The 63168-nt window shown below is 41.2% G+C and overlaps 1 pseudogene; it reads left to right on the forward strand.

The window, feature by feature from the left end:
• The first annotated feature begins 50194 nt into the window (after positions 1–50194).
• LOC146980307 (uncharacterized) lies at positions 50195–56913 on the forward strand (annotated as a pseudogene).
• Positions 56914–63168: the final 6255 nt, after the last annotated feature.

The raw sequence follows: 63168 nt of genomic DNA on the forward strand, positions 1-63168 counted from the left end.
CTTGCCTTACTACTCAAATGGTGTAGAAATGAAATGTCAGTGTTTGACAGAATCCTTCTTGTTTTGTATCCACTGTTGAGGAGAGGTCGTCTTCAGTATGGACCCACAATGTGGAAACAACATGGAGAACAACTTGAGTGAATTAGCCATTTATGAAGATGCCCAGTGGTGAAACAAACTAGTTCCTCCACAACAACAACAACACACACACACACACACACACACACACAAGCTTTACACTGACCTGCAACAAAAGGTGTGCGATGCTCAGAATGCTTGGTGGAGGAATCCTCACACTCACACACAGTGGGAGGGCTGCGCACTGGAAACGATGCCACCACGACCCCCCTCATTGTACTTCCATCAGACACACCAAACATATCGCTTTCATTTACCAGCAAAACATGTCCGGGTGTCATTGTCGCAGACATCAGTGAGAGGGAAAAAGACAAAAGAAAGAAAAAAAAAAAGATCATCCTCTCTGCTTTGTCTCTCTCATTTTCTATTCATAATTAAAGTGTCTCAGAGGACCCTTGGACTGCACTGCTCTATTTCTATATTCACTCACAAAGAAAGCCTTTTATGCTTTGTTCTGTGTGGAGAAATTACTGCATTTCTTCTTCATAAATGATGTCTACCCATCCCCACAGACTTGGACTGCTCTCAAAAATTCAGAATCTAGTCTGATGCCTGCACGCCTGCTTGGCTTCCATTTCCCAACATCCTATTATTGCATCTAAGCCGACAGTGTACTCTCACTGCAATCTCACATCATCAGTTCAGTTTAGTGTCTCATCAGCGATGTGTCCTCTGCATGCGGGGTCTGCAATCCAAACGCACTCTAAATAAAACAATATAAACATGGCGAAGGTATTGATGTATGAATTAGATTGAAGAAGCTGCAGCAGATCAGAATATGAGAGCAGTGGGCTGCTGCTACGAGAATTGAGTATGACTTCATAGTAGAATGAATATACTCCTTGGTTAAAGCATTGCTGGCATAATATATATGTTTTTGTATGTCTAATCAAACTGTGGCTCAAAGTGTCCCCAATTCTGGTTTGGCTTCTCTCATGTGACACAGATCTGATGTGTCCACAGCAAACAGCTGCACTGAGTCTCACTGCATCAACACCAAGCCACATGTATAACAGTAGAGAGTGCAACACCCACTCTGACACTGTTTATTTCACATGTGCTAAAAACAATATCCTATGTATTCCTGTAGCATCAACGCAGATTTCAGGGAAATGCCAAAGGGATTATAGCAGCAGGCTTTAGGAGGAGCATGGGTATCAGCATCCATCCTCCTGAAAAGATGTTTGTTGAGGGGGGGTGGTGGATTTTAATATGAATTTCGGGGGAATAGATAAAAGGCAACAGAGGGGCCAAACGGTCAGTGGTTTTCCATATATGTTGCTGTTCACTTTCTATCTCACCGGATGTAAACTGTGGGCATAAACTGCCACCGGCTGTGTGTCTTTATGTAGCACTCTGCTATCTGCCTGTTTACCACTGTCAACATCCTCTTTGCTACAGGAAACAACTGCAACCTCTGAGGCAGCAGCCTGCACTCTGAAAATGTCCAGTTTGAAAGTAGATTTTGATCACACAGTGTGTATTTGCTCTGTCCTTATGGGGTTTTAGCGGTTTAAGCATCAAAACAACCCATGAGTAGTCAGTATTACTGCATTATTACATGAGCACTCAGCTACACCCAGCTTCTATCTGCAGACATCACAGTGACAAAATGTTCCTATAAACACACAGAGAGGTTGAGTCTCTCATACTCTGTCAGACCTGTTGTTAAGCTGCATCTGCAGTGATCCGATCCGATGGTCAGGTCTACGTGTCTGTTCTCACCTGCTCTAAAACCTGTTTCCAATTGCATATCCATTGACCATTTGTGATCATGTGATCAGATCTCACTTGATGCTTTCTGCAGAATAACCAGGTATACATTGTTTTTAGCAAAATGACAAACAGATCCACTAGTGTTGTGGTCAAGACCACCTAACCCAAGACCGAGTCGAGACCAAGACCAGAGCATACAAGGAACAAAACCAAGACTTTGAGGGGGTCGAGACCGAGTCCAAACCAATGCAGTACCAGTACTCATGATAATCATGTAGCTTGATATTTACATTATTCCTCAGAAAGAAAAGATCATTTTATGTAAAATCTAAATCTCATGGTGTCTGTTCGACTTCCTATTTCCCAGACTTCCCATTTCTCCGACCATACATTTCTATATTTTTGCATCCATTAATCCGACCTCCCATTTCTCCGATTTAAGTAACCTTAGCCCTAAACCTAACCATAACCCTCTAGAATAAGTCAGATTAATAATGGGTAGTCAGAGAAAAGGGCGGTCAGACTGACGTATTCTCCCAAATCTAAACCATATTCAATAACACAGCACAGAACTTGCTAAAGTCACCCACCATTGACACTGGTGCAACCAAGTTTTCAGATGGTTACACAAGCAGATACTTTATTGAGAATTGTAAGTGTCTTAAAGTTATTGAATTGCGGTTATAAAAAAAAAAAATACAGCTCAACCTAGACCTAGACAAGACCAAGACCGGTCTCGAGTACCACAGCACTAAGATCCGATGTTAATTTGCATGTTTGTGTGAGAAAAAGAGAGAGAGAGAGGAAGAGTGCGACAGAGCAAGAGAGAAAGTCTTGTGTACAGTGAAACATGCAGTGAAAGTTTGAAGTAGTGAAACATTGTTGGTTCATGATGAAAGTGTGATCAGACTGTGTCAGACCCGTGGCCACATGGCTCAGACATCTCTTACTTGCCCTATAATGTCTTAATCCTAACAAAGCTGGTTATTATCCGGTCGGTTAAGATGGTGACAAAGCTGCATGCCCGTTCTGTCCCTGAATACACATTTACAGGGCTGATATTGATGAAAAACATCTCACCGCGGTTATTTGAGCAGTGATGAATTATTAATAATTTGCCAATATTGAATGATGTGATGTGTAACCTGAACAATTGTTTGTAGTCCCACCTCAAATAAATCAAACAGCCGCGTCCTGGAAGGTCAAACTTAAATGCTTGAAGGACGGACCTGAGCCTGAGCCTGAGCCTGAGCCTGCGTGGGTGTGTGGGAAGTCAAAGCAACAGAGCAGGACTGCAAATAGCAGCCGCAGTGTAATTACTGAATTTTAAACAGTGAAAAAGTTCAGCCCACAATGACATGGACAACATCAGTGTTGCTACTAACTGGAACTGGAAGGTCCATATTTGACATGTTTCCAGTGTTTTAATTGAAGTGTTGATCCATAATTAGATACAATTTTGGGTTAATGAACCAAAAACATCTGAATGTAGTTCTACATCTCCTCTGAAAGGCTTTTCTCTCTGGATGCCAATCAGAAGAGAGGAGACTCTGAAACTCTCTCCTGATTGGCTGACTATTTTCACAGTGATCCAGTTAAAATATGGCAGATTTCAGGTAAGCCCCCCCCATGTTCATGTTGACGCAGATCCATCCCCCCCGACTGTCCCTACATAAGACAACAAACATCAGTAAAACAGAGGATTAAAGGGATAGTTCAACATTTTGGCAAATTGGTCCATTACCATAATCCCTATAGTCATGGGAGTAGGTTCGTTACCTTTAATTGTCAGTGCAAGCTATTTTTAGAACAGCGGATAAGAGCCGTGAGCTGCTCAGAGCTACACTACGGAGGCTCATGGGATTTCTATGTTTCCCTCATTTTCCAGGTCTGTGGAGCTGTGCACCACAGACGTGCACGAAAACAAAACAAGCACATCACAAAGAATGTGTGCGCCGCTATGGCGTCATGTTGCAGTGTGAGCGAGCATGACACATACCTTGAAAGTAATGGGTTTGTGCACACAAAAGTTGCTCCAAGCTCCAAGTTCCAATGTAAATGGCACGCCCCATAAGGCATGACCCGTGTCCCCCATTGTATATGACTGAGTTGGGTATTTTTTTAATGGAGAAACTAAAAATAATCAGTGTTTTTAAAAAAAAAAAAAAAAACAACAACATTGTAACTAGCCGATTGACTTTCCCAGATGTTGCAGATATTTGTTTTGTAATGTTTAAGTGCTTTACTTCCATGTCCATACACATAGTTACATATGTTCATAGTCATATATGAAGGCACACTAGGCTGGCTTTATATGTATTGTTTGCACTGGCCTGTGTTTTAACTGTTTTAACTGTCTGGATGAGCAAGAGACACCTGACTTTCCCTACTGGGATTAATAAAGTATATATCTATCTATCTATCTATTGCAATTTTATTAGGGTCCGGGCAGCGCAGCTGCCAGGACACTATTGTATTCCTAGGAATTCTTCTTCTTCTTCTTTCTTTCTTCTTCCAAGGAAGTCATACTTCCCATGGGCGAAAACTCACCAAACTTTGCACAAAGGTTCAGTCCCATGCCAGATTCACTCAACTCCAAGGACATGTGCCCCCCCCTCCCAGGGGGGGCACAATAAGCGTTTAAATTTTAAAACTTTAAAAATTCCTACCAAACCAACGGTAGATGCTACAGTGTTGAAACTTCACCACAATGTAGCCTCAATACTGCTGAAACTTTTGTCAACTTAAACTTATTACAAATTATGAAGTCCATCACTCTGTTTTTTTCAATAACTGTAAAACTTTTAAAATGTATCTCCTCCCACAATTTTTGCTCAATTGACACCAAACTTGCTACAGAGCATCTCCAGACCGTCCTCCACAAAACTTGTTTCTCGGATTTTTGATTAAGCAAAAATTGAGCCTACAGTGCATGAAAACGTTTGACTGTAAACAGTACTGTAAACATATACCATCAAATTCTTGCTAAATACATTTTCAAACTTCCTGAAAAAAAATGAGAATATTCTGGAGTCATGGTTGATGAAGTTTGGCAAATATCAGAATTTTAATTCAAAAACTGAATTTTTGAGAACATTTTGAATTCTGCTCTCATGGGAACAACTGCAGTCAATGTGAGTGTGGAATTTATAAACATCATATTTTCTCTTATGAAGCAAAACACTTATCATTAAAAACAAATCACCAACATTTCCATGCTGTCAAGATGCAATTTATGTGTATCAGATTTTTGTTTAGATGACTGAATTATTGACATTTTGACCATTTCATCACAACAGCTGCCCGGGCACTGGCTCACCTGAGTGGATAAATGAAGCTACACAGCAGGTCTCACTACCAGCTAATTAGCTCAGCAAGTTAGGAGCTGGTTCTTGGTGTCAGAGATTGTGAGTTCGAGACCCAGCGAGGGTGAAGATGATGATGATGACAGTTCGAAATGGCAGATGTCCTCAAGCTATTTTGCTGTCTAAATGCAATTTATGTATTAACAGATTTTTGTTTAGATAACAGAAATCTGCGTTCACAACTGCTGCCCGGGCACTGACTCCCTGAGTCTATTTGAGAAGACACACACCATGTCTCACTTCCAGATAATTAGCTCACTGAGTTACGCGCTGGTTCTTGGTGTCAGAGGTTGTGAGTTCGAGACCCAGCCAGGGTGATGATGACAGATCAAAATATCAAATGTTCTCAACACGAAACACAAGACAATTGTCCTAATGGTGGCATCACAGCAAGCTTCTAAATTTAAAAATCCAAATAGCTTGGACTGGACCATGTGCGAAGGCTCCTAATATCTTAGACTCATAGTAGATGTTTGACAAATACATATCATTATTTTACCTCAAAAACTGATTTTTCTTTTTCTGCCTACACGACAGTGAATGGCTTACTCAATTTGTGAAGCCACTGTTGAATGCAATTTGTCAATTAGCTCAGTGCGATAGACAACGGTCTTTGGTTCCCGAGGTTGTGGGTTCAATCCTCAACTGATGCAAATTGGACATTATAAGGACAACTGTCCTGTCTTCCTATTCTCCTGTTTGTTGCTCAGAATTGCCTAAATTTGCCCAAAAGTAGCCCGGACCCGACCCATCGCTGCGCAGCAGCTATAATTTTACTATTATTATTTGCACATACTGTAGGTTATTTGCTGTTTTTTCATAATTATAGAATTTCTATGATGGGATCAGCAAATGTTTCAATAAAACATATTTTGCAGAAGGGAGTTTTTTGGGGGGTGATTGGCATACCAGACAAATGACAGTTTAATCATGTATGGCTAGTGTTTTATTAATAATAGAATCTAGACCTGACCCATAATCAAAGAACATACAGATTACATCTTGTAAATTACACCTAAAATATATACAGTAGCTATATTATATATATCGAACGTCCTGTAGCTTGAGCTTTCTGCCAGGGCCATACATGTTCAAATAAGTTTTCTTTTTGGATTTGTCTTGTTATCACAGTGGGGGATGGAGGAGCGATCACTGAGCTGCCTGTCACCGTGACACACACAACCACTGACTCTCCTTCATGTCGTCACCTCATTGATTGTGCAGCGTCCCAGCGGACTGTGCATGTGTTCAATTATTGAACACATGGCTCCATACAATATAGATAGACGAACGAATGAAAGCAGTGGCAAAACAGAACAAATGAGGCCTCCGCAAATTGTTTTTGACAAGAAATTATTAACGTCAGCTCACAATCCACATGAAGTCTCATCAGTTACATAGAGATTAAAATGAGTGTCTCAATTAACGCAGTAGAAGAAGATCATCATTTATCAAACAGACTACGCGATAATCTACACTAAAGGAACATGTATGAATAAAATATCACTGTGGACATGACTGTGTCTATGAGACATTCTCCTCAGATTGATTTTCTTTTCTTGTATGTAAAAAATATATACAGAGAGAAAATGAGCAAAGGTCGTGCAAACATGATATCTCTCACGTCGCAGTGCAAATCGACATTCTACGAGGAAAAGATAGGAAGGATTGAAACATAAAGAATGCTGGGAAATAAAATGAGAAATGAGGTTAATAGACGAGGAGAAGGAGGAAGGGTGCTGATGGGGGAGGGGAGGGAGGGAGGGCTTCAATCTATAAACCATATCTTCATCTCTCTACTTTTTCCATATCTTCTTTCATTATGCACGCTCGTCTCCCTAGACTTCACCCTCAGCCTCCCTCCACACACACACACACACACGCGTGCACACACACATCCTTGTATAACTAAATTTGTGGGGACCCCATCGTTAACATAATACATTCCCCAGCCTCTCATTCTAACTGTAACCATTACAATCCAAACCAAGCATATATCCGATTTTTACCCCAATCCTGAAACCAAGGCTTTACCCTCAAACCAGTTAAACGCATGGGGTCCCCAAATTATAATAGGGTCCCAGACCCCATTAATATAGTAAAACAAGCCCCCTCTGCACACACACACACACACACACACACACACACACACACATGGCAACGCACTGTAATAAAATGTAGCAGCTGTGTAAAATGTCAGCCTGGCCTTTTCTCAGATATACGGTTTGAACCAATCCAAATGTTACCCTTTCTCCCCTTCACCAGAAAGAAAAGAGGAGGAGAAGGATGAGGGGAGCAAGGATCTACATGACTTGAGGGGTGGAGGGTGGGGGGTGGGGGGGGGGCTGGCAGAGGGCTCAGGGGAATACAAGGGAACAAAGACAAAAAGAGACAGAGACCCAATGAGGATACAGACAGCAGCTCAGAGAGAGGGGCTGCAGTCTGAGGGTCAGCTAGGTACTGAAGGACTTAAAAAAAAACACAATAAACTTTGGGAAATTATCTATAATTTATGAAAGAAAGAAAAAGAAAAGAAAACTCTCTGACTGAATAACAAGTTTGAATTTCTATGTGGCTCAAACAAGTTTTTTTTCTTTATGGAAAGAGCCACTTCTCTGTGAGGAGCGAGACACAAATGAAGGTCATTATCATTTATTTATTTATTTGTGTGCAGTCTGTTGCAGCTGGTCCTCATTTCCCTTTTTCTCCAACTTCCTCATTGCTTTTTTTTGTTTGTTACACTTGTTTAAATTTTTATTAGTAACTTTAAGCCGAGTCCTCTCAAAAAACTTGCAATCAAAGAGTTCAGGTGCCTCATCAATTGTAAAACAGTGTGGATGATTCACACTAAAAGCTTTAGTGCGCACACATCTTGAAGTGGCATTCACAAAAAAAAAGAAAAAAACTGTTCAGATTCATAAAATCATGTGTCCCAGAATATCAGTTGTACAGGGCTGATGCTGATGAAAAATCCCTCATACAATTGTTATTGTAGTGATGAATTATTCATCATTTGCCAATATTGAGTGATGTATTGTGTAACCTGAACAATTGTTTGTAGTCCCACCACAAATGAATCAAACGGCCGCGTCCTGGAAGGTCAAACAACATTTTTAAAGGAAACATCTGTACCTGAATGTGTCAAAGCAGCAGAGCATAACTGGGACTGTGATGTTTTACACTACTTGTCATAAAGAATAGTCTTTTTTTTTTTTACTGTAAATATGTTACTAAATAATGGGCTACACACACATCAGTTGCTGTTGCTATGATTCAATAAAATACAGCAAATTTCAGGATGGCACTTCAGACCAAATCATACATGAATGGATGATGGGTCATGGTAGGCGTGGGCGTGGCTGAGAGCTCTGCTGTGACATCAGAAAGTCACAGAACTCCTGACGGCTGGTTTTAAGGCCCAGATTCTGAGTACAGACTGTGTGCATTTTTCTGTGGAATGAAGCTTTGATACTTGTAACAGTATTCAGTATAGAACCTAATATGACTAATGCTAATCAAACTACACATGAATCATCCACCTTTATACTGTAAGGGACCTTTAAAGGAGACATATTTCCCACAAATTAAAATAGTTCCCAGGTGTCTTAAAGTCCCACTCCCGCGACCCTTTTCGGCCATTTTAAAACCAGCTCATTAGCCATGCACATTAGCAATGCACCTCTGGGGGGTGGGCGGAGACTGCGCTGCTCTGCACCCGCCCAGCCACCTCCTCGCACCCCACCCCCCCGCTTGCTGACAGCTGGACATTGTACAATTACAGATTCAGCGCGTTTAACGTAAAACTCCACACTGGGATTCGATCCCAGACTGGTGCATAGTCCTTGCTCACAGTGCAAGCTGCTCTACCAGGTGAGCTATACGTATTATACCTTAACAGCTACACCGAGCTGTGAAGGCTTTCACCTCTGAGCCAGATGCAGAGCGGGGCGGGAGCTTGTAGCACTAGTGCCCTCCCCTGGAGCTGTGACACCCTCAACTCCAGTCTTCCTGAAACTGCCAGTTTGAGTCTGCCATTGGTTCACAGCAGTTTGAAGGCAGAACAACTCTGAAATGCAATTTTGCACTTCCTTCTCTGCTGATAAGTGCTCTAACACAAGAAATATGCCACAGGAACATGTGAAAAGCTCAAAAAACACGATTTTCACGGGAGTGGGTCTTTAAAGACATGTCTGTGACATGCTTCGATCAAAATCCCCCAAGGATCAAACATCACAGCACTTTTCATCCTCTCAAAACAGCCCTGTTCAGAACGGCTGGTTTCAGTGCCTGTCCCTTTAAATGCAAATGAACCACTGCTCACTCCGCCCCGTCTACCGGTACTCACAGGTAGGGGTGGTTTTCTGCAAATTCAAAATGGATTTGGATGAAAACTGAGAAAACAGCGCGTAAAAATCACATGGATTTCAACCTCGGGAGCCTGAAAATGACAGATTGTTTTGTTAATTCTCACATTTCGTGGCTGGAAGGCAAGACAAACACCCAAATATGTGTTAAAGAGCACTTCAAAAAGTGATATTTCCATAATATGTCCCCTTTATGAGCAAATGAATTTGTCCATTAACTAGAACTGTGTGCAGACACACTCCCACACAGCTTTTTTGTTGTTATTATTCTCAAACTCTCAAATTAAATATGTGTCCACTTTAGTGAGGCACATGCACATACAGTAGTGCACACCCACAATTAAATACAAACAGTCAATTCAAGTTACTCCTGGATATTGGCATCCTAGTCATGTGTGTATACTTTTGTGTAGTGTGAGTGCAGGAGGTGTTGGGTGAGGTGGCTTAACAGAGTGTGGATAGCAGCCAGCCAACTGTTATTAAAAAGCTATTGACAGTCTGGTGTGCAGTTTGTTGATGCTATTAGATGTTATGTTTGAACCTGACCTGTGTGATGTGTTAACCAGCTGGAAATATTAATGATCATTAGCACAAGCATAAATCACACTGTTTAATAAGGCCCTGATCATACATACATGGTATTAACATGTGTCTGAGGTAATACAATCATGAGTGGTCAGCATGTGGGTACATCCAGGTCACACATCAAAATCCAGTATGAGGTGATCTGGGTCACATGTGACCACATTCTTTTATGATGGGAATACAAATACTATATCCTGACCACAGTGAAGGACCAACTGGACCAACATCCTTTGCCCGGTCTAATTAGTCTCAACTCTTTATTTCCAAACTGTATTACACTATAATTCAGCTTTGCTATCGTTGTGCAGCAACTCCATAACTGCATCATAACTGTACAACATGGCCCAGCTGATCTCAGTGAAGACAGTATTTATCAAGCTTCTAATAATTACACCTAACAACACTGCTGAGAATTGACTAATGAGTAAAAAAAAGCCCTGAAAGTTGCACTTAAAAATTAATTATCGAGCATCTAACTCATACTTTTAGCGAGGTGTAGGACTGAATCTTAAGTGTCAGTCTCAGAGCTGAGTTAGGACAAAATGTGTCATAAATGGAATATCAGATGTTGTCACTTCCAAGTCCATAGGAATGGCCAATCGCTGAATGGAATTCTTATCCAAGAATATAGAAATATCTCAGTTAATCCACCACTTTATTTTCCCATGATCCATTGCGTCACACCACAACGGAAGTCGGTTTTAGTAGCATTCTAGCAAGCGGCTAACTGGTAGCGTTAGCCGCCGGTGTAGGCACCAAATGTGGGGGCTCCGGGCTGCCAAAACCGCCCTGACTAATCTGATGTTTGTCAAGTCTACAAAACGAATTACCGAACAAACACCACCACTTCTGTGTGCACGCCTCTGCAACTAGTCATGGCTAGCGTAGCCGTTAGCTCCGCTGCTGCTGACAGCTAACAGCAGTAGCAAACCAACATCAGGACGTCAGCTGTTGAAACCCTCCCGTTGTCGGACACAACATGAAACTACACCAGTTAGCTCAGTCATGTTGGAACAAAGATATCTGCTGGAAAAAATATTTTTTTCATGGGCCGTTTATTGAGTTATTTAAAGGGGAACTAAACCCCTCAGTTTTGGATGACGTGCTCTAAGCTTGAAATTCAAAAAATGCCTTGATTATGGGCGGGACTCCTGAGCACTCTCCGACCCCCCCCGACCCCCTCCCCCCTGCGCCCCATTCACACCCGCGAAATCACACAAAAGAGAAAAAAAAGTAATAAACACACATCAACACTTCTGCTAGCGCTAACGAGCTACTAACGAACGACTCTAACAGCACGCAGAAACTACTAGGAGAGGACGCCAGAGCCGTGACACAGCATCTACAGCTGATCCGCCGGCTCGTTAACGGCTCGTTAGCGCCGGCCGCACTAACGATTCCCGTTCAGGCAGCTGTTAGCAGCCGTTAGCCGCAGCAGAGCAGCTAGAGTGCCTAGCAACCGTTAGCCGCAGCAGAGCAGCTAGAGTGCCTAGCAACCGTTAGCGGCAGGCAGCAGCCGGTGCTGATTGGTCGGGGAGCTGGTGGCCGGTGACGAAAGCTGCCTCCAAAACGTCATCTGCCTCCATCTCAGCCAATAGAAAAATTCGATTGTAATAGCCGTGTTTCAACCCATAGAGGGCAGTCACTCTACATTTTTACTACAAAATACACCAAATTGAAATATTTTGACTAAAATGTCAAAAGTTGGACCAGAATCAACCAACAACACTACCTTATACCCAAATATATTTGTTTTCAGCAGAAAAAAGTGGTTTGGGGGTTTAGTTCCTCTTTAAGACACTGCTAACGGCTAACGGTTAGCCCAGCTAACGTTAATCTAAAATGTAATGAATGGAGTGTCATGGCGACACCCAGCGTCGTTCTCCGGAAAGTGGTGGATAGTTCAATGGCCAATGGGAGTGTATATTCAACCATCTTTGGACAACAATCTACAAAATAATACCATTGGGAATTAAAGAGGAACTACAGTATGTAAGTCTGATCGCTAAATATCTGGGGGAGTAGGAGTGATTCTTAGACTTGAGAAAGTTGATAAATAACTTTTCTTTCCTTGAGTTTGAGAGTAGGACTAAATTCCACAAATTATCAGCATTTTAGACTAAAATGGCACTCTAAGACACTTGATAAATAATGCCCTAGATCAGCCAATCCCCCTCTGACACCCGGTCAGGACATTATTGTATGAGGAACGTAATAATTATACTAAAAGAGCCAATGTAAGCCACTTGTGATATATTCATACATTTTCTCTTCACTTTTAAAAAGCAAAATGTACCACTCACACTCTCAAAACATAAACCAGCAGGTGTAGTTAAGAACACATTTTGTGTTGCTTTCACACAATCGGTGTTGGCACATGTAACACATTCCATGTCTTAAATATTCCCACAAAAAAATGTGTTAAAAAGTGAATGTATGAATGTGTTCTATAAATTAAATTACTCTTTAACCCCCTGAAATTATACGAAAATACTCTGATATCCTCTCAAATTAGACAAATGACATGAAACTGAGGTCGCATTTGTTGAAGTCGTCAGCATCTTTAGCAATATGCAAATATGATCACACATGTTGTGTGAACTACGGCCTGCAGCAAAAATCATTTGCATTTGCTTTTGTGCACAATCTCTCAAAGAGACACTGTCTTCCTGAATCCCAATTTAAGGTAAGTCCAGACCCAGTTTTACATGCAAATGTTATGTACATATATGTACTTAACATTCATTACATATGTGTAGAACATAACATGTCGAAAGAAGAAAAATATGAAAAAAGAAACAGCTTTGTGTATTGACATATCTAGCACATGTGTATGTGTATGTGTGATAATATTGAAGACATAGGTTATGTAAATAAACATCCATCCCAAAAGCCAAAATATATTTATTTTTTTCCTTAAGAAAAAAAACAAACTCAATCTCATTTTACATTCATGTTTTAACTCAGGTTCTACCCTTATTAATGCCATATATGGCAACATCTCCATTGACAGAGGCACATTAACGTCATTTCCTTTTCTATATTAAGTGCTTTTCAGTGAACAGATCAGTAGAAAGGTGTTTGGCAAAATCATTTCTTTCATCAGTGGATCACTAAAATTCCAACCGAACATACTTTGAACTTTATTCTCATAAGCCAACGTCTTACACACAGCACGAGCATGCCTTTTCCACGCTCACTCTAAAATCTCATACCTTCGAAAGTAGGTCAAACTTTATCATCGTGCGCCAATAGTGAGTCATAAAAAAATGTGTCATAAGATGCTTCAGGTTCAGCGGCCTGTCAGGATTAAGACTCGTGAACAAATTATGGTGATCTATAACCAGCTGCTTTAAAAAAGACAGAGTCTTTTATAGCTAACAACTGGGCCAAGTACGACGTTACACACTTCTCTGAGGACGAGGAGGAGGAAAGGTAGAAAGAGGAAGAGGGACCACATCTGAGAGGATTTTTTCATGGGTTTTCTCAATAGTTGTTGATTTTCCTCATTTTCGTGGAACTAATCAAAGCTCAACACACTGTCATTGATCAGATCTGAGATAAAAGATCTTTTCATCACGGATCAAAACATCAATTTTACTTGAGCCACACCTTCCTGAAAATGTTTATACAAATGTTTTCAGTCACATGAAAGTGATGAGTGAGATTAGACGGGAAGCCTCTTTGACACCAGTTGGATTCTTCTTTCTAGTTGACTTTATTCTGGAACTCCTGGTGAATATCATCAAACACACTGTGGGCAGCTTGTTTGTCAGTCAGACAGAAATGGGGAGAAAGAAAAAATAGTTTGCGAAGACGCTTTTACTGACATCCCTCCATGTGAATGACATGTGAAAGATGAAGTAGAGATCTCTGACCCTCTATCCCTTCCACGAGATTGAATGTCATCCAACAAAGGTTCTAATATTTAGCTGAAGCCACACACTCTTCTGTCTGTAGAACTGAGAAATAGATGGAGGTGGATGTTTGCAAAGGACGAGATGAAGTTTCTGAAGAAAAAGTAAATAGCTCCCACTTTATGAACCCACAGCATTGCTGGTTTCGAAGTCACCAAAACAAAAGTTGACTTGGTGGTGATTTGGTATACACCTTGTATAATATATAATATAAGTTTTACCACCAGCACTCATTATATTACTTGTTTATCGCCATATATCCTCCATTTTCAAATCTGAGTCTGAACTTTTACCATCAGGAAGACAATACTGTGTCCCCAAATGGAAGCTAACCATTTAAAAAAAAATAGTTTTTGCCTATACCTTGCTGGTGCTTGTCTTTTCTATTATTATGCAGTCCCTCCAGAAAGTGCGATAACACATATTCAGCCAATGTCCACATATTATGCAGGGAATTTAATTTTTTTTAAGACGCCATGCTTTTGCTGTATAAATCACTAATTCCTGTGCAAAATGTGCAAAATTTGCAGGACTTGCATTATTTCGTAATCACCGTAATTCCGTCGCAAAAAAGTCAATGCATACAGTTGAATAATGTTGCATGTTTACTTCACACAGGAGCAGCCATTTCCCCCTGTTGTCTTGGGAACCTTATGAAGTGATGTAATTAGGCAATTTGTTAGAGAGGGAATTAAAAATAACCCAATCATAAGAAATAATTGCTTTACAACAATTGTTCAACAAATGTTGAATTGTTTAAGTGAAGAGGACACAACCCACAGTTGCCACAGTTGCATCTTTTCATTTGTGCATATTCCATTGAATTTTGTAGGAAAACCTGCTGCTGACTGATTATGTGTTAGATGTGTAATATGTCTTATGGGAACTTCCTGTTAATGAGGATTAACTTCTCTTCTCATCTGTGCTTTTAGATTTAGAATGTTACCTTGATTTCTGTTTTGATGGGAGTATCCACCTCTGAAAACTTTTCTTTTTAACAATTCCCAACCCTCTGAATCAAATATTGGACAGTGTTATCATCATTTTGCATAGAGTGGCTCTTAATCACACATGCAGTTTTATCCTAGAATCTAATATCTTGTGCAATAGCCCTTTGGTGCGCACAGTGCTTTCTTGCACATCAGTTGGAATTGGAAGTTGAATTTTTATGCAGAGTGCATTTTGGCACTGAATGAAGCTGCACAGCCACAAGTCGTCTGAAAAAATGATGCTCCATTAGAGGGTTTGTCCAGATTAGTTTTGATGTCCACAGAACAGAAGGAGGACAAAGAAAACATAGACTGTCCACAGACTGTCATCAAAGAGGACATTAACTATAGAAACCATGGCTGCACCAGGCTGTAAACATGTTGATTTCTGTTATAAACTGGGAGTCTATGGACATTGATTTATAGCAGCTAGCTTTAGCTTTATGGTGTGTTTGATTTATTTTACAGCCAGGTAGAAACATCCTCAAACTCAGAACCAAAACTGATGATTGGCCCTAAGGCCCTTGTTTACACAATAACGCTCGCGGGTGAAAACGTCAAAATATTTGATTGGATGTGCCTGTCGTTTAGACAGTGACAGTGTTTTTGGGGCTTAAAAAGGCAAAAAAGTTAAATCACCCTGTAGAGTGGAAATCTTAAAAACGTTCCACCGTCATGTTCCCGTCTAAAGGGTAAAAACGCAAAAGTCTGCTCCGATCTGCTCACGCCACATATACGCTTTTACATCACAGATATGCGCCAGTACAGGAAAATAACAACAAACATGTTGGATTATTTCCATCCGTCGGACCTTCGAGTGTCATTTCAGTCTATTTTACTTTATTACAGACACTATTACTGAATAGAGAAGTAGAAGGGAGGTTCTATGGAGGCGTGCAGACTTTATGGCTGCCATCGAATTCCCCTAAAAACACTCTTCTGAATGCGGAAGAACGCAACGCCGCTTGTACGTTTTCTGCTCAGATCATTTCTGTGTAAACATAGTCTTAATGAACTGAATTTGCAGATTTATTTAAACCCTGTAATGATGGGTTGACTTTACCAATGATAGTTGCCTGAGGAAGACAATTTTTTATTTTTTATCTAAATGCACATTTGCAATTGTGCTATGTTCTACAGGCAGGGGATGGGGGATGGGTGGTGTTCACCTCCAGATGAATCTGTGAATGAGCAGATGACACGTTGACTCCTGACTCAGTGGTGTTGAAATAGTTGTTCATTGAGATGAAGATGTGTGTACCTGAATAATTGAACTGGTGTGTGATGCACACCCCAGTTCTCTCCCTCCAAGGGTATTTGAACAATACTGTTCCTCAAGATTAATCAAGCAAGAAAATAGGTGGGTGTGTATACATGTAAAGGTTTTTATGTAAATACATATTTATGCAGGTGGATTAAGTCATATGTGTTTAATTAACCATGTAATAGTACTACATGCCAGACCACTAGGTTATAAAGTAGGCAGTCTCTGCATGCAGATTGGCTGGAACGCGATTATACATTGTTCTATAACAAAATAGAATTATTTTTCTTTTTTCTTTTCTCTTTTTTCATGCTGACAACATCACCTTGGACCTGCGCCTCTCCTCATTTCCCTGCCCAGGCCGCTCAGGCATCCAGACAGCTCCCTATTGAGATGTTTGGCAGACAAATAGAAAAGAAAGTTTCTTGCTCTTTGAGAGTGGTTTTGACTACAGACAATCCACGATGATCCCGTCCATCTGATATTGCGTGAACTTGCCTAAGATGTCTGAAAATGTACATGGTTAGTGTAAGTTACGACACCGTCTGGAGCTTTGTGATAAGCTCAACTTTTGATCCACCTGAGACGGGCCTGTCATAAACACACTCAAACAGACTGTCGACTGACTGGAGCTGGAGCAGGATGTGCCGCATTACAAAGCCGGTACACTTTGAACAGCTCCTCAACGCAGCGTGTCAAACGCTGATCTTGAAGCGGGATGATGATGAGTTTGTCGTCCTTTGCTACAATATTGTACTGAGCTATTTTACAGAAGTATCCCAGACTCACAAGTCTGGGCTGATGGACTCACTGCTGCCTCAGGAGAACACCAAAGGATCTATACTCGTACTAGCTGTTGTATAATTGGGTTTTATTGTGTCATAATGCACAATTTAGTGTCTAAATTAATGATAACTAAGCCAGATTACACGCAAAATTCTGAAAATCATGCCACAGTGCCATGAAATCCAGTTGCACCTTTATCACAAAAATCTGCACAGGTATTAAAAATATAGAAAAAAGTCCTGATATTGTTTCATTTAATTATTTCCACTTCGCTGTGCTGTAATTTCTTATCGGTATGTGATACGTGAGATGGGATGTGAAGATAAGAAAAAGTGTGGGATACTCAAGGACAAGAGCAGCTTTTCCCAACAGTTTCATGTCTAAGATGCGAGATAGAGCTGATCCACGCTGCATCTGGTCCATCCTCTGGCCATCCCTGACACAGCAGGAGATAGAGAGCCTGTGAGCTTCTGAGGGGCTCTGCAGCAAAGTCACTTTGAGAGAACAAAAAGAAATGAGATACACACCACAACAGAGAGAGTGGGTGACCACAAGCACAAAACTGTCAACTCAGTCAAAAATAATCATAATGAGATATGTGGCATGCAAAAGTTTGGGTCCAAATTTCTGTTAATGTGAACAGTTCAGCAAGTGGAAGATGGAATTATCTCCAAAAGGCATAAAGTTAAATATGAAACACTCTTTTGCAATATTGTAAGTGATATCAGTGTATTATTTTTGTTTTATATGGTTTTAGAGTGAAAGGGGGAAACCAAGCAGCAGCCTGCAAAATAATGGGAAACCCAGGAGACTTGAGCTCTCAGATAACTTTGACCAAGGTATCAGACAAGATATTTACTATTTATACTATGTGATAGTTTCCAAAGGGGGGGTGGAGGGGGGGGGGGGGGGCTACTAGCTACTAACTATGCAGGGTGGCCAAACCTTTGGGCCCTTTTCCTTTTCTGTCATTTTAAAAATGTAAAAGATGAAAGCAAACAAACAAACAAAAAATATATTGTTTAAAATGTAAAGGGAATGCGTCATCTGTAACTTTATGCCTTTTGGAGATCATTTATCTTACACTAAACTGTTCCCAATAAAGGCGATAGTTCAACATTTTGTCAAATTGGCCCATTGCCATAATCCCTATAGTGTTAGGAGTAGGTTCGTTGGCTTTAATTGTCGGTGCTAGCTGTTTTTAGAACGGCGGAGCAGAGCCGTGAGCTGCTCAGAGCTACGCTACAGAGGCTCAAGAAATTACAGGAAATTCCATGAGCCTCCATTTTGGCCAATTGGCCAAAATGTTGAACTATCCCTCTAACAGATTTGTTTTTTAACCAGCACGGTGCCCAAACTTTTGCATGCCACTGCACTTCCTAAATCTTGCAATAACATTGGCTGGGAAGACGCCCTGGGATTCCTACCATGTCTGTAATAATAAAAAAAAAAGAACTTACAGTGTCCATCAAATAAACGCAGCAGGTGTCCCTTCTGGACGGACATATGGGGAGAGAGGCCACTGGCATTCTGGTACAGTATGTCCTAAGTAAGAAGCTTAAATCATACATGAACATTTACCTACAGAAAAGTATCTGTTAATACAGCTGTGAGTGTAAAAGGGAACTATTTTTGTGATTAGTTATTATTTCATGACATTTTTTTCTTGCTTTCTTTCATTTCGTTTTATTGTTTTTCACTCTATTCCTGCACATGGCTAATGCACCACAGCAACCGGTGATGAAAGGTTAGAATAAACAGATTCAGAGGAACTTATTAGAAACTGAAGTTACTGTGATGTAGTTTTCCCTTTATAAAGCTGAACTTCTGTGAACCTGACTGGAGGACTCAGACTCTCTGGCTGTCTCCTCTCCTGCCCCCACTGTGCTGGACCGCCCTCATACCTCAGCCGGAGTGACCATCTTGACCAGGCTGTTCTTATGGAAGCGGAACCGCCTCCAGCCCTCCTCCTGGGACAGGTCCTCTTGTAGGACTGGATGAGGGCTCGTCGCTCTCCGCCACCACAAACATCACGGCCGTGCAGCATGTGTTCATCGCCTGGTTAATGAGGTGCCGCAGGATCTCTGAACCGATGCCCAGGCCCTCCGCACTCATCCATCACATGCAGCACTCCTCCAGGTGGAGCTGAGTGCCAATCCTGGGGTCATAAGTGAAGTGGTACATGGGAAAACCCAACACCTTCTGATCCTCACTGCTCCTTGGATTTCAGCAATGATACAATGGAAAAAGCAAGGTGTCACAGAAACCATCTCTTTCACTTGGTGTTCTGTCTCATAATATGTTGCAGAGGTGATTGCTCTAAGACTGTTGTGTTTACCTTTCATTGAATTGAGAAAAAATGTGTTAGAACATGTTCAACTCCGGCTCAGCGTCCATGGACCTCAATGGAGCAGCAGAGAATAGAAACTAGATGGTCGTTGGATAAATGCTGTTTTTTGTCTTTAAGTCTTGAAGTGAAGTGAATGGAGCTGTGGGCGGGGCCTAGACACTGGGATTCTGCATGATGATTGGAGGATCTGTCTAAAGGCTGAATCCCTTTTTTATTGACAGTGTTTTTGAAATAACCACCGGCACCAGAGCATTTTCCAGCTCATCCCCACAAGTATTTGCTTGGCGATTCAGCCAATTTCCATTGTATATATCATACACTGTAAATACAATGCAATTAGTATTTTCAGCTTAACACAATTATCACATTTCCTTGTTTCAGTTTAATATAGTTTCCGTTATTTCGATGTACACTACCAGTCAAAGGTTTGGACACACCTTCTTTATTTGCATCACTTTCTACTTTTCTACTTTCACTTCCTACTGAAGACATCAAAACTGTTAAGGAACACATGGAGTTGTGTAGTAAAAACAAAATATTAATTAAAACAAAAGTGTTATCCATCACCTGACCTAATTGAGATGGTTTGGGATGAGTTGGACCACAGAGTGAAGGTAAAATGAGCTGAAAATGAGCTTCCCTCTTAAAAAGACCAGCAGCCGCCACTGTTTGTGAGTTCCTTCAGCAGCTTCACCTTCTGATCATCTATCAGACACGTCCCTTGATTCATCATCTTGTAATTTTAGCTTCCTTTTCTTTCTCCTCATTAAAAGTCCTCGGTATGTGAGGTTGCTAACTTCCTGAAATGGAAAATCAACTGGACATCTTCAGACAAGTGGAGCTGTCTTCCTGATTAGACAGACACTGGTTGGCTCTCTGAAGAGAGCATTCATACACCTTCATCATGCCTCAGTGATGCCATGAGAACCATGTTTGTGAGTGAACATAATTAATGGACACATCAACATGTTGTAGAGTAAACAGGGAAACACAATGGTGCTTGGCACTGATATGAAACAAAGGTATTTCACACATGGAAAAAAAAAACATTAATGCTGCCAGGTAATTTTAGACAAATAACAGACAGGATAGGAAGACGACAAGAACACAACAGCATTACAACTTCCACATTGCATTAGCTGAGGCTTGAACCCACAACCTTTGACACCAGAAACCACCCCCCTAAGCCATGGAGCTGATTGGTCAGAGGTGAAACCTGGTGTGTGGCTTCACAAATGGACAGTCACAAACATTTACAGTCAAACATCTTCTTGCACGTTTGGCTCAGTTTTTCAAATACCAAAAATCTGGCTGGTATTTTTATGGAGGACTGAAGACAGAAGACACAGTGTAGCAAATTTGGTGTCAAATGAGCAAAAACTGTTGGAAAAGAAAGGTTTAATAAGTTTTACAGTTTTGAAAAACAGAGTGATGGACTTCATAATTTGCACTGAATTTAATTGTATAAAAGTTTCTGGTAACACTTTATTTTAAGGGGTCCTTGTTCCTGTGTATCTACCTAATTAATTACAGTGTAATTACCTATGTAACCGTATGTAATAAAATGTACTTACATTGTAAATACATAGTGTATTTTGGTGTACTTACAGGTCCTTGTTACACTTGTAATAAGAAATGCCAAAGTGGCCTCTCTTTGCACAAGCATTTCTTATTACAAGTGTAACAAGGACCTGTAAGTACACGAAAATACACTATGTATTTACAATGTAAGTTATTACATACGGTTACATAGGTAATTACACTGTAATTAATTAGGTAGATACACAGGAACAAGGACCCCTTAAAATAAAGTGTTACCAAGACCCCCATTAGGACAACTGACATGTCCTTGCATCTGAGCAAATCTGGCAGATCTGCAAATTTCGGTGATTTTGCATTTATAGGGAGCACTGGAAGGTTTCCTAGGAGGAAGAAGAAGAAAAATACTGGTGGCTGGCCCTCAAAAACATGTTGAGGTTCTTGAGTCTTGTCAAGCTTTTTTAAACTCTTCTGACTGTCTGCTTTGGCTTCTGCCATCATTAACACACAAGCTTCACAGTGAACCCCAGAGCTCTGTGAGGTGTCTGCTCCTGTCTGTGGCATTAGAGACATCACTCCTGTTAGCTCAGTCAGGTGTGATGGCAATGTATCACATCTTATCACACATAGAATTTCATCAAATCAATTAAACTCAAGTTTCAATCTGACATTAAGTTTATTCTTCATCAGTTACTTTGCTTATTCATTTATTAAATGACATTTTAAATGTACCATAAATTAATGGATGAATGAATGGAACATATTGCATTTGTGCAGCAGTACTTAAAGGGATACTTCATCATTTTGACAAACTGGTCCATTGCCATAATCCCTATAGTTTTAGGAGTAGGTTTGTTACCTTTAATTGTCAGTGCAAGCTATTTTTAGATCGGTGGAGCAGAGAAGTGAGCTGCTCAGAGCTACGCTACGGAGGCTAATGGGATTTCTTGGTGTCTCTCATCAAACTCATCAAATACACAATCCAACAAATCCAAAACACTCTTGTGGACAAGTTGTGACCTGCACATTCACCACGCTATGAGATAATAACTGAATGTTACGAGACAGAGTTGTTTTCGAGGCAAATTCATGCAAAACCGCTGATGTGCATTCCCGTCGGGGGCAGTTTTTCGGCACAACACCAGCTTTGTATTTACCTTGAAAACAGCTCTATCTAATAACGTTCCAACCGTAGCGTAGCTCTGAGCAGCTTGCGGCTCTGCTCCGCCGATCTAAAAATGGCTTGCACCGAAAATCAAAGGAAACAAACCTACTCCTAAAACTATAGAGTTTATGGCAATGGGCGAATTTTCATGGTTCCTCTAGGAGCCATGCAGCTTCTTCCTGGTCACCCAGCTTTCCCACGTGTCTCACTGGTTTATCTGCGCCTGTCTTCATAATCCCATCAGCTACTTTGATATTTCCTCCACTCATCGCCACATTGTCCTGTGAAACTCAGTGATAGCTACTGCGCAGTGTCCTGTGTTGCTGGAGTTTTCTAGATCCATTTATCCAGTGTGAACTTTGTTTAGATTAGAATTAAGTGAATTAAGTCCAAATATCTTCTTCACTAAAGCAGCTGCCACACTGTCCGCTGCACACGCCGATCTCCACTCATCAGGTCGCAGCTTCATTCAGATCCCAGTTCCCCACCTGTTCCTGGACCAGCTCCACCACACCACTCTGTGCCATGTGCCATAAGTCCTTCATTACTGTCCTGTTTCACTGTCACTAGACTTCCCTCACTATTCAACCCATCCAGCAAGTTCCTATGGAGCTCACCAGCTCAAACACCCTCTCTCTTTTGAGTTACTTTTTATTCAATCTAGGTAGACCTGCTTTCATTCTGCCTTTCAGTCAAGGTCAAGTTTTTTTTCTTCTTCTTTTTTTTTTTTTTTTTTTTTACATTACTATACTAATGAACTAACACAAGCTAATTGAACTGACAATGTGATTTCCAACCAATAGTGAAAACAGAATGTTTTGCTTGATATTGGCCGTTTTTGACTGTAACTGAAAATCACATTGGTTCATCGTTATTATGTCAATTATAAAAAAAAGAAAAAGACAAACCAAAACCCAAATCTCAAATTTTAGCTAATCTCAAGTATCACTGCCTTTATACTGATTCAGCCAATATGCAAATTATACTTTTATGCAAGATTTACACTCTCAAGTCCCTCATTCTCTCTGTCTTGATCTTCAGTTTCAGAAAGACTGTTATTTTCCGTTTGCCAACATCTGCTTGTCAGCATCTGAAGGGTAACTGAGAGGAAAATGAAGTAATATTTGGGGCTTGGAGAAAAAGGCAGACTAAAGACAAACTATAAAACTATACACGACTTGTAACAATATGTGCTGCACTATTTTAGTATTAGCTACTGTATTTAATCACCAATGAGACTAATGGTTTGATAAAAGGGCAAGGTCTTAAAAATGAAGTATTAACTCACAATCATCTTTACTCAATTGGATAACTGACATACATTCACACTTTTCTGGGTGTCATTGTCCTATTTTTTTTTTTTTTTTTGTCAAATTGAGCCAACTTATTCTCTGTGACTCATGTCGGACTGGATGCTTCATCTGTATCCAACATCAGTTTGTCCTTGACTATTCTGGGAAAGCAGATTCCAGAGAAAAATATTCTATCATACTCACAATGGTCTTATTCTTCTCTCACTGCTCAGCTTTTAAAAAGAAAATGTCATAGCTGGGACAAAACAATGAAGATGCTCATTGAGCAGCAGTGGAAGACACTAACAAGTATTGGAGTATATTTTACGAGTACACGAGTGTCATTTATCCTGTAAACTCAATAGACAAATGCCACACTCCACTACATTTCTTAAAGGAGAATTGCAGTCATTTTCTAAGTAACGCTCTACAGCTCTCAGTTCCCGAGTGCAACCATAGAAAAAAATCTGAGAAAAATATGTGCAGACCGGACCTAGCTCTCTTCCTGCTAGCTGCGCTACACTGCAGTTAAACAGTGAAGTAATGGGGGCAGTTCTTCAACTGCAACTTTGGCCTCTATACTGTATAATGCTCAAAATATCACTACAAATGCTTTGCAACATCCACCAGTTCCTTACCCACACAACACTGAGTGTGTATAACTCTGTTAATATGAGAGAGCAGTGTTAACTGTGTGTTTTCATCACGTAGCCTACCTCTGTTTACTCTAGCTTCCAGGGTAGACCTTACTAGTCGACGGTCGAGCTCAGGACAAGAACGCGAGGAAAACATGGATTTAGGAAGAAAAAAAAAAATTTGGATGGGAAAAAAAGCACCAATATTAATGTAACTGCATTTTCCCCCATCCAAAATCATGTTTGCCCTCCATGTTTTCTAAAGTTGTTGATATTGAAACAGTCCCAGACTCGACAGTCGACTAGTAAGGTGTATCCTGGATTTTCTCCTATCGCACTCAGGGACCTAGAACTGTAGAGTGTTACTTAGAAAATGACTCAGAATTCTCCTTTAAGGGAAGCTTTTGGTTATTTTATTTTCTGAAATGTCTGATTAATACACTGTGGGAGATGTTCTGAGACCATGTTTAATTTTTTTTTTCTTTTCAAATTAAATAACGATTCCTTTCATATAAAAGCTTGCTGTGTGTAACACAACCAGTGTGTTTACAGCAACAGAGTCAATGGGGTCACTATGGCCTCAATGAAATGTACTCCACAGAACACACTTGAAGATTTCATTGAGCCAGTCGGCACAGGCACCAGTTGAAACATGTCTTTGATGATCTATCAGCTTGTATTATTGTGTGTGAGACAGAGAAAAAGAAGAAAAAACCACTAGTTATTGAGTGTTGTTCTCACTCACACCGTCATTGTGTCGCTGCTGTGGCAACACACTTCCTTGAGTAAGGACAAGCTCTTCACTTGGAGGGTCTGCAATCATGACAGTTGATGGAGAGTGTCAGGCTGTACACCATTTACAGTCTGAGAGCTAATTTTTAATTGCAAATACAACAATGTTAATTACTGACCCGGTGAGGTCAACTAACATTATGCAGCATCACTGTACACCATCATCACCACACAGATATTACAGTAGCTTCATGTAAGGAGTACTGCCCTAAAGTCTTTATAATAACTGCATAACTATATTTATTGTTTAACTCTAGACTTGTAATATGGCTCCAACATATTATTTTTTTTCCATGTGTGCAATATGGTTTTTCATCCTTATCGAGATGATGTAAAGTGGCAGCTGTTTCACGTTGAGCTGTCAATGACGTTCCTGTATTTAAAACCCTGTGGGGCCCTTTCATAGTGAACACCGTTGAGAGCAGCAAGAGCTGAAATGTGTCTGCCAAAAAAGTTTTGAAATGTTCCTCAGGAATATAATCGTCTGGAATTTCTTTACAACGTCTCCTCGACGGTGCCTTACTCTATCAAAAACGACACAAAACTTCTTTCTTCTTCGAGTCATTGCATGCAAACACCCACAGACAAATGAGGGTGACTGGTGGTTTTCCGGGCGATATGCATAAACACAAAGCCTTTGCATGAGGTCACCGCCAGCACTGTTGTGCACGGTCTGGAGGAAGCTGGGTTGGATCAAAGGCGTGTATTTGACTATGCACTCACCTCTAAAACCCAGGTGCAGATATACAGACACGATCCAGCCTGCATTCACACACAGGAAAAAAAGAAAGGAAACATTTGAGGTGCAGACACACAGTATTCACACTAATAACACACTGGTTTTATTATGTCACATCATTGTCATTAGTCCTTGAGCTCACTATCCCTCACAGAAAAACCACATGAACTTCACATGTGATTCACATGTGCTTTTTCACATGGGAATCATGTTATTTGCACATGGGAAACATGTGGTTTTGGCCCAGTTTTATGTGAATCACATTAATTTCCCAGGTGAAACATGTGGTAACGTGATCACATGTGTTATCATGTACAGCACATGTGGAAAACATGTTACCACATGTGGAAAATGGGTTCACATGGGGATTCACATGTGATACACGTAAAAAAATCAAAATGCTGTGAAAAATTCAATTTTTGAGATAAAACTCTGAAAATTGCAACACGTTATGATTCCAAAATGTTGTCCATTTCTTTCATAAAAGTTGAAAATGTATTTAGCAAGAATTTGCATGTGTGTTTACAGTAGTGTTTACACTCAAACATTTTGATGCACTGTAGGCTAAATTTTTGATAAAACATAAATCTGAGAAACACGTTTTGTGTAGGACAGATGCTCTGTAGCAAGTTTGGTGTCAATTGAGGAAAACTTGTGGGAGGAAAAGGGTTTAAGAGGTTTTACAGTTTTTGAAAAAAAAACAACAGAGTGATGGACTTCATACTCTTTAATAGGTTTAACACTAGAACCGCCAAGACGGTCTCACAGACCGTTTGCGTTTTTCTTATGTAAATTACTTTGTTTACATTAAACCTACAGGTCTTCCAGTCCGTGACTTTTCCTAAATATATGTGTTTGATGGTTTCTGAATCTTACAACTTATTAAAATGAAACACACTCGATTTCTGAGAAATTATACCTCGGACCGCCAACAGCGGTCCCACAGATCGCTGCATATAAACGGCAGTTATAGACCGCTGTGTCCAGCTGTGATCACACAGCAATTATTACAATGTTTCCATTTTGCAGTTTTCGCGCTGAGAGAGAGAGAGAGAGACAGACAGAGAGAGAGAGACCGGGTGTATACGGGCAGAAACTGAAACAGGCCGGTTAGACTAGATCATGATTAGTCTGTGTTAGATATAAAGCGCCATATATATAGCCTACTCACTCTCGTTTATAATGATTATTGAATTATAACGTAATAATAGCCTAATTATCTCGGCTGCTGTCCAGTCCGGTAATAACGGGTTTCTGTGGGCGTGGAGCCTAAACTACGTAATATCCAGGTAGAACAACTGTAAAACACTGGAGTTGATAACAAACTGACCTAGAAAAAATAAAAATCCAGTGAACAGCGACATCGACTCTTGACATGAGAGCAGCACACGTGTCCAGATGCGTCACTTTCAGCTGTAGGCAGAAGTGTCTGCTGTAGGTGCAACAAGCGGTGCTGTAACATCACTCAGTCTAACCCCTCAACCACATCCAATCAAGACCCCAACACAACATAATATGAAGAAGGACTAACACTACTAAAAATTAAATCTCATTTTTTCTACTTACAGAACTGTTTGCGACTGGAAACAATGTAATTACACGTGACGGTCTGGGAGACCGCTGTGGCGTTTTAAGGGGGATTAGAATGTTGGCGGTTCTAGTGTTAAATGTACAAAAAGTTTCTTCAATATTGAGGCTACAGTTTGATGAAAGTGTGAGGGTGTGAAGCTGTAGCATGTATGGTTGATTGGTTATGAATTTTCAAAGTTTTGAACTTTAGACGCTTGCTGTAGCGCCACCATCAGGACTATTGGCTTAAGTTTACAGCTGAGGCAATCTGGCATGGGCCCGGACCTTTGTGCAAAGTTTGGTGAGTTTTCACCCATGAGAAGTATGATTTTCTTGGAAGAAGAAAGAAAGAAAGAAAGAAAGAAAGAAAGAAAGAAAGAAAGAAAGAAAGAATACCTAGGAATACAGTTTAGCTGCCTGGACCTAATAAAGTTTAGAAGTTTAGGCCTAAAACAAATAAGAATCAATTTTTATAACATAGAACTCATCAAAATCAACGTTTAAGCCCTTTGGGTGCAGTCAATCATGTATCCAAAAGTTATTTTTGACAGAATCTTTTGTGATTTTCTGGCACCTTGGCACACGCTGGTCGTGAGTGCAGTGATTTACTCCAAGCTAACTGGGGTACAACATGCATAGACAACATATATGTTTTTGTTAGCCAACGTCATCCTTGTTCTCTGGACAAAACATCTTGTGGGTTTTTACTTTGGCTTCTCAATACTCGCAGAAAACAAACGGTTTATGACATTGGCAGGATATTCTTTAATAATCAATACTATTTTATGAGGTAAAAAGTCTGAATCACCAGAAGTAAAAAAGCTAATGTTAGGCTATAAACTAACCACAACACAGTTATAAAAGCCTTTCCTCTTACACAGTAACAGTCTGACTTGGCGCTAGTATAAACACAACAAGGCTGTAAACAACTTCTGTGGTCTCATTTAGATGCCACTGGCCTATTTTAACAGCTGTAAAAGCTTTAAAAAATCAGGGCTGGGCTATTTATTAATGTGTTTTATGTTCTAGAATGAAACGTGAAATTGAGCTTGTGTTAATCAAATACTTTATTTATGCAGTGCCAAAACACAAAGTAGTGGTAGTGCTAAAATGCAACTGACTTCTATACAGTATGTATTAAGGCTTATTCCTGCTGTAGTACTGTATGCAAACACAACATACTCACTGTGGAGTTGCTAACATGCTCATGTTTAGCAGGTGTAATGCTTTAGTTGATCGTGTTAGCATGCAAACAGCCAAAAGAACCTGCTTCTACAAGACAACAGTTTCCATGTATATTATGCATAGTAACAATGAGACTAATGAGCTGTGGCAACCAGCTCTTGGATAATAGAGGTGGTGATTATGAGCTCTGCGTTGGGACTTGGTGATGACAGTGTTGATGGATGTTTGAGAAGTTGCTGAAAATGCTGCAACCTTCGGTGGTTCGACCCTGTTCCTATGGCTGCAACTGTTTAGCTCCACCCACAGTGACCATTAGGCCAGCTTTTTTTTTTTTTTTCTGTGATATCGAATAGTTGATAGCACTGGGAGCTCACAGCAGCATCAACATGTAACGTTATGTTTATTCAACAGTAACAGATCATCCCTCCTCTCGGTGTGAGTGCACCCAAGAGATATAAAGACTACGATTTTTAAAAAAAAGAACACAGACACAGGTTCTATTTCCCCATTTAAATATTTCATTGCATTAACTCCAGGGTATGAATATACAATGGAATTCAGTTAATTAATGTATTGTAGAGAGAATGTGAGTTCATTTTTGATTGAGTGTCCTTCACTTGTTACTGACTAGATAAATGTCTTGTTATGAAGGTGTGCAGTCGCTCCATTTGTCTGTTTAAGGGTCGGAGTGACAGGGACATCAGCTAAAGGTTGACAAAAGTCACGGTCCCTAGAAACATCTGTAGACATCATTAATTAAACCCACAGCCAAGTAACACTAAGGGCCGGATTTACTAAGATCTCAGATAGCGGACGCTATATTGTTTGCGCCCGCTATAATATTGCGAGTTTGGTTAGTGCACGCAAAACAGGTGATCTACTAAGAGTAACCCGCTAAATGAAAACACGTGCAAACCGCAATATGTAAATGAGGGTTTTGCGCGTGTAATCGTTTCCGCCATGGAGAGAGTGGACTAGGGCTGGGTAAGAATATCGATTCAGCAATGCATTGCAATTCTTTTCTCTGCAATTCAATATCGACGATTCAAGCCCCTGGCCAGTGGGGGCGCTGCGAGCAACACCCTCGTGTGATTCGCGCTGTACGGACGGGGGCCGCACTAGACCAAACCATAACAATATGGGAGTGAGTAGCAGCAGCAGCGTTAAGCCAGCACCTTCAAACCTGAAAGCAGATGTGTGGATTAATTTTGTATTTATAGGCGCCGATTCCGTGGGTGCTCCGGTGCTCAAGCACCCACTGACCAGGTTGAGCCACCAGATGCGCATTTCTCCGTGCCGCGAAAAAGCTAAAGCTGACGCAATTGCAATTGCAATTGTGTGCGGGGGTAGAAACTATCGGTTGAGACCAAAAAACATAATGGTACCAGGCTTTGATCATGTTTATTGAGGACGTAAAGTTGGCGATTTTGACTTGGGGGTCTATGAAGAATGCTGCTTTCTGATACCAGCCACCAGCGACAGCCGAGGGGATTGCAGTTTTTTGAACGCGGAAGTGAGCTTCACTTCTCAGACCGACAACTGCCCCCTTGTGATAAGCACACGTTGTTATTGATATTGTAGCGTCAGACCCGACGACAAGTCAACAACATAACACAAACTTATCTGACAGCTGCTCTCACTTCTTCCTCTGCTCCTCCTCACTCACTCACCTACACACAGACAGGACTCTGTCTTCCTCACACTCACCCCAGCCCCTCAGTTTCTCATCCCACCTGCCCGTACCATACACATTGACAGTCAGTCAGAAATCACAGAACTTAAACATCATAACAAGAACATTACTGCGGGGTCGCTACAATATTTTCAGTTGTGCAGTCAACTATTATTAATAATATTGTTTTGTATTGTTTTATTACTCAAAATGTTATGAGTTATTTTCCAAGAGGAAAGTATCACATAGCCTAATTTAAATTTAGCTGCACTGTAGTTCAGTGTTAAAGCAGTGTCATATTTTGTTATGCTATGAGTTATACTATGGCTGTTCATAAGGCATGAAACTAAACAAATAATTATTAAAAAAAAAAAATTCTGGTACTCTTATTTGTGTATTTCTGCTTGATACTGAATCGATATCGAAGCATTTCAATCAATATCGAATCGAAATCGAATCGAATCGTGACCTAATGAATCGAAATCGAATCGAATCGTGAGATTCTCAACAATACCCAGCCCTAGAGTGGACAGAGAGCTGGACGGACGAAGGGACAGAATGACATTTGATCCGATGCTACAATGACAGCATGTGTGTTCATCTCTCTCGCGCTCTGTTTAGATAAATAAACACAAATCGCTACAGGGCCCAACTCGTCATATAGTGACGAACAGGCAGCAGCTGCAGCGACAATCACACACCTGTAATATGTGTGTGTGTGTGTGTGTGTGTGTGCCGCCCATGATCGAGTGGATTAATAGAGAGCTCAGGTGGGACACACGGATCTAAACGCTCTGACCACTGACCAGAGGGATCAAAGACGGGTGAAGGCAGCGGTGACGTGTCTCAGTCCGGGACCGGGACTGAGAGACGCAGCTGAGCAGCCAGGTACTGGAGAGGAGAGGAGAGGAGAGGAGAGGAGAGGAGAGGAGCGGAGCGCACTGCAGGACAGACGTGCCCCGTGCGTAACGGCGCGTAAAAGACTTTTAACACGGCTGAAAAACTATTACAGAATTACCCAGACGTGAGGAAATGCAGAGATGTAAGATCACGGGGCTCTGACAGGTATCAAATCAATAAACGCATAAGTTTTGGCAAAGTTGTATCAGTTAGTACATGGTTTTCAGACGTGGTGAATAAAGACGCAAAAACAGCCACCGCAATCTCTTCCTGGTTTGGTAAATCACATTGCACACGCTAAATAAATCTATTTGCATCTACTCCTCCTAGTATTCTGCACGTTCTGGCTGAAACGCCCATATTTACATATTCATCAAGGCAAACACGCTAAATGGATCGCACGTGCTATTCTGCCCGTGTGAGGGACGCAATCCTCGGTGCGTCCGGTTAGTAGATCAGGTTCCACATGTGTTTGCGCGTGCAATCACGTTTGCACACGTTTTAATACACGCAAACCTTTAGTAAATCCGGCCCTAAGTAAATACGTCTTAAAGGTCACATTAACGCGTTGCTGAGCGTAATGGCCTTGGTTGGTATAATTGCTTGATATTAGAATCAGTTTGAAGCACTGTGGTAATTTCTTAGTGCATAAACTCATTTATATTGTCTCATTTGTAACTACATTATCTGTGCAACTGAATGAATGGATGAATGAAGTGGTGAGTCACAAGGAGATGTGACTGATTCATATTTTTTGATGGAAAATGCCACTAATATCACTGTCACATTCAGCTGCTAGAATGATCTATCTAGAATGATCTGTCTGTCCGTCCGTCCGTCCGTCCGTCCTTCCATCCATCCATCCAGCCATCCATCCATCAAAAAAACGAGCTCCGAGTTGTAAAAAATGAATTGAACGGCATCAAACTCGGAAATTACAGGTCGGAAACTCTGGTATCATATCAGATCTCCGACTTTCCGACTTGACGTCACGACAACATCAAAACATGGCGGCCCTCGTCTTAAGCGGTTAGAATTTAGACATTTTAAGTTCTTTGTTGAGGTTTGAATGCATATTTTTGTGAATTATTGCAGTAGCCTATATGAAATACGTTTATATTAAGCTGTGATTGTTGTATGGTGTGAAATTGCGGTCCTGGTATGTGACGGAAATAACGTTTAACTGTTATCAAGGCTATAACATTATATATGCACTCATCTGCGGCGTCTCCTCACCTCCAAAATAAACATCATTTACTGCTGCATTTATTTTTCGTATTCAGCTATGAGCCACAATACACCAAACTTCCTTCAGGTATCTATGTTTTTTTTCTTCCGAGTTCCTGCAGCGTGAACGCAATGATGTAGGAAGTCGGAAATGTCCGAGTTGGGAATTCCGACCTCTGAGTTGTTATGAACGCAGCATTAGACATAAAAATATATATATCTAATGTAAAATAGAAAACTATATCTAATGTATAAATAGGTGAGACACTGACAAGCAAAAAAAAAAAGAAAACAGTAGTGACAACTTAAATGGTTTACAAATGACTTACTGTAATATACTCTATCCAAGTGCACCAAATCCAACATGCAAAAAGTGCATCAGTATTGAGGGGGAAATGCATCTCTTCTTGTCTGTGAAGTAGACGTCTATTCAAGACATGGCAATGGTTCTGTCCACCAGCCCATTGGCTATGCTGCTTGTCCATGCATGGTTGCTGACTGATGACTGGTGACCTGTCCGGGGTGTAGCCACCCTCACTCTATCACAGGGCTGATACATAGAGACAAACATATATGATAATAACCCATCTGAGAAATGAGATTGGGTTGGATTTTATATTACATGTTACATTTTATGTTAAGTCATGTTGTCCATTGGTCATACTTGTAGGAACAGGAGGGGAAAATGCAGAGGAGAGATAATTCTGCTACACTGGTTTGCACCAGACGTCACACAGATTTCACATACACTAGTGAACAGATGCATGACATGTCAGAAAAATATCCTTCACCCAAGATGCAGCGCAACCATGAGGCAAGAGAATAAAAGCAGAGGACTGATTCTGCTTGTGAACATGTGGTGTAAGCCTGGTCATGTCACAGTGAAGGAGGAGATCTGCTGTCAGAATACTGAACTCTATTAGTCAGTCTTAGACCTTACAATGTACTGATCTATCTATCTATCTATCTATCTATCTATCTATCTATCTATCTATCTATCTATCTATCTATCTATCTATCTATCTATCTATCTATCTATCTATCTATCTATCTATCTATCTATCTATCTATCTATCTATCATTTCCCAGAAAGCACTTAAGCCTGCCACACACATAAAGATTTTATAAATCTCAACCGATTTATTATCTGTGAGAGACCCCACACATGAAGATAAAAAATCTGTGATTGAACAGTTTTGATCGTATTGTGTGTGGTGTCCTGCGATATTCCAAACACAACACACCACACACATTAAGATTTTTCAGAATCTTGACCCTCTGGTCAGAAAACAATCCGGCATCAGCAGCGATACCAGGGGTGTCGTTGTAGCTACTCTTTCGGGTCTATTTCCGGAATGGACAATGAGAGCGACGTAATTTTTTTTAAATGAAAGCGGGACACTTCAGCCTTTACAACGATCCCATCTGTGTGTGTCTGTGTGTCTGTGGCTCCGGACGCCGAGCAGTCAAGCGGCTGTCCAATAGGGACCCGTGCGCTGTCACATGACGGGCCAACACAGTCTCACCCCTTTGCGTCAAACGGTTGACGCTTGGTCAAGGCCCCTTACGTCAATATACTGACGTGGAGGGGGTACCCTCGAGGTCGTTTCTCGACGAATAGGGCCACTCATAGACTTGAATGCAAATCCCTCATCGTCGGATTTTGACGAAGGGGGGCGGGACCGTTTCTCCCTCACTCCCAGTGCGTCAACAGCCTGACGAACGGTCACTGTCCCTCCTCGTCACATGTCTGACTCATTAGGTGCCCGTTTTTCGTCAGGTTTTGACGCGCTCGGCTTTCAGTTGATTCCAATGCAGTTCCCTTCGCGGCGATATGTGACGCTCAGAGCAAGTGATCCAGCCGACCGGCTGCGGCACTGACGGACGCTGTGAGCAGAGAATAACTTTTTTTTTTTTTTTTTTTTTTAACTTTTCCTTAAATCTTTATTGAACCTGATGCTGCTGTGTCTGACGTAGCTTTCGGCAAGGACGTCCTTTCGGTTATTTATTTATTTATTTAGTGATCATGGTGTTTGGTGCAGAATAATCAATCAATCAATAAATAAATAAATTACGTCCTTGTCGGAAGCTGCGTCAGACCAGGAGGGGGGGGATTGTGGATTCTACAGGTGAAGACCACTTCCGCGTTCAAAAAGCTGCTCTGTTTAATCAATATTCTGAAGAAAGATCTGATTATTAGCCATAATGCTGTAACCATCCAAGGAAGACTGTGTAACAATATTATGTGCTTCTGCTGAGTCCAAAAGCCCTTTGTAATATCAACTTTATTTTAAGAAAACACGCTTTGTTTCCAATGTCATATCACGGAGAAGCACTGCATTACCCATAATCCTCATATTTATCAGCGACGTGTCTGATTGGTTGAGCTTGCTGTTACCAGCAAATGAAAAAATAAAACAAATTGAGCTTATATTATTTTCTTAGTAACTAAAAGGTCTTAACATCTTTTTTGTTTTCAACATTGAATAAAAAAAGGGTGCTATATCGTTAAAATTCAACAATAAAGTGCATAAAAGTTGGCTTGACTTCTTTCTTTTTTTTCATAATTTTCACCAGCATCTTTCTGGTCCACATCACATCATATTTATTGTAATTTTTAATTCAATGAGTGACATTTTATTTTTTATCTGAAAAACATTATTATGAATTCAAGGGTCAGAGGTCACTGATTAGTGTTAAATTTAACCTTTTTGACCCTGTTTCCTTGAATAAATCACTAAGACTTTGATGCGGGAAGCTGAGATTTTGATTTGATTTTGTTCAGAGCACTAGGGACAAAGTTTCTGTAGAATTTCAGACCTGTCGGACGTCCAGAAGGGTCACAGCTGACCGTCCAGGCTCGTTTCTCGGCCTTCAAAGCCTAGATTTAGAAGCCTCTGACCTTAAAGGAGAAATGCAATTCTTTAATAGCTTCCAGGTGCTTTGGCCTATCAGGCTGAATTTTTAGCTAAAGGAGCTGGTGTACGATCAGGAAGTAGGGGAGCTGTGCATAAAGCCAATTGGTAAGTGTCAAAGGTCACAGGGGTCAAACATCAAAGTGAATCCAGCCATTCCTGCTTTTTCTCAACAAAACATACACGCTTTAAGTTATCATCATGAAATATTAATATGTTGTATATCAGAGAGTCCTCTATCAGAATATTTTGGTCCCGTTGCTCTAGGGGCCCCAGGGGGCCCCGGGGGGCCACTTGGCTTTCCCATGCTCCCACAGAGTTGGGTCTCGGGGTGATGGATAAGGGCCTCACCATGAGTCCACAGGCCAAGTTTCAAGTGATTTGGTCGGTTTCTATGGAAACGGCGGCCTCAAGGATACAGAGGAATGCGACTGTTTGAAGCCCCGCCTCTCGAAAAGTAATGGCTCGATCAGGACCAAACACACATCTACGCGTTCGTCTTGGGTCCCCGAACCATATATTACGAAATCAGAACTGTACGACTTTTGGAAATGTGTTTTGTCTATTTTGGCTTTTCTGACTAAGAGGGTCTCTCAAGCTTTAAGTCTGACAGACTCTGAGTCTGAAAAGCCGAAATAGACAAAACACATTTCCAAAAGTCGTACAGTTCTGATTTCGTAATATATGGTTCGGGCAGTGGCGGCTGGTGAAAAATATTCTAGGTGGGGCTGTTCGTCCCTGAAGTTTTTGGTGACCATCTTGATAAAAGAACCTCAAACCCATTTTTAGGGATAAACATTAATTATTTATTTGCCTTCATAAATCAGCAGTTTGACAGATAATGACAATGAACAAACAGTAGTCTTTCACTGGTGGCACACTGTGGACGTGAAATATATTAGCAAATACTCTTAATACAAAAATATTGTTATTAAAAGGCATGTGTATGATGTAACCTACAACAGTGATTAATGTTAACTATAGACAAAGTGTGACAGGAACACTATAGGAGGAACATAACGTGATTAAGTTTGGTCTGACCTTACTGATGTGAGATGTTAACTTAACTGCTGCATTATCAGGTTTGACGAGTCTAACTGTGAACGTACTGGTCACACCTGTAAACATATTGAACAGTGCGCTGCAGCCTGATGCTCCGCATCACAGACGTCCTGTCACAGCCTGGGTGAGTAGTTTCCCCTGGTGTCACTCAGGAATAACAGTGTCCAGTCCAGTGTCCCAGAAGCTGGATGAACTAATAAAAACGCTCTCGGACGAGCTGTGAACGCATCGCGGACGAACCAACAGCATGTAGTCCAGAAGTTGTCTCCGAGCATCAAGAGAGAGCAGTCTCTGACGTGCCGGTTAACGGTGCTCCGGTCCTCCGGTGCTCCTCTCACACACTACGCGGCCTCCTGTCACATCATAGCAGCCTCCCGCCACCGGCCCACAGAGTTTTATCCACCGGTTCATTGTATTTTCTCACCGTGAAACTGTGTTTTTCATCCAGCTGTGAAGCTCTGCTGCTAGTCCTGACCAGGTCCTGACTAGTCCTGACTTCTGCCTAGCTTGGCTAACGTTAGCTGACAGCACCGTTCATGTGTCCCTTGAGAGTTCATGTTATGTCTCTAACTCCAGTAACAGTCCGTGTGGTATCTGTCCTCACTGTTTTAAAAAAAAAAAAAAGTAAATTATACGGGAAACAGAATTTGAAACTGATGAAAACTGCGTAGCCATCCTGCTACCGAGGACAGCTCCTCGGTTAATTTCCCCTTCGATTTCTGGTTGCCACGGGAGACCAAAATGTTTGGTTTGGGGCGATATTTTCTGCGCCCCAAAGGCATAAAATCCGACGACGCTGATTGGCTACATTACCTGTTTTTTTACTTAGCAACAGTCACTGATTGGCTGAGCCGGTACACTGCTCGGGCGACTTCTCCAGCGCCCCAGACACAGAGCGATAGATATAACAGAGACAGTAAATGAACCTGTAGGCAAATTAGCCTCTAAATAATGGTTTTATTTTATATACAGCTCGATTTTAAGAATTCTTATCACATTCACAGGTACAATAAGAAAAAAATATTAATTTTAAATTATTATTTCGGAAAAAATAATAATCATTAAAATTCACTTTTCATCAGGGGGGGCGGCGCCCGAGCGCCCTCTATTGACCAGCCGCCACTGGGTTCGGGGGCCCAAGACGAACGCGTAGATGTGTGTTTGGTCCTGATCGAGCCATTACTTTTCGAGAGGCGGGGCTTCAAACAGTCGCATTCCTCTGTATCCTTGAGGCCGCCGTTTCCATAGAAACCGACCAAATCACTTGAAACTTGGCCTGTGGACTCATGGTGAGGCCCTTATCCATCACCCCGAGACCCAACTCTGTGGGAGCATGGGAAAGCCAAGTGGCCCCCCGGGGCCCCCTGGGGCCCCTAGAGCAACGGGACCAAAATATTCTGATAGAGGACTCTCTGATATACAACATATTAATATTTCATGATGATAACTTAAAGCGTGTATGTTTTGTTGAGAAAAAGCAGGAATGGCTGGATTCACTTTGATGTTTGACCCCTGTGACCTTTGACACTTACCAATTGGCTTTATGCACAGCTCCCCTACTTCCTGATCGTACACCAGCTCCTTTAGCTAAAAATTCAGCCTGATAGGCCAAAGCACCTGGAAGCTATTAAAGAATTGCATTTCTCCTTTAAGGTCAGAGGCTTCTAAATCTAGGCTTTGAAGGCCGAGAAACGAGCCTGGACGGTCAGCTGTGACCCTTCTGGACGTCCGACAGGTCTGAAATTCTACAGAAACTTTGTCCCTAGTGCTCTGAACAAAATCAAATCAAAATCTCAGCTTCCCGCATCAAAGTCTTAGTGATTTATTCAAGGAAACAGGGTCAAAAAGGTTAAATTTAACACTAATCAGTGACCTCTGACACTTGAATTCATAATAATGTTTTTCAGATAAAAAATAAAATGTCACTCATTGAATTAAAAATTACAATAAATATGATGTGATGTGGACCAGAAAGATGCTGGTGAAAATTATGAAAAAAAAGAAAGAAGTCAAGCCAACTTTTATGCACTTTATTGTTGAATTTTAACGATATAGCACCCTTTTTTTATTCAATGTTGAAAACAAAAAAGATGTTAAGACCTTTTAGTTACTAAGAAAATAATATAAGCTCAATTTGTTTTATTTTTTCATTTGCTGGTAACAGCAAGCTCAACCAATCAGACACGTCGCTGATAAATATGAGGATTATGGGTAATGCAGTGCTTCTCCGTGATATGACATTGGAAACAAAGCGTGTTTTCTTAAAATAAAGTTGATATTACAAAGGGCTTTTGGACTCAGCAGAAGCACATAATATTGTTACACAGTCTTCCTTGGATGGTTACAGCGTTATGGCTAATAATCAGATCTTTCTTCAGAATATTGATTAAACAGAGCAGCTTTTTGAACGCGGAAGTGGTCTTCACCTGTAGAATCCACAACCCCCCCCCCTCCTGGTCTGACGCAGCTTCCGACAAGGACGTAATTTATTTATTTATTGATTGATTGATTATTCTGCACCAAACACCATGATCACTAAATAAATAAATAAATAAATAACCGAAAGCACGTCCTTGCCGAAAGCTACGTCAGACACAGCAGCATCAGGTTCAATAAAGATTTAAGGAAAAGTTAAAAAAAAAAAAAAAAAAAAAAAGTTATTCTCTGCTCACAGCGTCCGTCAGTGCCGCAGCCGGGTCGGCTGGATCACTTGCTCTGAGCGTCACATATCGCCGCGAAGGGAACTGCATTGGAATCAACTGAAAGCCGAGCGCGTCAAAACCTGACGAAAAACGGGCACCTAATGAGTCAGGCATGTGACGAGGAGGGACAGTGACCGTTCGTCAGGCTGTTGACGCACTGGGAGTGAGGGAGAAACGGTCCCGCCCCCCTTCGTCAAAATCCGACGATGAGGGATTTGCATTCAAGTCTATGAGTGGCCCTATTCGTCGAGAAACGACCTCGAGGGTACCCCCTCCACGTCAGTATATTGACGTAAGGGGCCTTGACCAAGCGTCAACCGTTTGACGCAAAGGGGTGAGACTGTGTTGGACGGGCTGTGAGCGGCGGTCACATGATCGTTTAAACATGGCTGCTGTATTGCTGGCTGTTGCCGGCTACGAGCGCTACTGTCTTTGCTATCGGCTATCAGGAAATCTCCTGTGTATGTGTGAATGTCTGTGTGAACCTCATGTAACACCAGGGCTGCACCGTGGCTCTGTGAGGTTGCCGGTGCTGTGTGGAGAAGTGGTTTGTTGCCGCGAGCAGCAGCATGCAGAGCTCGGCCAGCAGAGCTCGGCAAGCAGGCACTTCTCCGCACAACACCGGCTCTCCACACACAAGATGACTTTTGATTGAAACGGCCACCGAAGTCGGCCCCGATAATCGTAAATATTGAACATGTTTAATACTTACGATTATCGGCGCCGAATGTTTTCCGAGCCGATTGTCGGGGGAATTTTGACTCTTAACACACCACACACTACAAGAGAATCTTATAAGATAATCGTAAAACCTTAAGATAATCGGGCGGTGTCTGTCCGTGGTCGGAAGGGGGAAAATCGGGGCAAAATCAGCCCGATTATCTTTATGTGTGTGGCAGGCTTAAGCCTCTGTCGGGTATCCACAACAGTGTATTTCCTCAAAAAGAGACTGTGGCCTTTATTTACCTTTTCCACAGGCTTTTAGTATTATGATTGGCACAAAATTACATCCTTGTGAACAAACAAAATCCCAAACAAAAAAGACATCCCATTATGATGAAAAATAAAAAAAATGTGGCAGTTATGAAAATAGGGGCTATGTAAGACTATAATTTCTCATCCTGTTATGTAATCTTGTTGTTGTCCATTTTCTACATCACATCCATTGCAATGCCCTGGGGGTAACATCTCCTTGCATGGTGCACCAACCCCTGCAGTGATCACCTGTGATTCAACGGCAACATGTGATCCTGTGACCTGTGATCATGTACTTTCCACCTCCAGGATGAAAAGAAGTCCTCTTTTGGATTCAGGAAGTACGGTTGAAGGAACTCCATTTTCATCCTTTGAAGTCCAGGAAACTATTTTTTAATAACACTGGCTCTGCAAAAACTGATATTATCACACACAATTACGTAATTTGTCAAATCTGGCCTAACTAAATATCTCTAATGTTCTGATATTAGATCTCTGTAAAGTGCATCTGGGGCCCAAATGTGTGGAATAGTATGTGTCCTCCCTCACACCAGTCTCAGAAATGATAGCACACATTGTGAAATTGCCCCAACCCTTGTGTCCACTGACATTGTCGCCACGGCTCCTGCATTTGGACGGACAAAAGCTTGCTTCCTCTACAAAAAGAAAAGTATGGGGTGGTTCATGTCCCTGCAGATCCATTGTTATCTTTATAGAAAGACAGAAAAAAAAAACTTTTTTATTCTAAAACTAGAAAGAAGTAGATATGGGGCGGCGTTTAGCTCACTTGCTCCATGTTGAGGCTTCAGTCCTCACTGCAGGTGGCCCCGGTTCGAATCCTCAGGCAGCCCTTTCCTGCATGTCATTCCCCCTCTCTGCCTCTCCATTTCCTGTCTCTCTCTCCACTGTGCTATCGATTAAAAGCAGTAAAAAGGGTTACATGCTGTCATTCCAACATCCCACCCTTTAGTCATACCGCTATTCCGACATGCGAATGTCCCACCATTCCGACAAGGCTTTCTATGTGTGCGTTACTCAACAGGCTCCTCCCTTCTTTAAAGGGATAGTTCACCCTAGAATGATATTTCGCTCATTATCTACTCACCCTCATGTTGACTAAGGGCTGGAAGAAGTTTCAGAGTCCTCCGTCCCTTCTCTGAGTTACAGGGGGTCTCGGCGTAGCAGTGCATGTCCTTATAACGGTTGTAAAGGGACACTAGAGCTCTTCGTAAAAAAACACACACAAAAAAACATCCAAATACCTCCATGCTGCTCGTATGTAATGTCCGTCTTGTGCTGAAGCCCCAAATTGCGTAATTGTCCCGAAAAAAATTAAATAAGTCTATATTTTAAGCTTGTTTGTAGCGGAAGCTTCTCAAAGCTCCTCTTCCTGGTCTGTCCAAATCTCGCGTGATTCGCAGTAACTGCACTGACGCCGGCGCAAATCACGAGAGAATCCAGTCAATTTTCAAAGTAAAACACATTTGGAACAGGGGCCCCTCGGAAGGAATTTTTGGACTGGCAGACCGTCGGAATGGCGGTCCTTCGGAATGGGGGTCGCCCCCTGACCCAAACAATGTTTACCATTCCTTAGTCAATAAGTCAATTCAAATAAAAGAGGAGCCCATGATCACAATCATAGTCATATAGTAAAAATAAACAAGATATACAGAAAATTGAGCAGCAGCAGGACAGGCCAGGCCTCTGTATCAGAGACTCTCATTGGGAAACATTGGTTCCCCAGTTTAAATATAAAAACTGACACATCTCTTTCACACTGTCGTCGAGTATAACACTAAATATAATGTGTTATTTGGAAGAGTATATATTTACAAACCTCGGGAGGTTAGCAGATAGGTGGCATGTTTTTGCAAATTAGCCCTGAAGAAAAAAAACCCATCTGAGACATCTGAGAATAATTACTGTTGCAGATACAAATCAGGTGTTGGTCTGATATATATTTATCCAAATTATTGGATAAATATACTGTATAAGGAATGTAAATACAAATAACAGAAACTGACTCCATATCCCACCCCATGCATACACAGATATGCATATAGGTGAATTCTATTAGTGTGTCTTCAGATGTACATGTGTGTAGAGGCCGCAGCACAGTGGCCAGCCTGAGGCCATATTGCCCCTGCAACATATTACCCACCAACAGGTCACCTTCCTAAGAAAACAGATAAAACATAAACAAAAAATAAATAAAATTATCTAAGGGAGTTTCTGCCGACCTGCACCACTGACTGTGTTTGTTTCTATTGTGTATGTGGTGTGTGTTTTCAGCTGGAAGGCAGGCACATCCATACACATAGTGTTCTTTTCCTCCACACTCACCACACAGGTCAAATGGATCTAATAAATCATAACTAAAAGGAATGAATTGGGTGTTTTTTTTTTCCTCACCGGGCTTTTGTCTGGTTTATTTAGGTGTATGAAGTAAGGAAGATAAGGAAGCCATCAGTCTCCCTATCCCTCCTGCACAGCTCAATTTGTTGGCAATGAAACAGAAAAAAAAGGGAATGAGGAGAGAGAAAGAGCAGAGCGGCGACAAAGAAGTGGATGGCAAAGTGGTTTTGTCCGTCTCTTCTTTTTCTGGCGACAGCATATAAGCGCATCCCATGCATTCAGCTAACGTTGTCAGTTCAATCCCCACCTCAGCAGGACACATCTCAAAGGTAAAAGCAAGTGAATCTTACTTCACCCTCATTACCACTACTTTGTTTCACTTTAACCTTTGTCTTGTGTTAGCTTTCTGCTACCATCTCTTGTGTTATGGTCTTAAATCAGCTATAGAACTTTTTTTTTTCTCACCCAGTTTGTTTTTCTTCTCTTGGTTACATTGTTAGGGTTCCTTATCCATGAAAATGTCAGATTTAATATTTTTTGGTATGGGCCCCTGGGCCTTTTTTGTCAGAATACCCCTTGAGTTCAATTTAACCTTCCTCTTGTCAGCTTTCTGCTACCTTCTTGTGTCTTAAACAGCTGTAAAACACACTAAAAACAGTTATTAATCATTCCATTTGTTTCTTTTGGTTACATTGTTAGGCTTCCTTAAGGTTGATTTTGCACGTATGATTTCAGAAGATTTAACCTCAGAATTCTGACTTGTTTTCTCAAAAAAAGAAAGAAATCTCAGAATTCTGTCATAATTTTAACCTGAGCATTTTAGAATTTTGTGAAAAAATATTCTGTTTAATAGAGGTTCCTGACAAAGTCAAAAAGCCTTGATGCAAAAAAACAAAACAATTAATCTATTTTGCATGCATTAAAAACCTAAAAACAGGCCAGTAGCGACTCTAAAACAAGAGGAAGGTTAACAGAGGTGATACACAGTAGTATTCCTCAACACATCTAAAAGACAAGACTCCCCAGAGAGGAATGCTGAGTAATAACTAGTGTTGGGCAGTAACACATAAAGAAATATAAACTTAAGAACTGCTTTGTATACATCTCACTCAAATGTTACATCCGTAGTTCAAACTGGAGAATCTAGAGACAAATGGTGAGTTGATAAGTGACTTCTTGTGACCCCCTGGTGTCACCAACACAAGCAGATGGTTCATTCTGTAGTGTGATGCAAGCTAGCTACAGCAGCAGGCAGTTTGAAGAATAAAAACACAATGTGAACACACATTTATAAGGAACAACTCCTGCTTCCTTTGAATCCCTCTGCAGCAACATGTATCACACTGTCTCCTCTCAATGGAGAAAACAGAACGACTACCAGACACATTTGAGATATACATATATATTGCAGCCATGCTTATTGCTAAGTTGAGGTGTGAAAAGAGTTGTGTAATTGTAGCACTCACATTTTCCGGCTTCTATTGATCTAGTTAAATTTGCACTCTTCTCAGTAACAAAGGGAAAGAAAGATTCAGCATGAGTCGCCTTTTTTTTCTCTGCCGCCAGACAAAGTGCTCCTCATCAGCTGCGTGCGGTGCAAACTCTTGCCTAACTTATCATGACAATGCTCAGTGTTTATGACTTGTGTTCCCTTGCTTTCACTGCATCCCTCCTCGCTGAAGCTGAAATTGTTCAGCTGACTGACAGCAACTCAAGGAAGCGCATCCAGGCAACTAACTGCCTGACACCATCACTCTTTCCTTTCTGCTCGACAACAACATGTAAAATGTCCCTTTATCTTCCTTTGGTTGAGACATTTCCGACAGCTCAATTGACCAATGAAGCTCAGAAACCACAAGTGTTCTCAAGTTTGTCGTTTGGAAAGTAAAACAAATATCAAAACACAAGGTGGTAAAACATGGCTGGTTTACACATTAGAATTAATACCCATGAATCCCAACAATGTGTATGTTTAACATCCAATACAACCCAATTTATTAAAGGTCCAATATTTTATAATGTGAGATGTCCATGTTTTCTTTGATTATACTTTGTCTTGGTGTCAGCTTTCTGCTACCATCTTTTTAGTTTTTAAATCAGCTGTAAAATACACTAAAAATATTTGTTTTCATCCAGTTTGTTCTTCTTGACTTGGTTACATTGTTAGGCTTCATTATCTATGAAAATATTGGTTTTAATATTTTTTGGTGCGGGCCCCTGGGCCTTTTTTGTCATACCCCTTGACTTCAATTGAACCTTCCTCTTGTCAGCTTTCTGCTACCATGGTGTTAGGGTCAGTTTTGACCTGAGTCTTCAATCAGCTGTAAAACACACTAAAACAATTATCATCCCATTTGTTTCTCATCTCTTGGTTACATTGTTAGGCTTCCTTATCCATGAAAAGGTTGGTTTTGTACTTATGATTTCAGTTTTAACTCAATTATTGTTATATTATCGTCATAATTGGGTCAATTGACCCTAACAACACAAATGTCTTAATTTTAACAAGAACATTTTAGAATTTTGTGGGGAGAAAAAAAAGTACCAAAGTATCAGTCTGTAGAGAAAGCACACAGCCTGTATTCAGAGACTTTTTTACTTTTACTTTATCCCAATTACGCCAGGACCATCTTCACCTGATGATTATGCTGTACATGTTATCTTGTAGGGTAATGTTAAGAAGTTTATTATTCGAGATGGTCTTGGGCCAGAATGTATGTAGGATTTTGCTCAGGCATGATGTGTAGCATCGACAATTCACAGCTTTGGTAGATCCTGAGATTTATTTTAGTTTTGTATTGGCTTTTACAGTATTGAGAGACTGAGCCTTAAAACCAGCCGTCAAGACTTCTGTGACTTTGTGATGTCACAACAAAGCAGTCACTACAGCTCTCAGCCATCCCCCCAAACCCTGGCCCTTAATGAGTCAATCCAAGTTAAAGCAGAAGTAAGTGATATATTTGTGTTAATATAAGTCTTAAATAGTTATATCTTCCGACAGCAATTACTTATATAGAGTGTTTTGACCGAAACACGGGTCTGTCAGTCACTCTGCTCTGAGCCGAGGAGAAAACATTTATCGTATCCTACAGTTTTTATCCAATGAGGAGAGAGAACGGCATGCAGGGCTGTGTGTGCAGCCAAGGGACGCCGTGAATGTGGCGACGTAGGGACGAGGACTGTTATGGTGCGTTCAAGGCAACTCGTAACTCGTGTTTTTCCGACCTGTGAAGTCGTAGGACCAGTTCGATCTGGTACGAGTTCACGGGTCGGAAGTTACGAGTGGCCGTTATAGTGACTTTCACCGGTAAAACAGGTCGGAAAAACACGAGTGGGTTGCCTGGAACGCTACAAAGTCGTAAGTTGTCACTTGAAGCTGTAATTTACGGTTTCAAAAGCCTGCCTGGAACGCAGCATTACCCAAAACGACCGGATCGCTTACTTCTGCTTTAACCAAAAAAGCAAAATGAAAAAGTCAGTGCACAATACACTAAGTACAGCATAGGTAGTCCAAAAAAATATGCTGTAACAACACAACTAGCTGTGTTTACAGTAGTGTTACCAAACCGTATCCAGTAGACAGAGAAGCATCTATAGCTAAGCTCTGACTTAAAACTGCTGCCTGCTGGTGCTGGAGAGAAAAGGCTGAACGAAGCAGCCTTTACAGTACATGCCATTGAATCAAAGCAGGGAGCTGAAAGAAATGATTAAGGCCCATAAGGCTTAAGAGAACTGCAAGGCTTCTGATAATCATCTGTGGCTCTGTCACCAGCAGAAACCTTTCTCACGTCTGTATGAACGACTAAACCAAAGAAATATAATGTCACACATCTGCAAAGGTCATTAGGGAATTCACACTAAAACGATTATCTTTCTTTCTTCAATACTTTGCAACTTCACTGCAACAGTATTCATTAGGGGTGTCACGATTTCGATTTTTTATCGAAATCGATCGAAATTACGTCACGATCTCGAGCATCGAAGCCAAAGAGAGGATCGACGATCCTCCCCAAGCTACAACTGCCCGTTGTCCCCATTGCGCACCAAGCCTCTTGTCAGTCACTGGTCCGAGTTTTCCTTTACTTTTTAGTTCGAGACAACACTCACTCATTCTCTCTCTCCCTCTCTCTCTCTTTTTTTTTTTTTTTTTACCGGCGGTGTCAGCTGATGCACGTCTGCAGCAACCCAAACAAATGCACATGTTGACTGGCTCTATTCCAGCCACGTGATTGGTTCGGCACGGCGCAACTCTCAATATCATTGGCTATTTGCCAAAACATGGATGAATGAAACCTATCGACCCGTCTCATATTTCTATGGAAGAAAAGTTATTTCACAATTTATAGCGTTTTATCACCCAGCCCTGGTGGGCTACTGTCCCTCCTACCTGGGAAACAGGAGGGAGACACAGCTCTAACTACACAGCACCGACAAGCACTGACAGCCACATGTTGCAGTGACGTTATAAGATTAAAAAAAAAAAAACCCGCAAATAATAAGCCGACGAAAAGGTGCAACTTGCCACTTTTTGTCGATGTATTATTTGCGGGGGCTTTCGGGGGATCTGGTGACGGTGGAGGATCTGGGACTGATGCACTGTGGGCCACCGCCAGTCTGATCAGGACCTGATCATCAGGTCCATGGCAGCACAGCTGCAGCTCTGCCCCGCTGTCTGTCACATGACTCTCCGTATCAGCGCAATCTCGTTTACATTATATTATACATCAGGAGAATAATGAGACACGACGGTAAATGAATGAAAATAAAATTATGATAATGTACAGATATAAATATATTTGTTTCAAAACCTTGGGGGCAATTTTGGCCCCTGGATCATGATTTTTGGGGGCATGTTACCTTTATATTGTAAAGAAATTATTTAAATGTGACCATTAGTGCACAGCAAAAAGGGATGTGTCAAAAAACAACACACAGTTTGTGTTGATATCATTTTGACACATGTTGTGTAGATTTTAGCACACAATGTGTTATTTTGTTATTTTATTATTGACACAATTATGTGTCATCTGATGGGAGAGGGACCTGTGTGCAGGGACATGGGCGCCGCCATTAGCCCAGCTGATCCATACCGGAAGTCACGACCGGAAGTTGCTCATCTTCGTGTATATTATTTCTATGTTATTCTAAGAACCCCCCTCTCTCTCTGGCCTGTCTAGCCTCTACCTGCTCTTTTTACTAATCTTAACCAACTCCTTTCTTCATTGCCTAACCCTAACCAAAGCACCCACCAACGACATTTCATTTATTTTTTTTCTCTCTCTCCTGGTCTGCTGTCAGCAGGAGCGGCGCTAGCCGTTAGCCGTTAGCCGTTAGCCGCTAGCCGTTCGGCGCTAGCCGTTAGCCGTTCGGCGCTAGCCGTTAGCAGCGTTTTTTAAATAACTCAATAACTTAATAAACGATCCATGCAAAAAAACATTTTATAGCTCAATCATGTTGTAACTAAGATATCCGCTGGAAAACAATATTTTATTATGGACCATTTGAGTTACTGAGTTATTTTTTTTATCTACATAGAAATAATATACACGAAGAAGAGCAACTTCCGGTCGTGACTTCCGGTATGGATCTGGGCTAATGGCGGCGCCCATGTCCCTGCACACAGGTACTCTTGTCTGATGGGGGGAGAATAATTTGAAATTAATTTTAAAAAACAACAACAACATACATATATATGTATATTTTTACAGTAGTACATGAAATAGCCTTAAAACGAATAAAAATAAATAAAAGTGAATATTTTTGCACGTGAAAATAATCTAGTTTAAAAATTTAACGGTCCGATCACGTCATGCTCCTTTTGAATTTCTGCATTTGACCGCTGTCACCGTCACTTGTTCGAGGGAGGAGAGGAGGATGGAGTCGGAGTCGCAGCCACCTGTAAGTTATGTTTTTCCATTTGGTGTTCATATTTATTAGCAAGATAACATTCAGAAAATAACATTTAAAATATGTTAAGGAGCTAAATAAAATTTGTAATGACTATAACCTGCTCCTGGTTAGAGTTAGCCATAGCTATCTGTTAGCTTCAATAAACTTGGTGACCTCCCTTGCAGTAACTTAACTTAATGATAACGGTCAGGCTATGCCGACTTTTGACGGGGAAAATAGAAAGGTTTACAGCATAAAATATATAGCCAGGTCAGATGGCTACACATTTCCCGTTGCTAACGGTTTTTTTGTTTTTTTGCATGCTAAGGTAATATTAGCAGGCCGGACAAAGTTAACCTAAGTTAGCTAACCTCTGAACATGATTGGAAATTAGCCCGCAAACTGCGCCATTGCCAGTGTGCAAGTTAACGTTACTTTCAAAATGTATTGGACAATATCCCCGTCGGTGTAGAGTAACGCTTCACTTTTTACATTACTTTTGCGTTACTTTACTGTTAAATAACCACAGAAGTAACGTCATGAATGACTCGGCAGAATCAAAGCGGAGACAGCGGTGCTTTTATTTTGAAGAACCAGGACAACTGTTTGTTAATGTACGTTAACTGCTGTGAACTCGAAGCTAACGTTACCGGCAACAGAAGCCGTTAACGTTAACTTAGCAGTTGGCGGAAAGTACCTACACCGGAGAGACGGTAACGTTACAGATGAGTGGCGGGAAGGGGACGGGGGAGGGGAGACGTGACGTCGCTAACCGCGCGGTGGCTGACGGTGAAAATCGCCATATTGTGAGGCCACTTCGTCGCTTATTGTTGTCAGTGAAGGTAACGTTAGCATCCGTGACAGCTAGCGAGGCTAACGTTACTAGCCTCCCGACTCGGTGCACGTAGCTTCATCTGCTCTCAAGGAGTGAGTGAGTGTGTGTGTGGTAGGGGGGGTGGGGGTTGTCTAACATCTATGTGTATTAATGTTCTGTAATTAATTTATTTTGTTGACGTAATTGAAAAAAAAAAAGTAGTGGCGGTGGAGGGCGTGGACGTTTCTGAGCGGAGAGACCGAGTTGGTGTTTTGAGGGAGCTCAGATGAAACTAACGTTACGTGCAGCAGAGTTGGGGGTTGCTAGCCCCACTAGAAATAGATTTCAAGTGTCACGGTAACAGCGCTTTGAGCCCGAAAGTCCCCGACTGCAAAACACGGACTCCTGCTTCTTGAAGTGCGTAAAGGCAGTCACTGTGTCTCTGTGGGGGGCAGGTGTGTAGGTGTGTGTGTGCGTGCTTGCGTGCGTGCGTGTCAGAGCAAGGTGTTAAAGGCTGTGTGGATTTTTGTGGAGCTGGTTGATATTAATAAGAACGACATGTGTGCGCATGTGTAAGAGTGAATGATTCTTATTGCTTTGGATCTTGTAGCTCTTGGTTACACAAACTTGATTTATTGTACTAGTGACAAAATTAGCTCTTTATCACACAGTGTAGGTGACACGTTTTTATGAAAACTTTAGCTGTGCTAGCAATTTTTGTTAAGTCAAGGACGGCTGCACAGTCCAAGTTCATGTAGTCAGATTAGTTTTGGGTTGAGATTTTTTTATAAACTCATCATACTATACAATGAGTGTAAATAGAATTTCCCCCTCTTTTTTTCCTCCCCAGGACCCAGACCATGAGCCTGGATCAGTCAGAGTTCTTGCTACTGCTCTCGCAAAGAGTATCATCAACACTTTCCCATCCTTGAAGGTTCAGAATGATGGAAAAGGAGATGGATTTGTAAGTAACATCTAATGATTTATATGGCCTAAATAACAGTCAAGTTGTTTTTTGTTTGTTTGTTTTTTAAACTCTGAATGAACATATTTTGTGTTTGTCATTCCTTGACCGTTGTCAGTTAGCCTTATTATCTCATGATTAGCTAATTTATTGACTGTTACGTCATCTGACTGTGTAGGTAACAGTATTAGAACTTTCAGCACCTAAAGTCTAACTTTTATCTCATTGTGTATTTATTTACTGTACACTATTCAGTATTCTAAAAAAACATTTTGTTGTCATTTCAGGAGCATTTTTATGATCCATCATCCCATTCTGGATTCTTGGAAATGAGACTGCGTAACATCCGCCGAAAGCTGGAAGATGGTCAGCGTCGCTACACAAAGCGCAAGATAACTTGCGACAACAGACCAGGGTCAGAACAGGAACAGGGTGACAGCAGTGTGACCAGTGAGTGGATCACACTCATGAAACCGCTAAGGCCCTCTTCAGAGAACATTCCTTCAATCAAATCAGCAATGGAGAAGACGTACACCAGGCGTAGGTCATGGATATCAAAGGAGACTCCCACAATGGCTGAAATCTTCAGCGAATACCCACGCTTCTTGGATATGCCAAGTCTGGTAGGTGTCATATCGCATTTGCATTAGTTTGTGGCTAGTTAGACAAAGTGGCGGGTATCTAGTTTTCTATTCTCATTTCATTTTCAGATGAGAAGTGCTACACGATGCTGGTTGTCCTCACACACCTTCTGCCACCAAGACCTGGGAGTTGCTGCAGTGTGAAATCTGCAATATCATTCCTACTGGATTTTGTACCGGTATGTTTTGTAAGAAATGTTATGTATACTGAACACCTTTTTATGTTTTTAAAGATTGTTTATGAATTTCACAATACAAAATTACAAATACAGTATATTAGGCAAATAAAGTGCAACCAGTGCCAAAGTGCAAAGGATTTATAAAGTGTTATCACTTCATAAGGCCAGTGTGTATCAGGGAATACTTTGAAATTTGTCCACACTTCTTCTCCAAAAGTCAGCAGTCTGCTGTTTTACCATAGTACAGCTTGTTTTGCATAATTTTATATCACACCACACCTATAATTATTTGTATCTCTTCTGTATGTTTAGATGGCAATTTATCTTCCCTCTGTTATTTATAATCTTACACTTTTTACTTGATGCAGTATAGCATGCCAATTTAGACTTAAATTTATTTCTGATGGTGCTTTTTGAAATCGTTAAATGTATCTATTTTTTCCTCATCTCTTAAGCTTGGAACCAGCATTGCATCCCTCTGCAGCGACCCCAAGACAGCATCAAGGACCCAACCACAGCTGATCTGCATCGGCAATTTGAGGAGCACAGCACACCAGTACATCATCATCGCGATGAATGGAGTGACCATTCCTGTAGATGATATTTCTTTTGGCTTCACAAGACCAAATTTCTCTGAAAAGTATTTGTTCATTTTGAAAGGTGTGTCTACATCTTTAAACGTAGTTTTAGCATTTTCAAATTTGCTCATTAATGACTGGACAGACTCACTGTCTAGTGGTACTTGCAGATTATTCAACAATGTAGTTGTTGAATGTTGCAAACTTTCTACAGTCCTCTCTAGCATCTCTTGTGTACAACTAACACTTTTTGTTACATCCATTAAAGTCGTATTTGATGAAGAATACAGTGGGTACTAGTTTCATTTGGACGTTTCCCTCACGTAACGCGTGATTCACGCGTTGCGTGAAATTGTAGGTCACACTGTAGCCACTAGGTGGAAGCATCGTACTGAGATGCAGCTCAAAAGATTTTGGGATAATTCCATGTTTGACCACAACGTAGCTGCAATGGAGAGTGGCGCTGTTCATAGGCCATAGGTACTTCATTTGCAGCTGTGGTCGAGAGAGCTAGAGAGTGAGTGGAGAGAGGGACCGCTACGCCGGTCAATCAGATCAATGTTGTTTTTTTTATTGTTTCACAGTGGTTACAGTAGCCTACGTTCAACAGGATCAGTGGTTCTCAGCCTTTTGGGGGTCCCCTGCATATTTTTGATCTCTCCTGTAGCCTGGCTGGGTGGCTCCAAGTTTGAGTAGTTTGAGTTCTGCAAGTTCTGGTGAATGTAACAATCCACTCATAGCCCACGATCGCTACGTCCGTGCCAGCAGCCTGGACCCGATGCTGCTGGACTCACGAGCGGAGCAATAATGCACATCTGTCAGCAGCTGCTCTTGAAGGGACAGACTAGATGCTGATTTTGTTAACAGTGACTTTGTTGCATCCAAACATTTAGCATATCTGTCGGGTGCTGTCTCTTATCCGGTACAAAGTGGGAGATGACAGAACTACTTTAATCGAGGGAAAGCTACATTGTTGCGAGTTGACTCCGGCCGGCGTGTGCACATGCACTAAGCCTGGGAATATTCTCATATGTCCCGGAGTCATAGTTATCTCAAGGAAATTTAAATCGAATGCAACTGGACTTGGTTATTCGTCTAGGAAGACGTTTCACCTCTCATTGATTACAAGTTATACAACAAGTAGTTCCGACCAAGCAATCTGATTTTTTTTTTTTGACATTTAGAACGTGCTCAAATCAGCATTACAGCACGGCTGACTCATCACTGAAAATATTACTTCGCCATGTCATGTTGTTTACACATCTCCATGGCAACATGGACTTTTCCCCCTTTTATTTTCAGAAACGTCATTTATTACTCGTGAAAATAAATCTCAAACTACACTGACCTCCTGTAGGTTGTTCCTGACAGCTGCCACAGTCATATTTATAGAACAATTATGTTATTTTATTTTTTGTTAATATATTGTAAACTTCCCCGTTACAGCCGACTCGAGAGGATTGTCTCCCTCCCATGTGTGTAACGTTACAAAGTCGGAGAGACACGAGTTGTGATCGCGGTGAATATGTTTTTTAAAATATGGCCTGGAGCTGAATATTTCATTGGATAAAACGGAGGTGATTACCTGTATGTTTCTCTCTCTCTCTCTCTCTCTCGCTTGCGCCTTTTGGGCTTTTAAATAATCTGGAGTAATCGTTTGGCTTTCTCTATCAGCTGTGTCGGCGACACGGCGCTATAACTTCATTTACATGCAGAGTTTGCGGTTGTAGAAGCTACATCTGTGAAAGGAAAAAAACGGCATCTTTGTTATAACTTGGGCGAGTTTGTGCAGTGTTGATTTAGTTCGGGAAAGTCCGAGACCGCGTTAAAACATGAACGTCAGCTCAGAGTTCACTCATCTGGGACTAGAAAATCATTTCTGTTGCTAGGTCGTTACTAAGGTTCGGACTATTTGCTGTAGAGGTGAACTAGGTTCCATTACACATAGGAGTCTACTGACGTGACTGATTGTGTTTCAGTTATTAGTCAGACCCCATTTATTTCCATGGAAACGGGAAGCACACTCGCTAAAAACTTTAAATTTTGAGAGCAAAACGTCCATCAACATGAATATTTATTTAATTATACGCTTTATTTTGTTGGTAATTGTTGTATAATCGCAATATTACCCTCGAGGGTGTGCTTAAACGTAATTTGAGCACTTCGGTGATGCTTGCGGACCTCGGCGCAAGCGCCTCGGTCCTGACCGCATCACCGTCGTGCTCAAATGACGTTAAAGCACACCCTCTCGGGTAATATTGCTTAATTACAGTTGCATTCGATTTAAATTTCCTTGAGATAAGTGCACACTGTTCCTGCTGCTGTCAATTCGGTCATAGTTCATTTGTAACGTGTTTTCTTCATTCTTCATTAGGCTAATGTTAACACTAGAACCACCCAGATGGTCTCACACAGACGTTTGTGTTTTTCTTACGTAAATGACTTTGTTACATTAAAACTACAGGTCTCTCAGTCCGTGACTTTTCCATGTGTGATGGTTTCTGAAGCTTACAACTTACACAAATGAAACATTCGATTTCTGGGCATTTATACCTCGGGCCGACAATAGCTTATTTTTTTCTTCAATTATTGTTTTCATCTACAGTTATATTTATCATAATATGCCCAATTCGGGAGGGAGAGAGGGGGGAGAGAGTGCCGCGGTCAAGTTACATAATGTAACAGTTTCCAGAAAAATACAAAACAGGATATTTATTCATGTTACCCTCTGTTTAGGTAGATAAAGGTCTCAGTCACATTTGAATAAAAATAATGCTATTAGGCTTAAGGCTTTTTAAAGATAGGCCTATTTTATTTTTAATTCCATAATTCAGAGATGATTTTCACTTAATGAAATGAAACGAAACAATGAAGCCTACAGTTTTGTCCTCCGGCTTATGAAAAGTGTGAGGAGAGGTAGCTACTGTAAGAACCGGTTTTTCTAAGCTGACTGAACAGCTGTGTGAAGTTCTGTGGGGGGCAGGGCTGTAGCCTACTTTAGTGAAGTATCCAGTGGTTCCAGGGTGCCATTCCGAAGGGCCGCCACTCCGAACGTTTACTTTAATTTGTCGGAATGCCGACCCTTAATTATTTATGGGAAAAGGGTGCCATTACGAACCTGAAAGAAAGGGTGCCATTACGAACCTGAAAAAATCTTGAATGGTTTACGGCACGGAGTAAACAAGCGTAATTGTGGTGGTAGTGTAGTGGTCAGAGTATCTGCTTTTGACGCGGTGGATCAGGGTTCGACTCCCGGGGGAGATACATATTAACTGCGATTTTATTGGCCTCTACCTAACCTTTTTACTAAACTTAACCAACTCCTTTCTACATTGCCTAAACCTAACCAAAGCATAGAGCAAGGACATTTATTTTCAGCAGGAGTGCCGCGGCTGCATCAGACCATGGATGTAATGCATCAGACTCGCATCAGACTCGCACCTGGGTGAAACTTTGGAGGCGGAGGGGGAGGGGGAGGGGCCGGTCGGGCGCTGTCCCCGCGGCGCGTCGTGTCAAGCCGGGCAGGAAGTCAAACCACGAGAGAATCCGGTCAATTTTCAAAATAAAACACATTCGGAACGGCGGCCCCTCGGGAAGTTCGAAATGACGGACCTTCAGGAATTTTCGGACTGGCAGACCGTCGGAATGGCGGTCCTTCGGAATGGCGGTCGCCCCCCCCACAAACACACCTATTGGTCTAAGGTGCTAATGTGTCGCTGATGTGTCTATTAAGCTGGTCCTACAGACCGCTGCATATAAACCACACTGTAGCGATTTTCACCCAGCCTCGCTTTCAATAAAACACACACTAGCATTCTATAGCCTAATTGCAATCAGTGAAATATATGAAATCAATATAAAACACAATTTAAATATGAGAGTTGCTGTTGCTCTAGTTTAATAGCGCTGCAGCTGCATTTACCGTGCGCCCCTGTCTGTATGTGAACCTGTGTCTGTCTATGTGCAGGCAGAGATCAGAGATGGTGTTTTTTTAATAGGTAATCATGTTAGCGTTTCACCATCTCTCATCTCAACTCTCCGCAATATTCCATTGATAAATCACACCGGACCCAAGAATGGTGCGGACATGAACACACCTCATACTCCACCCCCAGAATGCCTCAGCACAGCACAACCATATATGGTCAGCACGTGCATAATTAAGTAGCCATGTGCTCTGTGGAGCGGCAACAAAGACAACACCCGGAATGATGCTTCGGCGGACCTGCCCTCGCTTTTGAGGTCGGTTGTGAGAAAAATGCCTACTGTCCAGACAACTGTGTTTTTTTTAAAGCACCCCTGCATTACACAAACACACACATACGGTATATATAGCCGCACATATAGGCTATAGCCTATCAGTGATCATAATAATGATGATAAGAGAAAATGCATTGTTCACTAAAACTGCACGTTGGCATCCCAGACTGAAATAAAATCTTTGCTTACAGTGAGACCTGCTCTACTAAGTGAACTATACCTTTCTTGCGTTACTAATGTTATTGTGTCTCGAGTGTTTCAGAGTCGGCCGGCTGTAAACCAGCTGACCCCGACTGACTTTTTTTTTTTGCGGTCACATCAGCACGGCTGCATCTTCGGTCGCGGCTGCTGTGGCATTTGCCCATATTGCCCTATGGCCAGTCCGTCCCTGTCACTGGTTGTTTGTGTTGTCTGTCAAAACATGGATGAATGAAACCCACACATCTTGTAGCCTATTTCTATCGAGGGAAAGTTATTTCAGGATATCCTGTTTTATCGCCCAGCCCGAAAGTGACATAGGCTATTGCCCGTTCATTCATGAGAAATCATCCAGCTACACTCTCAGTCAAACAAGGTGGGGAATGAACACTACTGTACAGTAGTTGGCTCATTTTAAAAACACACCGGCAGCATCGCCCACTGAGTTAGTTAACTGCTGTGTGGAAAACCACGCTGTGGTCCATAATCGCGGTGCAGATGGGTGTGTTTGGAGCTGACAAGAGGATCGATAAAAGAGAGTGAGACGTATAGCTGCCGTCGTTACATTTTTCTCATTGAAAAACTATACTGTATTATTATTATATTGCATTCCCCATTCGTGTTCACCGCTCCGTGCTGCTCTCTTATAGAGGCGATCTGCTGCTCACAGATGCCACCTGGCGGTTGTTTTGGCACATTGCAGCTTCTGGTGAAAACACAATTACTCCTCCACAAAAAATCCGCGTGAGCCTCCCGTGACTCACGCGTGAATCTCGCGTGAAACCGTCCAAATGAAACTAGTACCCACTGTACATTTTTGCCAGAAAAGAAGCAACACAGTCACTAGGAATGGCAGTTTTACATGGAATAAAGTCTGGTGAGTCCTCAATATTAGATGGCCTTGCCTCAGATGTATCTGCTGCACTGTGGTCATTAGCTTGGAAAGACACATTATCCATGAATGTTGTTGTGGACTGGTGGTCTCTATGAAGATGTTTGGAAAATGAATTGAAGTTGTGGTACATCCTCGCAACCATCTTGGCTGTAGATAATAGTCAAGTCCTGTCCATCTGATAAGGCATGTATTTCACGTAAATGTCAAATGAGTGTCTTTACTTCTGTAGATATTGACTGTCTGCACCTTGGACATATGTACATTCTCTTGTGATCTACTCTGCAGCCTGAAGCTTAGAGATGAGCTCTAGTACCTTGGATCTCCTCTTTGTTGAGATGGTCACTTCATAGATGTATTCAAAGAAGGTGAACACAGAGCTGAGTTGTGGTGGATAGGACAAGTTGCAGACCCAGTACAGCTTAAAGGGATAGTTCACCCAAAATTCAAATTGCACTCTATCTACTCACCCTCATGTGGACTAAGGGCTGGGAGAAGTTTCAGAGTTATCCATGGCTTCTCTGAGTTACAGGGGGTCTCGGCGTAGCAGTGCATGTCCATATAACGGTTGCAAATGGATACTACTTTTCTTCGTAACAAAAAGACACACCAAAAAATACCAACCACCACCAAATACCTCCATGCTGCTCGTATGTAATGTCCGTCTGGTATTGAAGCCCCGAAATGTGAAATTGTTCCGAAAAAAATTTAATAAGTCTATATTTCAAGCTTGCTTGTAGCGGAAGCTACAAATCTTGCACGATTTGCGCCGGTGTCAGTAATCGCACTGACGCCGGTGCAAATCTCACGGGATTTGGACGGACAAGGAAGAGGAGCTTCTGCTACAAACAAGCTTGAAATATAGACTTATTTAATTTTTTTCGGAACAATTTCGCATTTCGGGGCTTCAATACAAGAGGGACATTAAATACGAGCAGCATGGAGGTATTTGGATGTTTTTTGGTGTGTCTTTTTGTTATGAAGACAGTTGGTATCCATTTGCAACCGTCATATGGACATGCACTGCTACGCCGAGACCCCCTGTAACTCAGAGAAGCCACGGAGGACTCTGAAACTTCTCACAGCCCTTAGTCCACATGAGGGTGAGAAGATAATGAGTGCAATTTGAATTTTGGGTGAACTATCCCTTTAATCAAACAAAAGGTTAATAATTTTTTTAAGTTGCAAAATGTCCCAAGGGAGAGTATGTTGCTTGTCCAGTGTTTCTGCCTGCTGAGTTGATGTAGGATCCTGTTAGAGCTGCAACTAATGATAATTCTAGCAGGTCTATTACAACTGTGTATGATTGTTGTACTTATTGTTAATGTTTTCTGTTTTAACTGATTAAATGTCTAACAGTTTTACATGGTCTGTCCCTTTTTAATATTTAGAATTACAAATGCCTCATAGTTAACACATTAAATTGCAATAACACATTAAGTAGTAGTTTTTGGACATTTTAATTTACACATAATCAACATTTTATGTGTTGAAATGACACATTTTGTGTGTTAAATTACCTGACACAGTTTGTGTGTTACAATGGCTCACACATTTATTGTGTAAAACATGTGTTGAAATGACACATTTTGTGTGTTAAATCACCTGACACAATTTGTGTGTTAAAATGGCTCACACATTTATTGTGTTAATTTTGACACAACATGTGTTGTCCCTGAGCACACTCACGACATGTGTTAAAATTCTGCACAACATGTGTCATTTTTAACACATCTCTTCTTGCAGTGTGCCTAATGTGATACATTATGGAAACTGCATCACTTATATGTATCCCATCTTTTGAAATAAGATTTACTGTACAAAATTTGATGAATAAAACCAATGATCGTAGACTAGACTAGTCTTAAAATAGCATAGGCATCTGTGCTGTAAGAAAAAGAAAAAAAATCGAGAATCGAATCGAATCGTGACCCTAAAATCGAAAATCAAATCGAATCGAGGATTTGGAGGATCGTGACACCCCTAGTATTCATGTCTTCATTACAACCTGATCATAGGTTAGAAATGAAAAGTCTTACTTATTTCATGTAATATAATTCATAATGAGACAATTAAATAAAACCTCATTATAATGCTTTTAATCAGTAACACAATCAGAATCAGTAACATCATGACTTACCAACACATATTCTACTGTCCAATATCTTTGATCCTTTTCTACTGATTGTTACACTCTTTATATGTTAATTCACCTGTTAGCTTTGTGGCTTATCCCTAGAGGGCCACGGGACCAGGATATCAGAGTTTTGTGCATTTATACACATATACTTGATCTTTTCAATGTGGCTCTCTATTGCTTTGATGCCTTTGTCTTAAAAAACTCATTTAAAAGCCTGTCCTCTTTGTCATCATCTATTGTCCTCCTGTTCTTACCTTTTTTATCTTCAGTCGTTGTAATTGCTGGTGACTTAAACATCCACGTAGATGTTGTCACCCGACATGTATCAGGCCCTGCTCATTTATTATCTTTGGTTTTAAGAGACATTCTTATCACTGATCATCTCTGACTTCTTCTTTAGCTTTGTGCTCGGTGTGAACAGGCTTCCTCATTAGCGGGAATTTTGTGCTCACACCTTTAATGACATGAGTGCCTCAAGATATTGCTCATTATCTGCGGAGTCTGGCGAATCTTTAGACTTGCTTTCAAACACTAATGACTTAGTTAACTGCTTCAATGATATGTGCTTTACATAACGATGCTCCTCGAAAATGTTTATCTAAATCCAATTCATCCACTCCATCACCTTGGAATCGCTGAGAGAATCATGGAAAAGGGAGCGAAGCGGATTGCGAGACAGTGGAGGAAATCAAAGCTCTCAGTGCACTATGAGCATATGAAATTTTTATTACAATCTTACAACAGTGGAATTACAGATGCAAAAAAGCTTTTTTTTTTTTTCATCACCTCAAAGCAGCACCAAGCCTAGTTTCATATTTTGGACCATTGATCAGTTAGTCAGCTCTTTTTTTCTCTCAAGTGTCCCAATTCATTAAAAAGCAGATCTTTAACCTTCTTACAATTGTGAATCAGTGAATTCTCCTCCCCACTTCTATGTTTAACTTGGTTTGTCCTTTTGAAGAGATGTGATATATACCTGTTGTTTTCTTTGTTATTTCAGTGGCTTCAGATGCTGTTTCCCCATGTCTGCTGTCAATCACACCGTTGTTCATCTTCTGGATGTATTAGAACTGTAGAATGATTTCAAAGTTTCCATTTACAATCCACTCATCCATCTATCCATTGGCTGGAGCCAATGTGGGGTACACCCTGGACAGGACACCAGTCCATCAGTGGACTTTCATTCACCAAAGAGACTCAAATCAGTTGTTGTCTTAAAGGTACCATCCCGGGCGGCTGGATTTACTGGACTAACGATTTCTTTTTCGAATCGCACACCCGCCCCTCCGTCCAATCAGGAATCACAAAAACCACGCCCCCATTGCTCGGTGTTCATTGCAGCCGGAGACTGTTGTATGTATTGCACCACAAGCAGGGCATCAGAGCGGCTACAGCAGGCTGCCACTGTCATGTTATTCTATGGGACAGACAGCACTGAGCTTGCTTTTGAACGGTAAAATATTAAAAAATAAATTGTACAAAGGTACATTTACAACTGTTACTGAATTATTGTACAAATGTCAGTTCTCAAACAAAAGGCAAGATCTTTTTGCTTCAAGGTTTTATTTGTCAAGATTAGCCTGCCCTACAGTAAAAATACCTACATAAAATAAAAAGAGGAGTAGAGCAATATATTAAGTGGGAATATATAGGCTATATTTAAGCATCAAAGATGTTCGATCAAACCCACATAGTTTTAAACAACGTTCAAAACACACACAGCCAGCACAACTAAGCACAAAGCCCGCTAGCTTAATGCTAACGTATAATGCAAAACCTCATAGACGGGCTAACAGAAATTAGCCCGCGGCAACCGACAGTAAAGCTGCATAAAAAATAGCAGCATACATAAAATAAAAGAGGAGTATTAAGCGGTAATATACATATTTAAGCTTCAAAGATGTTCAATCAAACCCACATAGTTTTAAACAACGTTCAAAACACACACAGCCAGTATCACAACTAAGCATAAAGCCCGCTAGCTTAATGCTAACGTATAATGCAAAACCTCATAGACGGGCTAACAGAAATTAGCCCGCGGCAACCGACAGTAAGGCTGCATAAAAAATAGCAGCATACATAAAATAAAAGAGGAGTATTAAGCAGTAATATATATATTTAAGCATCAAAGATGTACATAGTTTTAAACAACGTTCAAAACACACACAGCCAGTATTACAACTAAGCATAAAGCCCGCTAGCTTAATGCTAACATAATGCAAAACCTCATAGACGGGCTAACAGAAATTAGCATTGTGGCAACCGACAGCCAATAAAGCTGCTAAAAGCTGTTTTAATTCTGGCTTTAGCACTGTTAACACGTCACAGTTTAATCCAGAGTCTGTGGTCAGTTTATAACCTTTGTTAGGAAATTTGCTCCGTTGTTTGGGAGAAGTGCAGAGTCTGTGTGAGCCCCCAGTACAGGGACCATGGCAGCTGTCACAGCAGCAGCAGCAGCAGCAGCAGCAGCCACTCCACTGAGCTGATCTGCCGGGCGACCTCAGCAATCCCGAGGGAGAAAACGAGCCAAGTAACTTCTGACGGTCTTTCATACTTTCAATAAAAGTGTTAGGTTTTTGGGTGGTGGTTGATTAGGAGGTGCAGTTGGAGGTTGGATATCCGGCTGGTCCTTTAGCTGTGCCATGATGAATTCCTAGCTTTCTAGCTGCTGGCTGGCTGGCTGTGATGTACTGTGAAAAAGTGTAGCTACAATCAAAGTGCTTGCATACTAGCAGAACAGCGTGCACGTTGACTGACAGACGGGCCATCCAACCAAAGTTGAACCGAGACTAATTTGATTGGTCGGCCAAATTTTAGTCCCTACTCCTTACACAGATGACCAAATTTCGTCATTGATATGTCAAACCACTAATAGCATCAATTACTGTCTAATACTTAACCGATATACTCAGATTTTTATATTTTTGCCACAAAATGAGCCGCCCGGGATGGTACCTTTAATCAGGAATGTTATATTTGAAAATGTTCATTTCATAACTGTCAACAGTAACCTGATGAAAGCTGATGCAGGTAAATGCTTAATACTGGTTCTGTTTGATGTAAGTGATTAGTCTTGTCATTATTATTGACAGGTTGAGAGCATGTGGGTTGGTTTCTCTGGGACTGCCCTAAAATGCTTCTCATTATAACTTTCCATCAGTATAATCCTTATTATAAGCCCAGAACACACTCGTGGCCAAGTTGTGCCTGCTCTTGGCTCTCCAGCTCAGCATGTGCTGCCCAATTTTAGCATCCATCCAATCCACAGTATGCAACTTCTGCAACAGGGGTGACTGATGACATATTGTGGTATCATGAGACTTGTTGTCTTTACCATCATGGCTGCCAGATTCTCCAAGTTCAGATTCATTCAGTGCATGCGCGTCGCCAGACACTTTTTACTGGGGCACGTGCCCCAGTAAACATGCGCTGTGCCCCACTGTAAATTCTCAATAAAATTTCATGAATGAGTCCATTTTTCATCACAGAATAATATCCCTCCCCCTGCTGCTCTACCTTCCACACACGTCGACCTATGGCTTGTGTAGAAAGTGCGTAAACGTGGAGACGTACAGCGCGATGGAGAGAGAGAGAGAAAAAAATGGATCATACAGTAGGCTGTACAGCGCACACTGCACACCAGCTGATTCGCCGGTCCTGAGTGAAATATGCAAGTTAGTCAGATAGCCTAAATAACAACATGTCCCAAACCAAAAGGTGGCAAAGACTGATGAGTTTTGTTTTATTTTACCGGACTATGCCGACGCTGAGAGTGACAAAGTGACAGCTGACGCTCTCTCTCTCTCTCTTTGTGTTTCAATCAATCAATCAATCAATCAATCTTTATTTATAGAGCACCTTTCATACATGGGAATGCAACACAAAGTGTTTGTGTGTGTGTGCGCGCACGCGTGTGTGTCTGTGTGTGTGCGTGTGTGTGTCTGACTCAATTGGATCTTCTTGAGGTGAAGGGTTGTACAGATCGCTGAACATTTTTCAGATGGGTTTAAAAGTCTGCACTTGTGGTGCTGTGTGCCTCTTGCTAGTGTTATTATTAATAACTTATTTTTGTTGTGAATATCAGAATATATTTGACACATTTGGGAGCTTTTGAACTACTGCTCCCTTCTCATTTTCTTTAAAAACTGTCCAGTATCCAGGTATTTATTTCACAGTCACACTGGTTGAATTTTTGGCTAAAAAGCTACTGAATCGATTTCAAGTCACTGAATTGTATTGGATCTTATCTTTCTAAATGAACCAGTATCTCCTTGAATTGTATTGGCAACCACAAATCTTGATTCAAATTGAATCGTTGTTTAAACAAATACTACCCTATATAATTCTATTCTATTCTATATAATTCTTTTTGATGAAGGACTTGATTAGGCTATATGTTTTAATGAAATTTGATT

This window comes from Trachurus japonicus, chromosome 10, assembly GCF_045865225.1.
Source record: "Trachurus japonicus isolate A0001 chromosome 10, Traja_1.0".
In the NCBI taxonomy this organism is placed as follows: Eukaryota; Metazoa; Chordata; class Actinopteri; order Carangiformes; family Carangidae; genus Trachurus; species Trachurus japonicus.